This window comes from Dipteris shenzhenensis, chromosome 9 (genome assembly GCF_047967505.1).
Source record: "Dipteris shenzhenensis isolate YYH24624 ecotype China chromosome 9, Dip_SZ_1.0, whole genome shotgun sequence".
In the NCBI taxonomy this organism is placed as follows: Eukaryota; Viridiplantae; Streptophyta; class Polypodiopsida; order Gleicheniales; family Dipteridaceae; genus Dipteris; species Dipteris shenzhenensis.
In genome coordinates this window covers 25,471,362-25,532,309 of record NC_141604.1, presented here as the reverse complement: position 1 = coordinate 25,532,309, position 60,948 = coordinate 25,471,362, and the positions used below count along the sequence as shown (strand labels likewise).

Sequence of the window (60,948 nt, the reverse complement as noted above, 5' to 3'; positions counted from 1 at the left end):
CAAAATGGCCATGTACCCACTCATATTTAGTGGTCCATCCCCTCTTTCATCTCTTTTCTCTCCTCTCTTCTCACTCATCTACCTTTCCCCATATTCATTCACCTTTTCTCTTTTCATTTCCTTCCAATTTACACTTTTGTTTCCCTTCTATAAATTACTAAATGTTTCTTTGTAGTATGTAATCGAACTACTTTTCATTTTCTCTAAATGGGTACTCCATGATTGTGCCACCTTGTTGAAAGCAAGTCCATAGTGGTGACTTGAGCATAGTTACCTCTCAAAGAACACCACAATCAATAAATCTACAAATGATACTGCACTACTTTCACTTCAACAAAGAGCCAACAACTTATGACTCTCATTTAGACCATATATGGAGCAACCATGACAACCCAACCAACAAGCACATACCTCATTCGCAAACTGGACAGACCATTCCAATGCATACATTTGCACATAATGCATACTAACACTTACATCTACAATGACATTCAAAAAGGTAGGGCCTTAGTGGGATCCCACCTTGTTTTAAAATTGCAAACAAAAATCATATACTTCAAAATCACATTAATCCAAATTAAGTTATACTTTCCTAAGATACTAAGAGCAATAATTCAAATTAAGGTAATAAGAGCAACAATACTTGATTAAATTAATCTACATTTAACTTCACGTAACCCAATAAAAAGTACACAATCTAAACCCTAACCTTAACTAGAACTCTAATTGTACTCTAGCTACTGGTCATAGCTAGCTGCAATATTGAACTTGCTCCACCTCCTCCTTCCTCGACTACTTGCACATAAGGCGACATGCAAGTGAGTAATAAGGAAGTAGCAGTAGACTGAGGAGGGGGGCACCACTGATAGGGAGAGAAAGGGGAAGGGGAGGGGGAAGGGGAGAGAAAGGAAAGCTACTGAGGGGTTGCTACTGGCAGGGGGGGAGACGAAGGGGAGGGGAGAGAATTAAGAGTTAGAGTTACATGGTTGAGTAGGCTTGCAAAGGAGAGGAGGAGACAAGAGGAGGAGAAGGAAAGACGAGGAAGAGAATCATAGGAGGGGGAGGAGTAGGAACGAGGGAAGAGGAGGGGAGGATTTGGGAGGAAGAAGAGGAGATGTGAAGGGAGGAGGAAGGAGAGGAAGGAAAGTTGGAGGAGGGAGTGCAAGAGTACAAGAGTACACTACCCGAAGTGTATGTTACTGCACAAAGTGTATGCAAAGGGTCTCTGCAAAAGTGTATGTTATTATGCAAAATGTATGTTGAGGGTCTCTACACAAAGTGGGTGTTACTACATAAAGTGTATGCCACTTCAGAAAGTGTAGGATTTTTGTTTCTCACTGGTCCAAATCTTTTCTAAAGAGTGTTGGCTATTCGTATCCTATTTGATCCATCAAATACACTTTTAAGATGAACTTATTACAAGTGGAGTTATGCCCGCGCACATAATGATCTCATGATAATTGCACTTGATTGTGCTTTTTGACCACCCTTGTTGTCACAAGATAATTAGATATTCTTTTAAAATGTTTGAAAACCACCACAAGGCTTAACATCCTATAGATGCTCCAATCGCTCAATAGTGGTAACCCTAGACTTGCTTGGTCTGCAAAAAAGTCATTTGGAAATCAAATGCACATACACATGGCCAATACTCAAATTACATAAGTATTGTGCCTTTTTCTAAGGCATGGCAATCTTGTATCCCTTGATATCAAAGTCAATCTACATAATAAATTTCAAAGACTTCCCCAACTATGTGGACCTATATGGACAATAACAACAAGAATAGATAAACTTGGGCTCACATACGCATGCAATGATGATAGTGGGATTGCTTTGATAATTACCATATCATCACTTAATGCCATCCCTCAAACTCCCCCACCGCAACCAACCTCATATCAATGCTAGTATAACAAATGACAAGAGAATAATAGAAATCAATCCCTAAAAGATATAATGGAAGCACCTTAAATAATTATACTCTTAAATAAAGGGTGAAACCAAAGCTAACATCCCAAGATACTCGGAAGCCCATTGTCTTTCTCCTAATGTGTAAGAAATGAAAAAAAAGCCCAACATTGTCTCCACTACACCCGCCTCCATGAAATTTCAAAGTGAAGTTTTTCAAACACTATGCAATTATTCAAAGACCTCCCTTCTAACTAACAGGCTCAAGTCAAGGCTTGCAGAAACCATAAGACTCTTTACAACTTTTGAAAATACCCATAAGACTCTTTACAATTTTGAGAATACTAATTTTCCTAGATGAATCCAAGAACATTCCCAAACTCATCATTAAAACACAACATAGTGCAGTTTCAATCTCACAATGGTCACTCATAAGATTGAAAACCATAAACTCCACGCATAGTAGGGACTAGCTACTATGACATCCCCACTAACGTCATCAGCGCCCAACAGCGGGTGTAGACCATAGTATAAAAATATGCTCTCACACATGGGACACAAGGAATTGGAAGGGGTCATCCATAAAAAAGGTGGTGAGAAGAGAAATATCCCCTCAAATACATGCACTCGCTTTTAGCATTATATGAGTTTTATGACACCAAAGTTCAGCTTTTAAACTTCTCATCTTCTCGCGATGGGTGTACATATTGCACCAACATGACCTATGGGGGACAAAGCCTGGCATTCCTTCAAAATTTCTAAGGCTCCTCTCTATAATCCTAAGGTACAGGGCATATAATCTTGTCTTGACCATAGTTGCAAAAACATTTCCTTTCTTGCTTGTATTTTATTTTTCCTTGCATTATTAAGATATGCTTGCTTTTACTTTATTTTTCCTTTCTTAAACATCTCAGGTCTTGCTATTGCTGATGCCCCTTGCCCCTCCCTTCTCATATTGACATGTCACCAAATCCCCAAAAGTAATGTCATCCCTCGAACTACATGTTGCAAAGAACAAAATTGCCTCTGGAAGTACATAATATTGTCTAGTAAGCTGCATAGCCTTTACTGCAAAATAGCTACATCCACAGCTGCTTCTTCAACAAGCCTCTTGGAAGTTGGAAGTGATTTACTAAATATTTTTCAAGCATCCACACTTTCCATGTGAAAAAATCCAGTGGTTTTTGTGCAGCAATATAAGGATTCTGACATTTGAGTGCTTGTATTGTACAGGTTATGTATGGCAGGTCAACTGCAAAGCCCTTCCTTTAACACTGCAGAAGGACGTCATAACAGACTGAGAGACTATCCCAGATATCTTTCCAGCACAGAATCAAGTGCCTGCATGCATATGTACGACATTGAGTATCAATCTTTATGGAAACACAAAATATTCATACAGAACCACTTCAAAGTCCTCCAAATATTCGAACAAAAAAAAAAGCTTCATCTGACCCACATTCTCCAATTGCACATCATTGTTGAAAGATAGCACACATGGTCCGTTTTAAATTCTTTTTCCATACCTATGTGGCAAAATCTCAACCTGTTACATCTGGCTTAGATACCATATTGGAACACAACAATGACCTTGCATCAAACAATGACCACTGTGGGCCAATACCCACTCTGTTGAGGAGATACTCCATCAGGTCCCATGTGGAAGCTCTCGGGAACAAGTCAGAGACATCGTCTCCAACAGGTCAAGTTCCCGCACACCCCGTACTGTCCTGCTCTGCATCCTACAGGAGCAACCGAAACCAATCTAGAACATTGGTACAATCACAGCACCATGCCTTAGTGGCACTGCCAGTCCGACTCTCAAACACGCCAGGCCAGTGTTCAAGATAGCATGGCACCGACATGTGCATCTGGTCATCCCCTTGGGACAGACCATATCCTACAATATAAAAGCATTGTTGGTCTGTTTCAATCCATTCCACATCAAGCTGCATCCACAACCTCAATCCTTAAAACTTGTACAGTCAGATGAATGTGGATGGTCCACATACATACTTACCAATCAGCTTCCTTTCAGAAGCTTCAGTCTTGCTCCCAGCTGCCTCCAGAACCAAGCTCTCACAAAGCTCCACTCAGGTTTGAATCCAGAGCCTGCAAAGGTCACCTATAACCCCTCCTGCTCGTCCCCTCCTATCCCCTCGCTCATCCCCCCTCTCATCCGCTATTATACACGGTGACTATCTGAAGTCCTTTTCTCCATCCCATAAAATGACAGCATAACTTCTTCTCTATCCCTGACAATCCAATTATCATCCTACGAAATGACAGAATAACCTCTTCTCCAAAAAGAGGAAACTCACAGTGAAGTGTTGTTAATCCCTAGCACATTCAGGGCATTGCCCAAAATCACACTGCCCACTAACCAATGCTTGGCCAAACAGTGTGCAATCCCCACTGATTCTTCCCATTCGCACAAGGGCAAAAGAAGCTCCAAATGAAACAAAAGGAATAAACCCTTACCAGGGATTAGCCATAAATGTGTGGACAATAAACATCTCAACTGAAACTCAGTAGCTCAGATTGTGTATACCCCAAAATTTTCCCCAAATGTGACTAAACAGTAACTGCACTGAATGGCCTTCGAGGCAAATGCACCCCTCTCAATGAAAGTGTCATCCTACTTCAACATGTATCCACTTGCTTGGTACTATTTCTTTTTGTTTTTCAATAGTATGCTTATTAAGAAATGAAATGTTTTCCTTCTGTTCAGTTACGGACAATGGGGACTAGGTCTAGCATTTGAGGGTGGACCCCCTTGCTTGGGGTTATGGGCATTAGTGACCCACAAGAGTGATGGCCTCTCTTTGAGAGGGACATCTAGAAACCACACCCCACCTGAGTACCCAAACATGGGACCAATCAAATGCACAGATTGCATACCGACCTAGGAACCATTCAAGAGAATGTTCCCTGAGCTTTGGGTGTGGGCCTGGCAGCATGCCAAGAGTAATGGAGATACAAGATAAGACGACAAACAAATGAGCTCAGTATGGCTCAATTATGACCTTAGAGTACGTCAATAGATAGTCTAAGCTGTTAGGAACCCGTGTGTGCGATCAGAATTAAATTCTGACAACTTTGAAATTTTAGGATTTTTGGGAGTGACGTGGCAGCTGACACGTGGCAGACTGCCACTTGGAATCTGAGCTGGCAGGTCAGTCCACCTGTCCCACACATGTGGTAGCATGCATGGCAAGTGGCAGGGCATGCAGGCCAAGTGTTTGGCCCCAAATCTGGTAGATTTAGGGCAAGTGGCGGGCTGTCCTCTTTGGGACTGCAGCCCACCAAAAATCTGGGACAAGTGTCCACCTTCCACTCTAGGCCTAGGAGGGGGGCTGAGCCTATAAAAGAAGGCCTCTCCCCTTCATTCCACACATGAAAATTTCGTCACTTTTCTTCTCCCTCCTTTTAGATGATGCAGCAGAACCTCTCCAGCTCCTTGGGTGCAGCCAGCTTCTCCCCAGGCCATTCTCTCACCTCAGCAAAACTTTCTCTCTCTACAACAGCACATTCTCTCTCTACAGTTCCAGCCCCTCCTCTCCAAAAATCTGCCCCCTCTCAGCTCTTCTGGAACAGCAGCAGCATCCTCTCTCCTTCACCTAGCCTGGAGCAGCCACAGCCCCTTTCTCTCTCCTGCTGCAGTCTTTCTCTCTCTACTGCAGAATTTCTCTCTCTACTGTTCCAGCCCATTTCCCTTGCAGAAATCTGCCTTTCTGTGCACCTCTGGAACAGCAGCAGCTCCTCTCTTACATCTCCTCCCTTGGGCTCAGCATAGGCACTCTCTCTCTACAGCTATCACTCCATAAAAGCTTTATCTCTCTAGCCTACAGGCTGTTTTTCTAAGCTGTTCTCATTCCAGCCCCATTTCCACACTCTCCTCACCCAAGGTAGCTTCAGAGGCATCAAGGACTTCATCTACAAAAGGGCCAAGTCACGAAGGGAGCCTGTATTGTCAAGTTTATCTCATTTACAGCACTATTTCATGTTGTTTCTACTATCTTTCTAGAAACTAGTGTTTGTCTCTAATGTTGGATGTAAGTGGTGATTGTTGCAGGCTTCTTCCTTGTGGATTGGGCAAGCCAAGACCTGAAACCTGAGCTTGGAGTCCTCCTTTTTGTTGTCTACCTTGTACATATGCTCTTGAGTCTTGTATCTAGGTCCTAGGTTTTCACTGAGTTCTTCAGTTTGGAAGGTGCATTGCACCTTGGTCTTGTATCTCCATTTTCAAGAATAAAGTGAGCCTGGATAAGGGGGGGGGCCCGTCTTGGCCCCTCAATCATATTGCATTCTCCAATGATGTCACTTTGTGTTTAAGCTGTATAAGTCTTAATTCCAGCTTAATTGCAAACTCTTAAGTTCAAGTATATGTGTTTGGCAACTCGCAATCATCTCATTCAAATGCCGCTGCAAAATCCGTTGTTTGAATTGATAGAAAGCACCGAGTAGTTTACATTGGTATCAGAGCTTAGGCAGTGGTCCTGTACTCTGTGCTTTCTCTTGTTGAGTCTCTCCTTCATTGAGTTATCTTGTCATCATGGCAGCCAATGGACCTGACCCTCCTCCTAACCTGCATGAGTTGAGTGCTCTCTTGGCAAACATTGCTCAACAGGTTCAAGTGCTGGAAAGCAGCCAAGCAGGAACTCATGACATAGAGCCCCAATCCCAAGGAAGAGGCCGTGCGGACAACACCAACTCCAACAAGGAGGGAAGATCATCCTCTTCTTCCCCTCCTCGAGGTAGACGGCGTCATCAGAGTCCATCTCCTTCGAGACGTCCACGGAGACGAAGGTATGCAAAGCATAAGGTACCTCTTGGAGATAAGCTCTTCAAGTTTACCAAGTACAAGGGAGAGGACAAGCCCGAGGTCTTGCTGGCCTGGATCCGAGACCTCGAGTATTTCTTTGAGGGGGACGAGTACGAAGACAAGGCAAAGATCCGGTTTGCCGTCTTGCACATGCAAGACCGTGCTTCACTCTGGTGGGCAGCTATGGTCAACACTGGACAGCAAACCCACACCTGGAAGCACTTCAAGAAGAATTTGATGAGGCACTTCCTGCCTATAAGGAGTTTAAGAGAGATACAATGGTGCAGTGGGACATCCTCCGCCAACGCCAAGAAGAGAAAGTCAGTGAGTATGTTGATCGTTTTTGGGATACTTTGTTAAAAGTTCAAGCATTCAGTAGGAAGGATAAAAAAGAGCAGCAAAGGAAGTTCTTTGCTGGCCTACGGTATATCGTTCAGCATGAGGTGGACATTGCCACTCCTACTTCTCTCGAAGACACCATCAACATCGCCTTGAAGGTGGAGAAGAAACAATCTTTCTCCAACAAGCGGAATGGCAGCAACAACAAGCGGAAGTCCCAGGGAACCTCTTCCAAGGAACAAAAGGGTAAGGAGACAGCAAAGGACGCACCAAAAGAGCAAAAGTCAGCCAGCCAGCCTCCTTCGAAGAAAGCAGCCCGCACTTTCAGCTCATTGTCTCCACAACAGAAGCAAAAGTATTACTCCGAAGGGCGGTGTTTCAAGTGTGGCGATCGAGGCCACAACTTCTACGAATGCCCTCAAGCTGCCAAAAACAACAGCAACAAAGAAGCAGCCCTCAAAAAGCCAGTTTTGGTAGTCAACAAGGTGGAAGCACCTCCGGAAAAGGGAGCTGTAAACGACACCCATAGTTTGTTGAAAACATGGGGTCAGGTAAAGGATCAATCCGCTTTGTTTTTGTTCGATAGTGGAGCTACTCACAACTTTATTTCTCATGAGATGGCACAGAACTTGGGGATAGCCCCAGAGGATAAAGGAGAAGCCTTGGAGGCAACTGCAGCCTTCAAGAACCAAGAAGAGAAGGTGTACCCCATCATCGGCAAGCTTCGGGTACACATCCAGGGGTACTTGGATCATCTACCCTTCATGGTGGCACCACTTCAAGGATCAGATGTAATTCTCGGCATGCCCTGGCATAAGCAAGTCAACCCCCGAATCGATTATGTGAAGAATATTCTAACCCTCCAACATAAGGGTAGAGATGTGAGCATTACAGCGGGAGTTTCAGGAAACACCATTCCTATGGTAAGTCATGCACGATCTCCCAATTTGCTTAAGAAAGGAGTATGTTCTTTTCTAGTGTTTGTACGCGATAAGCAACCAAGTGAAGAAAAGTCAGATCCTCTCACAAAAGAAAGATTAGATTTCCTTCAGGAATTCTCTAGTTGCTTCTCTCAGAAACTTCCTAGTCACCTCCCTCCTGAGAGACCAGAGGATCACAAAATTGACATAGTTCCAGGGTCTTCACCTCCAAATAGACCCCCATATAGAGTTAGTCAATCTCAACAAGATGAAATCTTCAAGCAAGTCCAAGAACTCTTGGACAAGGGATTGGTCCAACCCAGTAGTTCTTCTTTTTGCTCTCCTGTCTTACTAGTCCAAAAGAAGGATAAAACCTTCAGGATGTGCATAGACTATAGAGCCTTAAACAAACAGACGGTTAAGAATCGTTTCCCAATTCCTCGTATAGACGATATCTTTGATCGTTTAGGAGGATTTGAAATTTTCAGCCGCATAGATCTTAAGAGTGGCTACCATCAGGTACGAGTTGTACCTGAGGACATTCATAAAACAGCCTTCCGAACCACATTTGGGCTGTATGAATATATGGTAATGCCATTTGGCCTTACTAATGCCCCAGCCACGTTCAATCGACTGATGGAACGGTTGTTCAGGAACTATAGACAGTTCACTGCCGTCTTCTTTGATGACATCCTCATTTTCAGCAAGAATGAGGAAGAGCATAAGGAACATCTAAAGATTGTTTTTCAAATCTTAGCTGAAAATGCTCTTTACATCAATGAGAAGAAAAGTGAGTTCTTTCTTCCTGAGATTCACTATCTTGGTCACATTATCTCACGAGAAGGTGTCCGTATGGACCCAGCCAAGATACAGACAATTGTAGAGTGGCCTGACTTGAAGAATGCCCATGAGGTAAGGTCTTTTCTAGGCCTATGCTCATATTACCGAAGGTTTATTTGGCATTTTGCTGAACTTGCAGCCCCTCTACATGATCTCACTAAGAAAAATCTAAAGTTCAGATGGACCCAAAAAGAAAAGGACTCTTTTAATGCTCTAAAGCATGCCCTGACTACAGCTCCTGTACTTATCATTCCTGACTTAAGGAAACCATTCCTAGTAGCAGCTGATGCCAGTGGCGATTGCCTTGGGGCTTCTCTTACCCAGGATGGTCATGCTGTGGCCTTTGAAAGCCGACGACTAAGAGATGCTGAACTTCATTATGATATCTATGAAAAAGAACTCTTAGCTGTAATTCATGCTCTCAAACTTTGGAAACATTATCTTTTAGGGATAGATTTTCTTGTAAAAACTGATCATGAAAGTCTTAAATATTTTCTAACTCAACCTCTGATCAGAGAGAGACATATGAAATGGTCTACCTTTCTGCAATCATTTCATTTTCAGATACAATATACTCCTGGAAAAGAGAATGTAGTGGCTGATGCCCTTTCTCGTAGACCACGGCTTCACCATATTTCAGTTCCCTATCATGATGAGCTAACAGCCCTCAAAGAATTCTATGAGGGAGATGCTGATTTTTCTCAGCCATGGGCACATTTGAAAGATGGAGGCACCCATCATGCCTACCACATCAGGGATGGCTATTTATTCATGGAGAACAAACTATGTATCACAAAGCAGCTTAGATCTAAAGTGATGGAGGAAAGCCATAACCCACCCTATGCTGGTCATAGGGGTATTGTGGCCACCTTTTCAGCCATGGATAAATTTTTCTACTGGCCTAACATGAAAAAGGACACTGCTGCCTACATTTTAGCTTGTCTCGCATGTCAAAAAGCTAAGTATGAGAGAGGAAAACCCAAGGGTTTACTTCAGCCCCTACCCATTCCTGAGAGACCATGGGAACACATCACCATGGACTTCATTACAGGAATTCCCAGGACCAATCAAAATCATGACATGATTTGGGTGATAGTAGATCGATTCAGCAAGCAAGCCCACTTCATTCCTTGCAGAAAGAATCTCAAGGCACCTGAAGCTGCCCATTTATTTATTAGACACATCTTTAGACATCACGGCATGCCCAAGTCTATAGTATCAGATAGAGACTCAAAGTTCACTAGTAACTTCTGGCAGGCTTTGTTTGAGAACCTTGGAACTCTTCTAAGTTTCTCCTCAGCTTTTCATCCTCAAACGGATGGCCAAACTGAAGTTACGAATAGTACACTCTTGGATTTGCTGAAATTTTATGTGCATGACCAGCAAACCTTTTGGGAGAAATTCCTTCCTCTTGTGGAGTTTGCTTATAACAACACAATTCATTCCTCCACTGGAAAAGCTCCTTTTGAAATTGTATATGGTAGATCTTTACCAACTCCACTCATGCAAACAAAAGAGAAAATCTTTGCCGCTGATCAATTCGTGTAGGATTATGACTCTGCTTATGCCACGGTTCGAGCAGCCATTCAAAAGGCACAGGAGAAACAAAGAGCAGCTGCAAATAAAAGACGGAGGGCGTTTGCAGTGAAAGAAGGCCAATGGGTCTTATTGAAATTTGAGGAAGCCCGGTTAAAAACCAAAGTGGGCAAAAAGCGCATCTACTTCAAGCTATCCTTTCGATATTATGGTCCTTTTCAGGTGTTGCAGGTAATAAATGATGTCTCGGTCTGATTGAGACTTCCAGAGCATTGGAAGATCCACAATGTCTTCCACGTAAGCTTGGTGAAACCCTTCATTGGGGAACCACCTCAAGAGCCCACACTGGACGATGCACCTGAAGTAGAGGACACTGAGATCTTGTTGCTCCCAGAGCAAATTATTTTGCATAACTTCAATACGGGACGTCGAGGCATGACTCGCAAAATGTACCTTTTGAAGTTCAGAGGGCTCCCATCCACCGATGCCCAATGGGTGGACAGAGCTACATTTCAAGAGTGTCCTGAAATCCTGGATGCTTATGAGGAAGCATTTCAGTTGCGGACAACCGAATGAAAGACGGAGGGAATGTCATCCTGCTTCAACATGTATCCACTTGCTTGGTACTATTTCTTTTTGTTTTTCAATAGTATGCTTATTAAGAAATGAAATGTTTTCCTTCTGTTCAGTTACGGACAATGGGGACTAGGTCTAGCATTTGAGGGTGGACCCCCTTGCTTGGGGTTATGGGCATTAGTGACCCACAAGAGTGATGGCCTCTCTTTGAGAGGGACATCTAGAAACCACACCCCACCTGAGTACCCAAACATGGGACCAATCAAATGCACAGATTGCATACCGACCTAGGAACCATTCAAGAGAATGTTCCCTGAGCTTTGGGTGTGGGCCTGGCAGCATGCCAAGAGTAATGGAGATACAAGATAAGACGACAAACAAATGAGCTCAGTATGGCTCAATTATGACCTTAGAGTACGTCAATAGATAGTCTAAGCTGTTAGGAACCCGTGTGTGCGATCAGAATTAAATTCTGACAACTTTGAAATTTTAGGGTTTTTGGGAGTGACGTGGCAGCTGACACGTGGCAGACTGCCACTTGGAATCTGAGCTGGCAGGTCAGTCCACCTGTCCCACACATGTGGCAGCATGCATGGCAAGTGGCAGGGCATGCAGGCCAAGTGTTTGGTCCCAAATCTGGTAGATTTAGGGCAAGTGGTGGGCTGTCCTCTTTGGGACTGCAGCCCACCAAAAATCTGGGACAAGTGTCCACCTTCCACTCTAGGCCTAGGAGGGGGGCTGAGCCTATAAAAGAAGGCCTCTCCCCTTCATTCCACACATGAAAATTTCGTCACTTTTCTTCTCCCTCCTTTTAGATGATGCAGCAGAACCTCTCCAGCTCCTTGGGTGCAGCCAGCTTCTCCCCAGGCCATTCTCTCACCTCAGCAGAACTTTCTCTCTCTACAACAGCACATTCTCTCTCTACAGTTCCAGCCCCTCCTCTCCAGAAATCTGCCCCCTCTCAGCTCTTCTGGAACAGCAGCAGCATCCTCTCTCCTTCACCTAGCCTGGAGCAGCCACAGCCCCTTTCTCTCTCCTGCTGCAGTCTTTCTCTCTCTACTGCAGAATTTCTCTCTCTACTGTTCCAGCCCATTTCCCTTGCAGAAATCTGCCTTTCTGTGCACCTCTGGAACAGCAGCAGCTCCTCTCTTACATCTCCTCCCTTGGGATCAGCATAGGCACTCTCTCTCTACAGCTATCACTCCATAAAAGCTTTCTCTCTCTAGCCTACAGGCTGTTTTTCTAAGCTGTTCTCATTCCAGCCCCATTTCCACACTCTCCTCACCCAAGGTAGCTTCAGAGGCATCAAGGACTTCATCTACAAAAGGGCCAAGTCACGAAGGGAGCCTGTATTGTCAAGTTTATCTCATTTACAGCACTATTTCATGTTGTTTCTACTATCTTTCTAGAAACTAGTGTTTGTCTCTAATGTTGGATGTAAGTGGTGATTGTTGCAGGCTTCTTCCTTGTGGATTGGGCAAGCCAAGAGCTGAAACCTGAGCTTGGAGTCCTCCTTTTTGTTGTCTACCTTGTACATATGCTCTTGAGTCTTGTATCTAGGTCCTAGGTTTTCACTGAGTTCATCAGTTTGGAAGGCGCATTGCACCTTGGTCTTGTATCTCCATTTTCAAGAATAAAGTGAGCCTGGATAAGGGGGGGGGCCCGTCTTGGCCCCTCAATCATATTGCATTCTCCAATGATGTCACTTTGTGTTTAAGCTGTATAAGTCTTAATTCCAGCTTAATTGCAAACTCTTAAGTTCAAGTATATGTGTTTGGCAACTCGCAATCATCTCATTCAAATGCCTCTGCAAAATCCGTTGTTTGAATTGATAGAAAGCACCGAGTAGTTTACAGAAAGCTTATCAAGCTGAGCAGAAACAGAGTTTTTCCCCCCCCACCTCTGTTGTAGGTAGAATAGACAAATACAGAATTGAATGAGCACAGAATATCCTCCAAAGTGAGTGACCAGGAAGAATGTTGATGGCAGTAAGGCTCCCAGGGTATCCACAAGTCTGTATGTGACCTCAAATCAGAGGTGTAAAAAGTCTGCTCCTGTCTCCGTGATTGAAGTATCCTCTCACGGTGCCTGACTACCTCATGGATGAAGCCTGCCAAACATCTCTGGTATGGGTAGGAGAGGAACCGGGGCAAAACCCCAACGGTATCTCTGAAGAGACAGTAGAAACGCCCTTGGATCTCATAGTAAACAAGACACCTGAAGATGAAGTGCTCCTCTGTCTGCATGTCACATACTGTGCATATGTGCCTCTCCCTGAGTATGCCCTCTGCTCTACCGCTCTCAATACAAAGTCCATGTGAAGAGACTCGGAACTGCCCAATAGAGATCCTCAATGAGTGGGGTAGGTGGATTTGTGTATATCCTCGTGGGTCAATGAAACCCTCCTCTGTGATGTGCAAGTAGTGATCTCTATAGAAGCTGGGCTTCACTGGGAGCTCGTTCAGTCCCAACCAGGTCCGGAATGTGTGTAGCTGCGAGAGATCCTCACGGATTACCTGGTTGACCTGGTGTAATAGGAGGGGAGAAAATGGAGCATCCATACTGTACTAGAAGGGAGGGAGTCTATCCATGTGGAGCCCTAGTCGCTCAAACCCTCTCTCAATGCGTGCATACCAACATCTCTGGTCGTCCCCCCTGCTGAAAGTGCCATAGAGGAGGACAAAGCTAGCCAAGGTAGTCTGTTGCGTCCAGAAGTGTAATTCCCGTACTCCCTAACTCGATGGGGATGACCCAAACTCAGCCAGAATGATCTAGTGAGGAACGGACGCCTTACCATGAATCATCCGTGATAGCATGAGAGCCTGTAGCCACTCCACACGAGCCCACTCTGTATCCGACAAGTATGGCCCCCAACAAGTGCTCCCATACATCCCCGCTCGGCGGACCGAGGAGTCAAAAAGCAGCCCCTTGGTCCGTGGATCCTGAAAGTGCGAGCGGAAGCACTGTCTCTCTAGTCTAGCCAATGAAGCGTATCCCCTACCCAGGTAGGCCTGCATCAAGGGTCTCATAGTGAAGATGGGTTCAGAGAAGACAACCCCCGGATACATGTATGATGAAACTATCTCAACAGGTGACCCATCAAACGTGAACTACTCCTAGTGCATGACGGCTTAAGACCATAACCTTGGTGTTACCAAGGTTGACCTTCAAATCATGAAACTCACAAAAAGACTGTAGTGCGTCAAGGTGTCTTTGGAGCCCCTCTACTAAGGGAGATAAAAGTGCCACATCATCTGCGTACAACAATATATGGGTCAAAGTGCCAGCAAGAGAGCATCCATCCCCCCCCCTGTATCTGCATCACTGTCTCGAGCTCGTCCATGTAGAGGCCAAACAGGGTAGGTGATAAAGGACACCCTTGTTTGAACCCAATAGTGCTCATGATCTCGTCTGCCCACCCCGACTCTGCTCAGACTTTGCCCGAGACTCTCGTAAAGTGCCCTGACAGCCCAAATGATCTCCTGGTCATAACCCAAATGCTGTAGACGTCGGAGGAGGCGGGCTCTCGGGACCGTATCAAATGCTTGCGGAAGTCCACAAAGCAACACTAAACCCTCTCCTTCCGTGCCCTCGCCTCCTCGATGATACATCTAAGCGTGAGAATGTGATCCATGGTCCCATGATCCTGCCGGAATCCAACCTGCCTTGCTGCTCTAAGTTCTCGACACTTTGTGAATCGGTTAACCTCGAAATCAAGCCCTCATGCATAAAGTCCAATCATAATGGTCATGTAGTTCTCCAGGCTCTTAGGATCCCCTGCCTTGTGGATAGGTGAAATAGTGTTAATGGTCCAGATGCGTGGAAACACCAAGCAAACCGCTTCATTAAAGAGCTTTGCTAAGATTGGGGCTAGGAGATTAATCTCGTATGCAATGAACTCAGTGCATAGCCCCTCATGATCCTTCGCTCCGCCATTTTGAAGTTACATTACAATATCCTTCACCCCCCCTTAGTGAAGAGGGTGTAGGAAGTGGGGCGTGGTATATGTGAGAGGTCAGGGACTTGCTGATTTGGGATGTCATATAGTGTGCTTGCATAGTTATGTCAGACCTGAGTGTCAATGAGAGATGAGGGGGACCGTCCCTCTAGAAATCTCCACCAAAAGTCCTTAGAGTTGTTACTAAACAAAACGCTCAGTAAGCCCTCGTTCCGGCGAACGAAATCTAGTTTCTTTCTACGTGCCAGTCGACAATACTCACATAAGCGTCTCTGGTTCGCTCGAAAGATTGTTTTTTATTTCGAATCTGAGCTAACGGCATAAATCCTGACACTCATCATCATACCAACTATTACAAGGTACGGTCCTGAGTGGTGGTGGACGGGTGGAGCGAGTGGTGTGAGAAAAAGCGTGAAGTGCAACGTCGTGTAGTGAGCGGGTGATCAAGGCAGTGCGATCCTCTAATAGGGGTATGAAGTCAATATAAGTGAGAAGTATGTACAGACGGCCCGAGTAAATATATGAGCGATCATGATCGAAGCGTATGTCATGATGGGTGGAGTAAGAAATTAGTGGGGTGGAAGGAGCTGTGCGACAAGGAGTGGAAATACTAAAGAATAAGTAGGTATGATCAGCTCCTAGGGAAAGAGGTGCCACAGTAAAATCAGTGATGCGAGATGTGAAAGCAGGGGATCCCATGATGTAATCAACAACGCTAGAGCCTCCCCCATGTGGGAAGCATGTGAGACCACCTGAGACGGGCCATCTATCAAGACCATTATAAATAATAAGATCATGCATCCTGCCAAGATCTAGTAGGACCTGCCCATAAGATGTGATCGGACCTCGTCTATCAACCAAAACCCGTAGCATACCTACACTCTCAAGGTTAACGTCTGGCAATAGAATGTCTCGAGAAGTGGTACCTGGTGGGCATCTGTCCTCGTGTTGAAGTCCCCAACTCTCCGTGGCTCGAGAAGTCAACAATGGACTAATAGAGGGCTGCAAATGGAGATGTCTCAGCCTCATCTCAGATATCTCTAGAAAAGTGTGGGAGGTATCAGGACGGAAGTAGCATGCTACAACAAACAGATCCCAACTGCCCATGTGTCAGATGCGGATCCAAAGAAACCTAGAATGTGCATCGCTCTGCTCTATTGAAATGGTCCCCAAAAAGGTGGATCTATAAGGAACTGCTACTCCCCTGACCCTCATACTCCCATGTGTCCTTAGTCTCATCTCTGTAGGCAGACTCTCATGTGAACCCGTTGACTACTGGTAGTGGGCACTCTGGACTCTGATGTGTCTCTGTGTAGAAGACTATGTCGCGACCTGTATAGGATTCTGAGAAGTTTCCTGGTTCTGACCATAAGATATCATTACAGTTCCAAATGGTACAAGATAGGGTCTCGGAGATCTAAGTCTCATAGACCTCGCCTCCCTATGTGGGAGGGGGGCTGTTGCCCGACGAGGGCCTGTTAGAAGTCGTCCATCTCGTACTACTGGCCACTTTCCATCCTTACAGGCCTGATCCCGCTGCTACAACAAGGAGCGTCTCTCGTCAACCTGTAGGGGGATAAGGTCCTCATCCATGGAGATCATTGGCTTATCTCATAGAACTAACCCACGCCGTAAAGCCGAAAGTCATGCATGAGCGTCGTGGGGCTTTTGGCATTTTATTGCTTCAGACCCGGTACACATTTCAGAGACATGGAACACGTTATGGGTTTGGCTACAATTAGGGAACACCGCTCTCTCCATTCAGGAAGGGGGAACGCGTTCCCTAATTGCCACAAGAAACTTGTCTGTGCCAATGGAGACCCCTCCCCAGATAGACTATCAATGGAGGATGATAGATCGTCCCGACATAGTGCAACCTTTTTCACACCAAGGAGGATGTCGTTGAGGAGGGGCCATTGGCAACCTTTTTCATGTCAAGGAGGATATTGTTGAGTTTTTTGCGTGTTCTCACGTTTTAAAATGCAGTCACAAATTGATGCATTGCACATGCATATTGTTGTATGCTCCTCCACATGGCATTGATCAGGCATATGCTTCCTTGGTGGTTGGAGGTGGATCCCTGGCAAAGTACGACAAAGTGAAAGCAGCAGCATGCAAGTGGAATTGTTGCTTGTGAAAAGCAATTAAAAGTGGAGGCACAGACAGTGCGGGCTCATTTATTGGGAGTAAGGGGGCAAGGCATCTCGCTATGCCCTTCAGTTCGAGCAGCAAATGTCACACATTTGAAGACACTTGCAAAGAGGTTGAGCAATATTGGATCACAAACACTCTTGGTTCTTGATCCTCGCAGTTCAGCATCGCCAAGTGCAACAGAATCATTCATGTCTACAATCCTTACTTCATTGATATGGTGGTGGAGGCTGCAGCTTATGACATTATACACTCCTCCCTCGTGTAAGTCCCTACACCCCACAATTTTAGAGACAAAGAAATCCGCCATTGGAGTTCCATCAAAGACAAATGGCTCAGATATGTCACAACGATGGGAGATGGATGGAGTAACACTAGGAGCCGCTCTATTCAGGGCAGCATTTCATACTCTATTCACAATTCAAAAGCAGAAAAGTCAACAAAGAGGCTGGCTAGCATTTGGATGCAGGCCATTTGAGTATGTGGGGGACAAGCAATGTTATGTATCAAAAGAGATTGGTAAGTTGGATTGAGTAGAGGCTTCCATTGATATGGGCAATCGTGTTGCAACTTTCATCACTCGCCACCACTAGACTTTGGTTATTTTAGTAAACATCTCTAAAGAATCTCTTTAAGAATTTTCACATACGTTTTGCTCACAATATCATCATGTTGAAGCGGCTTTTAAAGCTGAAAACTTATTTGAACCTAGCTCCATCGTGCTGCCCCTAGCTGAGCTAGGGTGGTGCTAAGCTTCCTTCTCAAGGACAACCCCCCGCCCCCTTTCTAGCCCTTTTCCTTTCTCCCTTATGTTGAAGAAGTGAAAGGAAAAGCATGAAGCTGAACACAAAACAAGAGAATGCATATAGAATGAAGAAGGGTGAGGTCCATATGTAGGCACCTCTACATGAGCCACCAAGCTCCACAATCATCTCCTCAATCAGCTCCTAGAATCTCTCAATCAGCCTATGTGGCATCTACCACCACCTAACAGTGCTTATGGGCACCTAACTATGCCTCTAGCACACACACATAGAACCCAAGGTGTGCCTAGGGCATAAACCTTGAGATATCCCATCAAACCCCCCCTCAAGGGAATGCCTCAGGCTATGTCAAGGATACATCTAGTCACATAGTGTCTCAAGCCATCTCATGGTGGTCAAGGATAAATCTATGGCTAGGATCTCATGCTAGCAAGGGTTCCCAAGGGTGTGAAGTCAAACAAAGGGATACATAAGACCCCCCAATGGTTATCTCCCCTGCATGTACATGCACACAATGTCTGCAGGCGGTACCATGGAGCTAAACACATACACATGGCCTACATCATATGGTGACCAGAGGTGTTTACAAAGAACACAATAGTTTATTCCATTCAGTTCGCAGGACTACATGGTGATTGTTTTTGCCACAATATTTGCAAGGATTGATCTTGAAGCAATCTTTTGAGAGGTGATTAGTCTTCCCACAATGTTTGCAAGGTGGAAAATTACCCATCTGAGTTTTTATGGCATAGGTTGTGTCATTGCCTCTCCGGAGTTCCTTGAGCCTTTCTTCTTCTTGAAGGGCAGTAATAAGACCTTCAAGAGTAGGATTAGAAAGATTTTTCAATGTGGTGACAACATGATCATAATCTTCAAGCATACTTTTGAGCAATACTGCCATTGCATCATCCGTAGTGATTGGAGAGTTGATAGAAGCAAGTTGAGTCATGAGACTCCGCATGTGATTGACATGGGCAACCAAGAGAGTGCCACTAGCCATCTTCAATTCAAAGAAAGCAATCTTAAGTGACAATTTTGAGATGTGAGAGCTAGCACCACAAAGAATATCAAGCTTTTGCCAAGCTTCAAAAGGAGACTCCATATCAGAAATGTGATGAATATAGTCATCTCCTAAGCCGAGAGCAATAATGCCATAGGCTTTCTCCTCTCTAGCAGGATCTTGTGCCGAGCGTGTAGGAGCTTAGGATTCTCCAGCATTAGAGGCTGTTGAAGAAGAAGTTGAAGCACGTTTGACAAGCCCCCAGAGGTTTTTCCTCATCAATGCAAACTTAATTTTCATCTGCCATGTGTGAAAGCCTTTACCATTGAACTTATCAATATTCAAGAAGGTAGCCATGAGAGGGTCTAACCCAAAATGGGCAGTGTCTACTCTCTTACAAGGCTAGAAAAAGCTGAAAAGCTTCAAAGTACAAGTATTTGGTGTAGCAAAGGCTTGTAGCCAAATTCCATAATAAAAATCATAATGGAAATGATGCTTCAACTTGCATGCTTCATAGAGGTGGCTAAATGAAAGTATTCTAAGCAAATCCAGGTATAGCAACCTGAAGGAAAGTTGTAGCCACAATTGTATTGATGCTATTCAACACTTTAAAGTATCAGAAATGCCAAAGTAGCATCTAATGTAGCACCAAATTCACAACACTGTCAAAACTGTCCAAAACAAAGGCCTGATCTTGGAGGGCTTGTATCTCATTCTTCAAGGCAAAGAAAAGAGGGCTTTTTAGGTAGAAATAAAGCTGGTATACCAGAGAAGAGCCACTGAAGAGGAAAGTCGAAATGCCGCGTCACGTCGCCATAGCCAAGAGCTTGATTGTCAACTGGTTTTTTCACGTTTTCTCCCTCCTTGGTGGACCATTTCACTTCAAATTTGGACAGGGGCTAGCTCATGTTGTTGTGCAAGCATGGCTCAGAGGAATTTCGAAATGGTTGCTCCAACAAGTCGTATTGCACGAAATGGCGTCAAGAAGAAAGCGGCTGTTGCGCGCGTCTAAGGGCACCATTCCTAATTGCTCTGACGTGGAAGGTTGCCTATATGAAGGGTCTCTCCAGCCAGAAGGACTCTAGAAGAGGTCGCCCGTAGGAGGAGAATTCAGCCCTCCAAGTGGTTGGGCAGAAAGGGGCAAAATGGAGAGGAAGGTGGGGAAGAAGAAAAAGATGATGATGATGACATGGCATAAATGGGCTCAAGGAGGATCATAGTGCTCTGATACCATGTTGAAGAAGTGAAAGGAAAGCATGAAGCTGAACACGAAACAAGAGAATGCATATAGAATGAAGAAGGGTGAGGTCCATATGTAGGCACCTCTACATGAGCCACCGAGCTCCACAATCATCTCCTCAATCAGCTCCTAGAATCTCTCAATCAGCCTATGTGGCATCTACCACCACCTAACAGTGCTTATGGGCACCTAACTGTGCCTCTAGCACACACACATAGAACCCAAGGTGTGCCTGCGGCATACACCTTGAGATATCCCATTACCTTATGCTCAGCCTTGCCTCGTCGGGTGATAGCTTTTGAAGAGCACCTCATTTGCAACTGGCTCTATTGATCTTTTCCCTTTGCTTCCATGTCCTCTTCATGGATTATTTTTGCCCTTCCCTTTTCTCCCTCCAAGCAGGTTCGACGGTCTGATTTTCCAATTGGCACCCTCAATATAGGCTTTTGGTGCGGGGTTTTCTCGCTAGAGGAAAGTACGCATGTCTTGCTGCAAAAAAAAGGATTTCCCCTTCGCATGCGTGAGTTTGTTTCTGACTTTGGTTTTTCCTTTTCGGTGATCTATAGTGAAGATTTGGAATTGACTTTTGTCCCCACCCATGAACAGAAGAAATCTTAATCCTGTCATTTTGTGCATCCTATAAACCAACCAAGCCTTTTCCTTGCTTGTAATATGACAGCTCTTCACACACTTTCATTCCATCATCTGCATTTGAGACAAGTCCTCTCAATGCTATGCCCCATTCTTGCACTATCTATGTATCTGTTTCTTGCCCTTTCCCTTGAAATCTGTATCTAAAACAAAAGCTGCAACCTCCAAAGGTGAATGATATTCTGTCCACTCGGAGGCCTTCAACTCCTCCTTCCTTCAACCATGCAAAGCATCCAGACTTTGAATTGTCTCAATCATCCTTCATACATCTTTCCCAATACACCATCAAGAAGCCTCAACATCATAAGAATAGGCCTTGTGACCTAAAGCAATAGACCAATACCATCCCAAAAGACGTCATCCAAAACAATGGGCTTAAGTCTCTGAGCCCTTGTAGAGTTACGTTCATGCCATGCATCCCACTCATAAGAACCACAAGCTGTGTTTTACAGTAAGAAATAATATATTTTATTCAAAACAAGACCATTAAAACAGAGGTGGGAGCGTAGTCTCAATCGCAAGCCTCTGCCAAAAACCAACAATAAAGGCGGAGAGAGAACTCGATCCAATCATAACCTTACTTATGAGGTGGGAAGGACTATGGTGGAGATGCTTCAATATTGCAGAGTTTGGCCATCTGCATACTCATCCAGCGTGCTAGGTCCCTGCCTGTTAAGCACTTGTAGAGCAATTTTAGAAACCTTGCATCTAAAAGAGGAACAGGATTGGGGTTCGAAAGGCAGATGATCTTGTATTTGTTTATGCAAACTTGCATTTGCTTAACAAGTTTAGGACAGAGTGCACTCTTGAACCATATATTGAATTTTGACCTGACAGGATGATCAAAGCAGCAAAAGATGCTCCTAAGCAGCATGAGGCTCAACAGGAAAAGGGGGAGGCCACTTTTAGACCTACAGCCTGACTGCCTGTCTCTCTCTTTTTCTATATATCATGTACTTGGCTCTCAAGTCAATTTTTTTTATTTTGTATTGAGGGCTTCAGGCCCGAGGCTGCAGGACCGAGGCATGGCCTCCTTTTATTGTATTTTGCATATTTATATGCTCTCTTATCTATAATTTTCTGGCATCTGCACGTCTATGGCATCATGCACATTGCAAACATCTTCATCAATGTACATTTCAGTTTTCTATGGACTTTGGTATGGTTTTTAAAGTTTAAAGCTGAAACGGAAAGTTTAGAGCTGTTAAAAGTGATTTGGTTTTCATATTTCGGTATATTTCCATGTGATTTGATGACATGTCATATGACATCACGTTCCCGTTCCCCCATCGTAAACATTCCCGTTCTGGCTTCGGACGTTCACAGAATGTTCCTGTTCCTTGGTAACTATGACCTTGGTAAAACCAAGATTATCATCTTCACACTAGTAAACCCAGCTTCACCATAAGATTTTCCTTTTGCAAGACAGAAGTTGAAGATTCTTCCATGATAGATCTACTTGTGATACAACTTTCTGCACCCAATAAACTGTAAGCCTGGATGTGACAAGCCTGAGGACATGCATTCATGGCTGGACTGGAAGAATAGTGCTTTCAGCTAAGTTTTTTCGAGAGCATACAAAAACCCTCCTATTTGATTTGCTGATACACCTTGCAAGTTGCAGCATTATAAATTGGAGATTTTGGGCAAAACAAAGCATCTAAAGGGATGTTCCAATTTAGCAAGATCATAATTTGTGTCCTCTATCCTATGAGAATTTATAAACCACTCCACACAACCAAGCACTATCACTTTCTAAAATCATATCTTGCATTTGTATTACTAATAAGGCTTCCATTTTAGTTTCACAATTTCAGTCCTAGATAAATGTTTCCTTTTTGTTCTTGACTTCTACATGTCTCATGCCACATCAGAAAAATAATATTTAGTGTAATGCCAGTATATCAAAGGACCCTCCAAACCAGCACTAAAAAAACTCACAAACTTAGCAGTTAAACTTCACACTTAAGAAAACCCCCCAAAAAATTTACAATTTAGAAGCCCAAATTAATGTCCAGAAGACCAACGCATATAGTAACATTTGCAATATGCATATTAAGATACATGCACATCACAAAGTGGTAGATAATGTACCATAGCAGAAAATGCCTCCTTTCCATCAAGTAATGCTGACATTGCTGTCTGTGGGTCTTCAAAGACACTATAAAAAACTTTGTAGAACTCTGTCCTGAAGCATCATCAAAAAATTTATGTACGACGTAATGATAAATATTCATTTGCTAGCAGAAATGATAATCTTTCTGTATAAGAGCTTACTGTTGGGTTTCAGAGAAGATTTTGTCCATTTCATCAAATTTTCTTGTCAATAGCTCAGCTGCAAGTGGAGAAAGTTTATACAAGATAAGAGCTTGCAATGTCCGTGGAAAATGGTTCTGCAATACATCGAGTGAACGATAAATTCATTGACACAATGCAAGGCAGTAACATCTTTAACAAATTGTAAAGAACTGAAATAAAACCAACTCATAGTCAATAAATGAGACCATTGGAAACTCCAATGATAAGAACAATCACAGGTATTTGAAATGTAGGAAAGTCAAAGAATTCATTACTCAAATCTGCACTATGAACAGTTGGACATTGTAGATGGCAGAGCCCATTCTGCCTAAAAGACCCGACCAAGGACAGGGAGTAGATAATCCAGCGATCAAGTCGGTATAACGGTCGACTTGAGACAAGCACACAATCAAGTTGGGTCACCTAGGGCAGGCGGAGGCCCCTCCAGATGTGGAGCCAATTATGAAGGCGCCCTAGTTAGCCCTAGGGATCTCTAAGAAGAAAAATCCTCCAAGCATATGTGAATATCACAGCTAGTAAAAACACATGCTCCAGAAGTATCACAAAGTCCATTGGGCTGCCTACCAAGGCCCACCGTAACTCCTACCAAAGGTTCAAGCATTATGATTGCTGTCAAACACAATCGTGAAAGCCATGCACGTCCTCACTATGGTTCAACTCATGGGAAGAGCTAAGGGCTCAAACAAGGGACCCTCTAGGATTCAGAGGTTTCTAAAGAAGCATATGATCTACAAGAGAGATTAATTAGGCTCACCCTGCCTGCCCGTGTTGTTCCTCCTAGCTCCACCCCCTCCATCCTCTAATCTCCATCGCCCCGCCCCTCCTTCCCCCCCGATCTGTTTCCGCACCCCCCTGCTGCCTTCTTCTGCCTTTCCTCCTGCCCCTTCCACCCCATTCTCCACCTCTCTTCTACGCCATTTGGCACCCCACCCCCACTTCCTTCCACCTCCCCCCTTCTGATTCTTTGATCACCTCCGCCCTTTCCCTGCTGTCGCACTGCCTGGTGGTAGGCTTGTTGGCTGCTTCCCCTGTCAAAGCAGCCCCCCTAAATTGGCTCTGTTCTAGGCTGGTCAAAGGGTTTTCCCCCTTGTTCCACGAAGGTGGTGGTCCTGATTCCCATGATTTTTCTTGGCCCTACTGGTCTACTGTCAGCTAGGCTCCCCCGTTTTTTCTTTAAAGGTCTTCAGCTGGACATTCTTCCTACAGGAGATTCGTGAGTGGGGGAGTGACTTTGGCTTCAAATGGATACCGCGGGGCCAAACAAGGAAATACCTCAGATGCCAGGTTGGTATTGACATTACAGCAGAGCAGCAGATCGCCCCGGTCCTTGAGAGTGTTCGGCGCAAGCTTCTCTACTAAAACTCTGCCAAGCTCTCCCTGGCAGGTCATGCCTTAGTGGCAAACCATGTCCTTCTTGCCACGGCCTGGTATATCGCCTCCCGCTGGTGCTTTCACAAAGGATGCATTGGGCAGCTCCGACGATTGGTTCAAAACTTCCTTTGGGCAGGTTCGGACAGCACGCGGAATACTAGAGCCCGGGTCACTTGGGAGACGGTGATCATGCCGCAGGCATTGGGAGGCTTGGGTATCATTGATCCGGAGATGCAGAGCAGAGCCCTCCTAGGCAAGTTGATTGTTCACGGCCTCACCCCAGGTGCAGAGCCTTGGAAGCTCATCTTACAGCGAGGGCTTCTCAAGAACACCCCACGCACCGGAGGACAGTGGCAGCTTTCACACAGATGGATCTTCTCAGAGGCCCCCCTTATAGGGAAGGGTTCCCCCTTGATGAGGAGCCTTCATAGGGTCTTGCAGAGACTAGCAGGGGGGTCTCATTCGTGCTCCGCCCTGATGCAGAGAGGAGTTTGAGCGTCAACCCCTTATGTGGCACCCAGAGATCCAAGATCAGGAGGGACGTATGCTTGGACAGCGGATGCACATTGGTTGGGCACTGTGGACAGTGGTCCAGCCGGGGTCTTTTGACAGATGGAGCAGATTACCCATCGAGGCAAAGGCGAGGCTTGGTGCCATAGCGCATCTGCGAGGGGTAGGCAACGGATGAGAGAGATTGACCTAGCCATCCCTGAGTCCTGGTGGGAGGGACTTCGCATTTGGATGGACAGCATTTGGTTGGGGCAGCTTTCTCGAATTGGTGTCCCCTTGAGGATGATGATGCAACGAGGCAGCACACACCATGGCTTCTTCCGTGTAGGACCTGGAGGCCTACTTCATCCGCTCACTGAGAGAGACCCTGAGATGGATGGGATTCTTGATGGGATTCACTGGCAGATGATCAGAGTGGTGGGACGCGTTTGGGGAAGGAGCAGATTACCCATCAAGGCAGAGGCGAGGCTTGGCGCCGTAGCGCATCTGCAAGGGACAGGCAGCGGATGAGAGAGATTGACCTAGCCATCCCTGAGTCCTAGTGGGAGGGACTTCGCGTTTGGAGGGACAGCATTTGGTTGGGGCAGTTTTCTCGAGCTGGTGTTCCCTTCAGGATGATGATGCAGCGAGGCAACACACACCATGGCTTCTTACTTGTAGGACCTTAAGGCCTACTTCATCCATTCACTGAGAGAGACCCTGAGATGGATGGGAGTCTTGATAGGATTCATTGGCAGATGATCAGAGTGGTCGGACGCGTTTGGGGAAGGAGTGGCACATTGACCCTCCCGGTATCTCAAAGCAGGATGCCCCCAGATGGCGCCTCTGGCTGTGGGAGGGTACACCCTTGAGGGAGGTCCAATGGGATCTGGGAGAGTGGTTCTGGCCCTTCAAGGGCAGCCTTGCTGAGCAAAGGGACGAGGTGCCCTTCTTTTCCTACACCACACGGATTGGCAAGAGGCTTCAGATGGACTCTTCGAGGTGGACCCCCTCGACGATGGAAGCAAGTGCATCTGCAATCATCTTCACCTTCATGTGGTAGTCATTGATGCTCATATTTTCTCTCTGCACATTATGCAACTCCTGCTTGAGGTGCATTTTCCTGGCTTGTGTATTTGTGCTATACATTTTTGTCAAAGTATCCCATGCCTCCTTCGGCATGCTTGCATCTTGAATATGCACAATCATAGAATCTGAAATACTGACAGACAGCCAGTACATAACTTTCCTAGCTCTCTCATGTCAACCTTTAAATGCCTGCAACTCCTGTTGATTGGGAACATTAGGAATAACTGGTTCTTGTTCAGCTCTAGTAATGAACTCCCAATAGCCTTTTCCCTTAAGGGCCTAGCTCCCCCTTCTCCTCCGGAGGATAGCGTTTGGGAGGTGGTAATCAGTATCACTACGTGGAACATTTCGGTGGGTCACTGCAGTCTCGTGATGGGTGAGCATCCGGTTCCACCCTCGGCTACCATGGTCGCCATCTGGCAGGATATCATCTACACTCTACGCTCCACCTGGGAGCGTGGGACTCTAGGCTCTAGAGCAACCATCGAGAGGCGTGACCGATTCTGCAAGGCTTGGCCTGCAGGAGTTTTCTACATCTTCACTCCGCGAGGGATTCGCTGGTTCTATAGTCCCCCCACTTGGCTGTTAGCCCCAGGACCAAAGATCCCTAGGCAGTGAGCTGGGTTTCCCTGGAACAGGCCGGTTCTTTTCTTTCAGCCTTTTCCGGTTTTTCCATACTAAGCACCTTCAGGGCTGCTGTTTTCTTTTTTGCCCAAAATTTTTAAAAAAATACAATAGCGGATTGGCATCTAGACTTCCACCCTCAGCCAAACAACGACATGCAACCTAGATAGCCTTGGGTTGAGCATTCTGAGGAGCTTGGATGCAGATGGATTGAAGAACGTTGGGCAAGCGTGCTTGTCCGCTCATTCGGGCATTGAAGAGTTTGAGCAATAGCCTATCATTTGGCATTCAAAAGCTCAACTAAGACTAAACTCCATCCTAGATCTCCATGAAGCATTGATCAAGTGAGGGAGTTCGATTATTGCCTTTCCCTTCCATGAAATCGCCCTTACAATAGGTAACCTTCCACTGACAAACAAGGGAAATTCAGGCAGTAAACAACTTGCGACTTATAGAAGAAAGTGCGGCTGTGTAAGTGCATTGGATTAAGAGAAGTCCTCTCCCTGCATACCAAAACAGTGCAAGGAATCGCCAATCCCCTCAGCTAGAAGTGAGCAAGAAAACAGAGTGCCCAAAGCTGCTTGAGATGGCGGGAAGAACGATAATCGCAGCCCAAGTGCCATCGCACATAAATAGGTCTCCTTCCTACTCAATCCATCGTACATAAATAGGGCTCCCCCCTACTCAATTCATCGTCTAAAATTAGGCGAGCCACGAGAAAAAGGGGTGCCAGATAAAGCTTGTAAGCTTTAACTGATTTCCGCAAGAAATCAGATATATTGGAAAGGGGTTGATCATCCTCAAGTGGAGCCAATCCTGTAGGCCAATCAGGTGAGACTATAATCCCTTTTACTTCTTTATCTAGCACCGCTAATCCAACAGGCCGATATAGTCTTTATGTTGAGGGGATAAAGTAAAGAGTCTGCTACTGTCTCCATGAATGAAGTATCCTCTCGCGGTGCTTGACTACCTCATGGATCAAGCCCGCCAAACATCTCTAGTTTGGGTAGCAGAGGAATCCGGACAAAACCCCAAAGCTATCTATGAAGAGGCAGTAGAAACACCCTCGGATCTCAAAGTAAACAAGACACCTGAAGATGAAGTGCTCCTCCGTCTCAACCTCTTGCATGTCACATAACGTGCATATGCTCCTCTCTCTAGGTAGGCCCTCTGCTCGGCCACTCTCAATACGAAGTCTATGTAAAGAGAACCGGAACTGCCTACTAGAGATCCTCCGTGAGTGGGGTAAGTGGATCTGCATGTATCCTGGGGGGTCAATGAAACCCTCCTCTGTGATGTGCAAGTAGTAATCTCTGTAGAACCTAAGCTTCACTGGGAGTTCATTCAGTCCCAACCAGGTCCGGAATGTGTGTAGCTGCGAGAGATCCTCATGGATTATCTGGTTGACCTCGTGTGACAAGAGGGGAGAAAATGGAGCATCCATACTGTACTAGAAGGGAGGGAGTCTATCCATGTGGAGCCCTAGTCGCTCAAACCCTCTCTCAAACAAGAACTACTTTAGAGACTTGAATAGAGAGAGAAAAGGACATAGGAATGGAGAAAAGGAATGGAGACTCAAGGAAAATGATAAGAAGTGACTTTCATTGCCATGAGAGTAAGACTCCACTCAAATACACTCAAAATACTACAAACACAAGGGAGAAGAAGAGGTTTCATACAGACTACTCATAGAGAGAGAGAATAAACTAGAGAGAGATGGACTCAAGAGTCTACATAAGAGAATATCTACAAGAGGGAGAGCAGGCTCATGGAAGAGGCTTGAGGAGACTGGAGCTACAGCAACATGAGGCCTAATGGTGGAAGAGATAATGAACAAGGGAGAGGAGGGCTCCTTTTATAGAGATTTTGTCACCCTCCTTTACCCATTTACAATTGCTGCCTGTAGATTCCTTTCCCCATTAATCACATAAGACCATATGTCACCATCCATGTCCTTTTTGGCTACTCTTGCCATGTGTCCCATCAAAAGATGCTCAAGACTCTTAAAATATTGAGAAAGTCAAGAGTCTCCCCACATGAAGCCCATAGGGACCCTCTCTTTTCCATATGTCCACATCTTCCTTATTCCACATAGGAATTCTAGAAGGATTCCTCTCGACTCCACACTCCTCCACATGCCTTCCACACGCTTGGCATGTGGCCTCTCTTATATTATTGGAACACGTGGATATGAGCCCACCTCTTTATATGACTCACTCTTCCTATTTTCTAAAAACCCCATAATATCCCATACACAAATAACTCTCATCCCATACCAAGGTATTTATAATTCATACCTATGGTATTTACAATGATCCATTCCACTCATCCTCTCAATCCCATACAATATCTTAGAAAATAGAAATAAGTGAGAGCCGCCAGGCTATCACTTGCTACTCAAACTCTTATCAAACATAGAAGAAAACAATCCCAATGCCAAATAAAAAAATATCAATTTTTGGCATCACATCTTTCCCCCCCCCCCCCAGCAGATCCTCTTTAATGACAGAGAGGGTCTGTTGGCCCTCAAGGTGGTCGAGCATAGAAGAATTTAAGGTGATACTCATTGGTATGCCCGGGTATCACCATGCCATCAACATCCTCAAGCTGATAGGTTCCATTCGTGACCTTCTTTTTGACTCGATATGGTCCCTCCCATCGGTCGATAAACTTTTTGTGTAGCCGCTTGTCCAAACGGCTATCAAATCTCATTACCAAATCTCCCTCTATAATATCTTTCTTCTTGCGTAATTTGGTGTCAAAACGGGCCTTGCGCCTTTTTTGAGAAGCTTCCAAGTTTTGTAAGGCTTGTAATCTGCATTCATCCAAGGCTTCTAGCTGTACCAAGCATTGAGCATAGGCATCCTCCTGTCCTTCTATTCTTGCATACCAACACCTCTGGTCCCCCCTGCTGAAAGTGCCATACAAGAGGACAAAGCTAGCCAAGGTAGTCTGTTGCGTCCAGAAGTGTAATCCCCGTACTCCGTGACTCGATGGGGATGACCCAAACTCATCCAGAATGATCTAGTGAGGAACAGACGGCTTACCGCGAATCATCCGTGATAGCATGAGAGCCTGTAGCCACTCCACATGAGCCCACTCTGTATCCGACAAGTATGGCCCCCAACAAGTGCTCCCATACATCCCCGCTCGGCGGACCGAGGAGTCAAAAAGCAGCCCCTTGGTCCATGGATCCTGAAAGTGCGAACGGAAGCACTGTCTCTCTAATCTGGCCAATGAAGCGTATCCCCTACCCAGGCAGGCCTGCATCAAGGGTCTCATAGTAAAGATGGGTTCGGAGGAACGCCCGGATACGTGTATGATGAAACTATCTCAACAGGTGACCCATCAAACATGAACTACTCCTAGTGCATGACGGCTCAAGTTTCTTGATTGAACAAGTACTTCAAATAATCAATTGGGACCCATCTTTTTGTAGACTCATCAGGTTGATATCCACTCGTAATGTGGTCTTGCATGTACTTAATGAGGTCTTCAAATTTGTCTCGGGCTCCCAAGTAGGTGCCTAGGACATCTATGCTCTTATCAAAGACTAGAAATAACTCCTCCTCTCTATCAACTAATGGAGTACGGGAGCTGAAATTGTGGAAGGCCGACCTAGCAGAATCCATGAGAGTTTGGTAGCTAGGAGAACTATGGCTATGATAATGAAACTTTGAAACTCAAGTAACTTTATAACCTATATATACCCAAATGTTCTAAATATAAATAATAAAATGAATTATATTTTTTGGGGCAAAACTTGACATTGACATGAAACAAAACCATTCCACACATCAAAATTAATTGCACCACTAGGAATTGGAAAATGTCAAAATCCACAATTGTTCCACCCCACATTGTTTACCATCTTCAATATTGCAAGAGGATGCATGCTCTTCTCTGCAAGCTTTCCTACCTTTTCACCATTTAAGGTAAAGTGAACGGACTCAGACATGCCATGCTCCATGCCAAACAGGGTAGGTGATAAAGGACACCCTTGATGCAGCTCAAAGCTGCTTGAGACGACGGGAAGAACGATAATTGCAGCCCAAGTGCCATCGCACATAAATAGGTCTCCTTCCTACTCAATCCATCGTACATAAATAGGGCTCCCCCCTACTCAATTCATCGTCTAAAACTAGGTGAGCCACGAAAAACAGGGGTGCCAGATAAAGCTTGTAAGCTTTAACTGATTTCCACAAGAAATCAGATATATTGGAAAGGGGTTGATCATCCTCAGGTGGAGCAAATCATGTAGGCCAATCAAGTGAGGCTATAATCCCTTTTACTTCTTTATCTAGCACCGCTAATCCAACAAGCCGATATAGTCTTTATGTTGAGGGGATAAAGTAAAGAAGTCTGCTCCTATCTCCGTGATTGAAGTATCCTCTCGTGGTGCTTGACTACCTCATGGATGAAGCCTGCCAAACATCTCTGGTCTGGGTAGGAACAAAACCCCAAAGCTATCTATGAAGAGGCAGTAGAAACGCCCTCGAATCTCAAAGTAAACAAGACACCTGAAGATGAAGTGCTCCTCCGTCTCAACCTCCTGCATGTCACATAATGTGCATATGTGCCTCTCCCTGGATATGCCCTCTGCTCTACCGCTCTCAATACAAAGTCTATGTGAAGAGACTCGAAACTGCCCAATAGAGATCCTCAATGAGTGGGGTAGGTAAATCTATGTATATCCTGGTGGGTCAATGAAACCCTCCTCTGTAATGTGAGTGATCTCTGTAGAAGCTAAGCTTCACTAGGAGTACGCTCGGTCCCATGATCCAGCCAAAATCCAGCCTGCTGTCCTGGTGCTCAAAGCTGCTTGAGATGGCGGGAAGAACGATAATTGCAGCCCAAGTGCCATCGCACATAAATAGGTCTCCTTCCTACTCAATCCATCGTACATAAATAGGGCTCCCCCCTACTCAATGCATCATCTAAAATTAGGCGAGCCACAAAAAACAGGGGTGCCAGATAAAGCTTGTAAGCTTTAATTGATTTCCGCAAGAAATCAGATATATTGGAAAGGGGTTGATCATCCTCAGGTGGAGCCAATCCTGTAGGCCAATCAGGTGAGGCTATAATCCCTTTTACTTCTTTATCTAGCACCGCTAATCCAACAGGCTGATATAGTCATTATGTTGAGGGGATAAAGTAAAGAACTCTGCTCCTGTCTTTGTGATTGAAGTATCGTCTCGCGGTGCTTGACTACCTCATGGATGACGCCCGCCAAACATCTCTGGTCTGGGTAGGAGAGGAATCGGGACAAAACCCCAAACTCTCTGTGAAGAGGCAGTAGAAACGCCTTCGGATCTCAAAGTAAACAAGACACCTGAAGATGAAGTGCTCCTCCATCTCAACCTCCTACATGTCACATAATGTGCATATGTGCCTCTCCCTAGGTATGCCCTTTGCTCTATCGCTGTAAATACAAAGTCTATGTGAAGAGACTTGGAACTGCCCAATAGAAATCCTCAATGAGTGGGGTAGGTGGATTTGTGTACATCCTCGTGGCCCTCCTCTGTAATGTGCAAGTAGTGATCTCTGTGAGCTTCACTGGGAGCTCGTTTAGTCCCAACCAGGTCCGGAATGTGTGTAGCTGCGAAAGATCCTCACGGATTACCTGGTTGATCTCGTGTGACAGGAGGGGAGAAAATGCAGCATCCATACTGTTCTAGAAGGGAGGGAGTCTATCCATGTGAAGCCCTAGTCGCTCAAACCCTCTCTCAATGCGTGCATACCAACATCTCTGGTCCCCCCTGCTGAAAGTGCCATAGAAGAGGACAAAGTGCCATAGTCTATGTGAAGAGACCCGGAACTGCCTAATAGAGATCCTCCGTGAGTGGGGTAAGTGGATCTGCGTGTATCCTGGTGGGTCAATGAAACCTTCCTCTGTGATGTGCAAGTAGTGATCTCTGTAGAAGCTAAGCTTCACTAGGAATACGCTCGGTCCCATGATCCAGCCAGAATCCAACCTGTCCTGGTGTCCTCGATACTCTGCAAATTGACTGACCTCGGAATCAAGCATTGATGCATAAAACTTGGACACAACACGTCCAATCATAATGGTCCTGTAATTCTCCAAGCTCATGGGATCCCCTGGCTTGTGGATGGGTGAAATAGTGTACCCCAAACAAACAGCTTCATTAAAGAGCTTTGCTAAGATCAGGGCTAGGAGGTTAATCCCATATGCAATGAACTTAGTGCATAGCTTCTCATGATCCTTCGCTCGGCCATTATGAAGTTTCTTAACGGCATCCTTCATCCCCCCCTTAGTGAAGAGGGAGCAGGATGTGGGGTGTGGCATATGTGAGAGGTCAGGGACTGGCTGATTTGGGATGTCATCTAGTGTGCATGCATAGTTATGCTACACCTGAGTGTCAGTGAGTGCCAAGTGGTGAGGGGGATCGTCCCTCCAGAAATCTCCGCCAATAGTCCTTGGTAGTAAACAAAATATTCAGTAGTTCGTTCCCGTTCCGGCGAACAAAATCTAGTTTCTTTCTACGTACCAGTCGACGATACTCGCGTAGCATCTCTAGTTCGCTCGGAAGATTGTTTTTGGTTTTGAATCTCAGCTGACAACTTAAAGCCTTGCACTCATCATCGTATCAACTATTACAAGGTACGGTCCCGGGTGGTCGTGGACAGGTGGAGTGAGTGGTGTGAGGGAAAGCGTGAAGGGCTGCCTCGTGTAGTGATCGGGAGGGTAGCCTCGTGTAGTGATCGGGTGATCAGGGCAGCGCGATCCTCTAATAGGGGTATGAAGTTAATATAAGCGAGAAGTATGTACAGACGGCCCGAGTAAATAGGTGAGGAATCGCGATCGAAGCATCTGTCATGATGGGTGGAGTAAGAAATCAGTGGGGTGGAAGGAGCTGTGCAACGAGGAGTGGAATACTAAAGAATAAGTAGGTATGATCCACTCCTAGGGGAAGAGGTGCCACAGTAAAATCAATGATGTGAGATGTGAAGGCAGCGGATCCCATGATGTAATCAACAACGCTAGAGCCTCCCCCATGTGGAAAGCATGTGAGACCACCTGAGGCGGGTCATCTATCAAAACCAATATAAATAATAAGATCATGCATCCTGCCGAGATCCAATAGGACCTGCCCATAAGATGTGACCAAACCTCGAAACCCGTAGCATACATGCTCCCTCAAGGTCAATGTGTGGCAGTAGAATCATCCCTGAAGTCGAGCAGTGGTATCTAAAAGGCACCTGTCCCACATTGAAGTCCCCAACTAGGAGGACTTCTCCGCGGCTCGAGAAGTCAACACTGGACTGATAAAGAGCTGCAAATGAAGATGTCTCAACCTCGTCTCAAACATCTCTAGCAAAGTGGGAGGTCTCAGGAGGGAAGTAGCATACTGCGACAAACAAATCCCGGCTATCCATGTGTCGGATCCGGATGCAAAGAAACCTCGAATGTGCATCTCTTTGCTCTACTGAAATGGTCCCGAAAAGGGTGGATCTGTAGCAAAGTGGGAGGTCTCAAGAGGGAAGTACCATACTGCAACAAGCAAATCCCGCCTATCCATGTATCAGATCCGCATCCAATGAAACCTCGAATGTGCATCTCTTTGTACCGAAAAGGGTGGATCTATAAAGAACTGCTACTCCTCCTGAACCTCGTACTCCCCCTGTGTCCCTAGTCTCATGTCTGTAGGCTGACTCCCATGTGTATCCGCTGACTACTGGTACTGGGCGCTCTGGACTCTGATGTGTCTCTATGTAGAAGACTATGTCGCGACCTATATAGGATTCCGAGAAGTTTCCCGGTTCTGACCATAAGGTACCATTACAGTTCCAAATGGTGCAGGATAGGGTCTCGGAGATCTTTGAAGAAAAAAGACGTAACAATTTTTTTTATTTTAAAATAAAAAGGAAGATTTACTTAGCAATCAACACAACACTTATGTCATCATCGGTGCCCAAGCATAAGCAACTATACTAGGTTTGTAAAGACCCACGGAGTCTCTTGGGCAAACCTTGTGCTTACTAAAATACGTCAAATAAACAAAAGAGAAAGAAAACAAGAAATAAGGAAGAAAGGAAGAAGGTGACAAAGCAAATTTAAACAAGCAAATCAAGAAACAAAATCTTTCAAAAAAAAGGAATAAAATCTCTCTCTCTCTCTCTCTCACAGGGAGGGATGCTCTCTCGCCGGCACTCTAATCCAAATCTTGTTATACGCAGATGAGGTGGCACTCTTATCTTCTTCAGGAGAGGGCCTCCAGAGACACCTAGATGCACTAAAGGCCTTTTGTGATTCCCATGATTTGAAGGTCAACCTTGGTAAAACCAAGGTCATGATCTTCAACACATCCCAAGTCATTGTGCACCGGGAGCAGTTCACCTTCGACGGGTCGCCGGTTGAGATTGTTTCGTCATATACATACCTAGGGGTTCTCTTCTCCGGACCTATCTTTACTATGAGATCGGCGATGCAGGCCCAACTAAGCAGAGGATACGCTTCATTGACTAGACTAGAGAGTGTTTGAAGGTCACTGCCCCACCTGTGAGCCCCCGATTTGAGGGGACGAGGGGGCAGGAGACCATAGGGGGTAGGGGAAGATAAAAGGCAAAAGACCTACCTGGCAGCGAACCCACCCTGCAACAAGAAGATGGCGCGGTATCCTAGGCGCCTCCTGGACCTGCACACGGGCGGAGTTGGCAGCTGCAACAGCAGCCCATAAGCAAGGTTTATGGGCCCTTATATAGGCCTGGCCCAAGCCGGCCTGATCAGCCAGCAAAGGCCGACCAATCAGGTCAGTTGGTGGGCTGGCAGGTCGGTGGATTGGGCAGAGAGCCGACTCCCTGGTCGGCCAGATTGAGGGGGCCTAGCCCCTCCTATAAAAAGCCTCCCTTCCCCCCTCATTCCTTATCACTTGCACTTACAGCCTTGCACACAGGCAAGCGCATAGGAAGAGGAATAGGCTCAGCATCATTTACAGCATCTCGGACTGTTTGTACACACTCATCCTTGAGCTTTTGTTGCCCACGATTGTGGAGGATTATATCTGAGTTTTGTCCTATCTCTCTTTCAGTTTTTCTGAGTCTTGTATGAGCTAGATAGGAAGTGAGGTGTGAGTGATTCTATCCTCTATTTCCAACATGGTATCAGAGCTAGGTTCACAGCTCTAGATCGGAGTACCTCTACTAGAAGGCGACTCCAATCGACACCCAGGTTCGCTGCGTGGTCAAGTTCTCCGCTGTAAATTCAGTTTACTGTTCTTTATTACAGCAAGGATGAAGGACAAAAATTCTATTGTTGCCTCTTCAGCCCCTTCTCTTCCTTCCTCAATGTGAGGCATTTTAATAATGTGTAAACCACTATATTCAAGTTGTTCATGTTTATCATATATATCAACCTCTAATTGTACGGTAGATTGAGAAAGTCTAAGATCTAAGAAAATACAGGAATCCCCTCTTGAAGTGCAATTCAGTTCACAACAAAAGTCACGAGGATAGATTCCTTCTCCAAAAGCACAAGCGTCTTTGTACATAAAGTCTTAAAGTCAGGAACATCTAGTACAAATAAATCATCTATAAAACGCCTAACTTGGCTAAGTTTATGTAAAATGATAGGGCAGGTATTTATAGAAATAAGGCGTTGCATAAACTCATTTTCATAACTGAAAAGATAAAAGCTTGCTAAGAAGACAGCACAATTAGTGCCCATAGGGATTCCTATAATTTGTTGACACAAAGAATCAGCTATTGTGATGTAAAGATTATCTAAAAGAAAATCTATCCAAGAGCGAACATATTCAACACTTACCTACCTTTGTGTATCTTTTCTTTTTGGAATCACAAAAAGTCGAACCATAAAGCCGTTTTCTCAACTTCTAGCACTTTGCATCTATCTTTGTTAAAATCTCAGCTTAAAAACTTCAGCCATTAGCTTTTTTATTCTAAACTTAAGATCTTCCAGCTCGATTTTCGTATAAAGCGGAGTAAAATCGTAGGTTTGAAGGAGAATAGGAGACTCTTCTTCTTGAATGCTTCGAGACGAATTAAAAAATTTTACGATAGGAATCACTCCTACAAAGTCATTTAAAATCCAACTAGAATGCGAGGGGACATCTTGCTCCCTTAACAAGTCCCTCCAAAGTTCATGGACACTATGCAGCATGGCTTTGAAGCAGTAGCTTAGCCATTTAGAGACATCTGTCAAAGTAGTCTCACAAGCAACTGCAATAAATCTTCGCTTTTTTTGAAGTTTTGTGAAACTTCTAAGCAGCACAATGAAAAGGGATACTTGGATTGCAAATAAACCCAGAAGACTTGCAAAAGCTCTGGTGTTTATCACTGTATTGAACCCTACTAGGGCATGCATGAGCCCATATTATACAAAACAATGCCATGTTGTATGGTAATGTATATCAACAATATACACAAAACATTCAACCTAACCCTCGGCACCTTTCCTCAAGATTAACATATGAAGTTGCTCTTCTGTGTCAAGATGATGATTTTGGTGTATGCCCCTTGATGATTCTTTTTACAAAGTCTTCTTCCCCATGGCTTTGTGGATATATCAACAACATTTCGTTGGTGCCACAATATCTCCAAATACAACTCAAGACGTTGCTCTTCCGGTCAAGATGATGCTTCTGGTGTATGCCCCTTGATGATCCTTTTTACATAGTTTTCTTCCCCATGGCTGTGGGAATAAACAACATGTCATAGCTGCCACAATGTCTCCAAAACTAACTCTTCTTTGATAAAGAATTCTCATATAATATGCCTCCTTAGTGATGCCTTCAGTACTAACATCATGGGTCAATGCCCATAACCACGCTTACATGGAATTAAATTGGCTCAATATCTACACCACTAATTGACGAAATCCATGTGAGAGAAAACCACATAGATGTGCTTCATATCAATAGACAAAATTTATCATCAACAAAAGAGTTGTCATCCATAGGCTAGAAGATTACCACAAAGATACTCATAACAAACTCTATCAACAGAAGCTAACCAACAAAAAGAACCATCAACAAATGCATTACCCCAAGACAAAGAAACTATATCAAAGACCACACTATAAAACAATGGTACCTTAAAATGTAAAATTTCAACCAACGGCTCTACTATGCACACAGTAGGCTTGGATGTTCTAGCATTCTCCATGCAATTGCATGTCAAGCCTACAAATAGAGCAGCTCTCTCCTGTGAAAAGCAAAGATGATGACTCCCAAATGAACTCTTCCAGATGATACTGTGTGTTGTTGAAGTGAACAAGTTTCAGTCTTCATTCGTTTGATTCTAGTAAGCAGTATGAACAAGTGCATATTTTAAACAAAGAATTTACAACACTGAGGCATACGAAACTCTATTGCCATTTGATCAAACACTTCTATCCCCATGCATATATATCTACATGAATCCAAGAACATGCCCAAACTCATCCTCTGACGACAAAATAAATATTGCAATTCCAATCTCATGACCAGTAGTCACAAGATTGAAAACCATAAACTTCATCACACATGGCAAGGACTACCGACTATGAAATCCCCACCAATGTCATCAGTGCCCAACAATGGGTGTAGAGCATAGTATAAACAAATGCTGTCATACACACGTGTGCAAGCACACTTGAGCATCCATTCATACTAAAGTCTTCGTACTAAGTTTTTGTCGACACCATTACGAGGGAAAGGGCCTTCTCTTCATCCAAGCTACAAGACTATAGTATTTCATTTTAGTTTCTCCCAAATGAGGTATTCTAAGTAAAAAATGCTTACAAAAGATAGATGCTAGGACAACGCACCACTAAAGATAGAAAGACCAAAACATGGACGAAAGCTTCACAAGAAAATATGTGTGTTTGCTCATATGGCGAAAACATATATCTAGATGAAGCCAAGAACATGCCCAAACTCCTATGAAAGACAATCCCACTGATGTCATCACCGCCAGACCGTAGAATAAACAAATGCTCTCACACATACATATCTACTCTCCCATGGATAATTCAAGATCCATTTCATATAAAAGTCTTTGTACTAAGTTCCTATCAACACTCTGAAGGTTAAGGGCAAACGCGGCTGCCTATTCCATGCATAGCTAGCTCACATGGTGTTACAACTCTAGTCTAAAGATAGAACATCTTTGAACACATACACTTGTTTTATATATATAGGGGTAAAAAACGCACAATATCAATATACCTTGCGAAGCATGAAAAAGCCAAAAAGGTGGCTGCATTCTTCTAATGTTAAATTTGCAAGCAACTTATGGATAGTCAGACACTAGTGTTTCATCTTTCTTTTGATAAGAATTTTGAGTCATTCCAATGAATAGTCCATTACATAAACTCCCAATTTGATGTTTCAAATATATTGAATGGATTGATACTTTAAAAACTACTTCCAAAAGGCAATACAATTCATTATTGACTCAAGAAAGGATGCAAAGAGAATACTTGCATTATTAGGAATGGATTACAATTTAATTTATGCATGTGCATCCTTTACAAAGGAAAATATGAGCACTTTGCAACTTTATCCCAACTTGCATGATCGCTCAGGTACAAAATTTATATTCCTCTCAATCCACCAAAATCAATTTGCGATTGATTGTGTTCTTCTTTCACGTCTCAAGACTATTTTCTTATGTCTTATTACTGTAACAAGTCTCCAAGTGTCCGGATACCACGCATGCCCAAGTTGTAGAGAGAGTTTGTGCAGTCGGCACTCCAAAACTCTTGCAAAGATGGTATATGAGAAGCACAAGCTACTTCTTCCTATGAACCATCCATATCGAGTGGATCCAACTTTTGGTGTTGCAGAACTAGCTCCTATTCCTCCAGTCATTAGATCGGAGATTGAGAGCAACTTTGGCATAACCCAAAAGTGCCTCATCTTTGAAGTTGTTGATCTAGAAGAGCCTTGGATCCTCAACCAAGTACAATATCCATGCACATGCAAGGGAAGGTCTGACAAGGATGGACTTGTGTGTGCTATAATGTCTCTCTCCATCTAACTCTCCAAATCTACTAGGTAGTGATACTAGAAGGTCCGAAGAGCTCTGAACTAAAAGTTCTATATTGAAGGGACAAAACAAAATAATATGCCGATGGAGCTTGATGGCCCAAAAAGATTTTGCCCTCTCATAAACGACCAATAGCCATCTCAATGATAACCAGGCTATAGAACTTAAAGGTAAAGGTTAGAAGAGATGAACCTACCCATAAGCCTTGGGACTTGTTTAAAGTACCATTTAGGTCCAGCTTCTTCTGGGTATCAAATCTAGCCCAAGATTGCCACTAAACTCCCAACCATATATTAAATGCAAGTTAGCTTCTAGGTCGCCCCAATGTATTCCCTGATTGACTTAGGGGACTTCTAGAGAGAACACACTGCAAAGAGGCCTAAATTGTGACAGAAAACTTAATATGAAGTAGCACAATGCCAGTCATGCTACAATGTCCAGCAAGAGAGTGAATGTAGAAGAAGTTGTCGATGACAGAGCAACAACATGTAGAGGAAATTCCAAGTAACTGTATTCCAAAAAAAAGAGGGTACAGTGGCCTCCATTAGAATTTTCCCCAATCTTGAAGCAGTTACTAGTTGACAAGGAGAGCTCCTGATCCGCGGGCAGATTCTGATACTTCAGTTTCATGGGCAGCGTTGTCGTATGCAGTGCGGCTGATATTGATCCCATATTTCTATGCAAGCTTAGTTGTAGCTGATAAGCCTACAGTTACAAGTTACTGGTCAACAAGTAACTTCAGCCTTCAGGTGCTACTAGCAAATTAATGCTGCTGACTTTGAGTGGGTATATCTATGCAGGCATGGCTGTAGGGTGATAAGTTGCGATGTTAGTTGTAAAGGTGTTATTTGAGATGCATTGGAAGGTGATAACTTGGTATTGAGATTAATCTATAGGTGGTTGTGAAAGTCGCAAAATGTGTGCTGAAAGGTACGAGCTGATTTGAGGATGTTGCACCAAGTTTGGGTGTCCTCATCGCTATTGTTCTCAATTAAGAATTGGTTTGTCCTTGTTTCTTTTATCATGAATTGTCTTGGTGTTTCCCTTAGTTTTAAAGCTCACCAGTTAAATGCAAGTGTTGTCAGCACAAAAGCCTGTGGCCACATACTTGTCTCAGATTTTAAAAGGTGTATCTACAAGCTGCAACAGTATGCATCGTCTCTTTGTGAAAGTGCTAAATAGAGATAAGAAGAGCATATCCATAAAACCTGTTACAAATCACTTTTTTCCTCCTGCATTCTGTATCGCCCGTAATTACAAGTACACATTTACATTTCTAAAACGCCTTGTGAAATTAAAGATTAATCGATCATGTTGAACCCACAATTTTTAAATGCGACACACGAAGGATTGCAATGATTTAAGAGCACGTCTATGAGGCCAATGGATTAACTTTTCTCCTTCACATGAGCATTGACGGCAGAAACAAAGTGCATGATGCTGTGTTCTAAGAACAAAGACTGAATATATTGACCATCATAGAACTTTCTGATCGTAGCAGATATGCTTACCACCATAACTAGCAGCACTTGTTTGAGATCTAAAGGTTCAAGGATGCTGAAAACTTGTGCTATGATGTCCTTCTGTATCGTAAGACTTCTGATTTGTTTGTTAGATCTCTGCTGTTGACAGGAAACCAAATCATTTTCTCTGACAGCTCCTGTTCTCCCATAAGCATCATCACCCTTCGCATAGCCAAACTGTGACTTCCTTGCAGCTTGTCGCTCCTCATTAGCATCCATAGCGTCATCACTTATGCAAACAACAAGACTATGAAGACATTGCTTCTGTAATGATGTCAAAAGCTCTACAGCAAACCGCCTGTTGAGCTCTTTACTATCCACATTCAAGTTATTTTCCCTGCTGTTGTTCAGCCTACTTGAATGCATGATTGGTTCTGAAATCTCTATGGTGGAGTCAATAGAACTGTGCTCCGACCAAAAACAGTCTGCATTAAGCATCCTGTTTTCTTTATTGGTCGATTCAAGGTCCCCGTCTGGTTCTTTGCTAGTTCCACAAACAGTTACCTCTTCAACAATCCGCACCTGCAAAATCAAAGCAACCCACCTCCTAACCAAGCAGGACAAGAAAGAAAGGAAGTTCTAATATTGACTAATAATTTTTCTGCATCTAGCCAGTGAGCTATCCTCTTTGCAAATAAATGTCTGAACCTTCAACAAACTTCAGTGGTAAATACTGTGTTATCATTCATAAATAGATAGGAAGGTGGCACAACATGCATTGGAAGTAGTACATTGCCACCATGACAAGGGTAATTACATTCTGTTTAGAACCATGTAAGTAATTTATTGAAACATAGATCTAGCTTCATCAAGCTAGAATAATCCAACCCTACAAACGCTCAGGAAGAGAACAGGGGTAAGGAAAACATGAAACAAAGAAAGAAAGATTTCTCTTTCCATTATTTAACCTGCTCAGTTAGTCTTTTTTATGTACATTTGAGCCTTCCATTAATCAACAGCAAGTCAAACAGTGTGATTCTATAACACCATATGAATGTGAGCAAGTCTCTCAATTGTGAGAGAAAACACTTCCGATTGGAAGACTAAAGTACCGCCCCGCCACCCCCGTGCTCTGCGTCCAGTACCTCGATCTCAATCACAATCATGGTTGGAGGCAAAAAACAAACCACAATCCCAATCTCGAAATCTATCTTGGAACCTTGATCTCAAATCTCAGTCAGATTCACCACTCAGACCTTTCACAAGCACATGAAAATCTACAAATGAAATCTCTCTTCCATGTTGAAGAAGCTCACTCTCAAAATCTGAGACAAAACCAAATCTGTTTGCTCTCCAAAAAAAACACTCCTTCCAAATATAAAAGGTGCTTCTAAAAACAAATTTTCGTCACTGCTTTTAGCTCTCTTTTTTTCCATTTTTCTCCAATTTTAAAAGCACTAGAATTCAGCCACCTTGGAAACCCATATCTCCCAGACAATAAAGAATCTAGAGAAAACCAAAAAGACAATTTTCAATTCGTCTTCTGATGCTCTATGATTTTTGTCTTCATGTCGTTCTAGTCAAACCTTAGCCTGCAGCTCGGGCTGCCTCCTCCTCGTTCAACTCATGCTTTCCACTCCCTTTTCAACACCTATTTACCGCTCCCACTACTTCTCTGCTAGCAAATCCCATGCGGCTATTTCACTGTGTACAGAGATGCCTACAAAGGGCACATAGCCTCCTGTGCATCTCTCTCTCTCGGACATTGGACAACTGCGGGTCTCCTCCCATCAGCTAAGGATCGAGGCAAGGAGAGCCATAGCCACACCTACAGAGTAGCAGATCTGCAGGTTACGCACATTGGTGGAGGTGGAGAGAGAAGCATTTCGTATGTACCTGCCCAGTCTATTATGAGATCCGAGAACCATACCATTGTCTCTTTCAAGTGGGGCTTTGCGCCAATCTCTTGGCTGATCCACTTTCGTGACCATGGTCTCTATCTGATAGAGATGCGGTGACATAGGGAGACCCTATAGAGATAGATCAGACATTAGGAAGTGACAATGCCACAAGAGACAAAGACTATGAGCACAACAACATGTCCGAGTCTGAGGCCAATATGCGAGAGTTGCAATCAACACGGTTGTACGAGGGTGCTGCAATGTCAAAACTACGGGCTTATCTATCAATCTTGAATCTACAAGCAAAGTATGGGTGGTCTGATACAAGTGTCTCAGCCTTAATTAGGTTAGCTCCTGCATTAATTTCTCTCATAATTTAGATATTGTTTGTTTTAAGAATCATCATAGTTTCTCATTATTCAAAGCCTATGTATGTTTGAATTGCGATAAATACCATGCCCGCATCAAGAGATGACGTACCAATACCTTCTAATCAAGGGGCAAAACTAGACAATAGTCAAAGAACAAGCAATCTCTCTAATCATAGGGAAAAATGAGACAACAATCAGAGGACAAGTAGCCAAGTCATGTGCTTCACGCTCTATCTTCATGTGCTTTGCAGTTTACTGTGCTTCAAGTTTGACCTTCAAGATTTGCATTTCGAGCTCTCATATCTTGTGAGTGCTTGCTTTTTGCTAAATGTTTTGCCTTGGAGGAAAGCATTCCAAGGTAAGACCTACCTACCCACCATACTATCAAGCCCGATCATAGTACATTATAATTTTAGAAAATACAATCTATGAGTAGAGGTCTCATTGCAAACTTTGTATCATGCGGAGTGCATTGCTTACCCTGCGCATTCGAGTCAGCCTCAGGACAGTGTGGAGTAGAAGAGGACAAGATAGCTGATATGAGGGTAGAGTGGGTCAGTGAGAAGAGACGACGCAGAGCAGTGGAGTACTAGGCTTGAGTTTACAAATTTCTTAGCCTAGCACTCAGCGAGCGCCTTAGCGAGCCCTTTAATCAGCCCTTAGTGGCTTGTATGAGTTACTTTTTATGTTTGTATTTTGTCTCATAGGCCCACGTGTTGGAATTTAAGCCACCCCATGAGGAAAGCATGGGTGGGGTGAGTCAAGAAGTGATGTGGCTGCCACATAGTAAGCACTTTGGCTGCCATGTGGGCAGCAGAGCAAAACATGAAAGCATGGGGCTGCTACATGGGCAGCACATGTGCTGCCATGTGGGGAGCACACAAAGGAATCTACGTAGAAGTTTGAGCCTCCATGGTGAACTGCAACAGGCCAGGGTAAACACGTGGCAGTACAGCTCAGATTGGAGCAGGTCTGCATATGTTTAGAACGCTGGAACAGTACACCTACGTGGCAGGAGACATCAGCAGGTGTACGGGACTGTACGGAGCAGTGGAGCAGACTGTACGGACCATGCCTGTTTGGAGCAGCTAAAGGGCCTGGAACAGGTCAAGGCATGGGCAGGACAGCCTGGGCCAGTGGCTTCCTGCCACGTGGCCAGGCGGGACCTGCAAAGGCCTCGAAAGATGTGCCCCCCTAGGTCAGTTTACAAAGCAGGGGTGGATCGGTTTATGAGGCTGATGGGTCTGCCATTTTATCGGCTGGTTTGGGGGGCTTTCAGCCCCTATAAAAGGGGAGCCCTTGGAAGTTGGGGCTCATCAGGAGCAGCAGACCAGCAGTCTTTGAACCTACATCCAAGAGGACAAAGAGGGGCTGAGGAGCTGCAGACATAGCTCAGGAAGGGGCTGCACACCTAGGCTGAAATTCAGGGCAGCAAGGTGCAGGGATTAAGGCATGGAGATTAAAGTCTACAGAAACTCGAGGAGGAGCAGGCTTAGGGATCTAAAAGTGCTACGGAGGTAGTAGGACAGCACCTTTTGGGATAAGGAGGTACACCTTTTGGGCTAAGGATAGAGGACAATGATTTGCACAGATCTTTCTATGAAGAAAAAAGGATTCTCAATGGCAAAAAAATGTATATGATGCTCAAAAACTTGCATCAATCGCAATGTCGATATATGACACCCATTAGTCTAGCGCTGTTAAGATCTAAACTAGAAGACACTACAAAAGGTGCTAGTGCAAAATGACTTAAGTATCGCCTGACTTGAGAAGATACAAGGCACTATATACACAAAAAACTGCATCCAACGCCTTGGAGGATGTGGATACAAACCTCTTAAAAATGTGAGTCGTGTACCAATATGGATATACTTATTGTCAATGTACTACTGACTGCCCTATCTGAGATTATGAGGCTCTACATCTGAAGGAATGAGTCTGGAGGAACACCCAAACTTGGATTTGAATTTATGAAAGAATAAAGCAACACTGAATAAAAAAGCATACCTTTTCATGATCCAGAAGGCTGACGTGAAGTGCAACCAGCAACATTATGCAGAGACAAAGAATTGGATTAATCCCTTGTACTTTTAAAACAAAAAATTTATATCAGTGCTTTTACAAGGTATAAGCCAGTACATAATATTTATCTCAAGCCAGTACATAAAATTTATCTCAAGCACCCTGTTCCCACATTGGCATTACCTGCTGACAATCCGACGCAGATAGTACCCATCCATATGTGAATTCATTGCCAAGGCTACAGCAGAAGGCCACCATATATTGACAGCTATTGTGAGACTATCACTGTCAACTTGATGGTACCTGCATAGTAGGGTCCAAAGACAAACAGACACTATCATTTAGTAAGACATGTTCAATTGCCTCTTAAGTCTGTCCTTTTTCACCCTCCATCCACAGAAATCAGAAGGATAATATAGCCTCTCAGAGCAGCATTAAAAAGAAGATGATTGCTTCAGTTCCAAGGTTAGAGGTTAGGTCAAAAGAGGCAAAAAACAAAGGTGGACTCCAGCCTGTTAGTGCTACTATCTAAACCGTGTTGGAGAAATCATAGCCAAAGAGTGTTTTGGTGTGTTTTACTAGGAGTTCTAGTAGTAGTTCTATGTGTGGGTGCCACATGTCACCTTGGGAGTTATCCCATATACATTTGGTACTATAGGTGTGTGCGCCTATTCTATAAAGGTTTGTACTTCTCATGTCACATCAATGAATGAAAGCCGCAAGCTCTTTTGGTCATGTGAGTAGTTTGTCATTTCCATTATGTCTTCATTTGAGTATCACTACCTCTCACCCTAGCCTACCTTCTCTCTCTCTTCCTCAACACCATGTTTCTAACATGGTATCAGAACAGGTCGACCCTGCCCTAACCTGTCCTGCCATGTCATCTGCCCAAACCCTAAATCTGTCTCCTAGTCGCCTTCCCCTTCCATTCGTTTGCACCAGGTTTGCCCCAATTTTGGTACTGCTTTGAGCCTCCACTTGCTGCCGCCTCCATTTGAACTGTTTTAGAGCTGATGCAAAGAATAGTCGCCTACAAGGAGCCTTCCATCGCTGGAAATCAGTGTTTTGGTGTTGCTGTTGCATAGCCGACTACCTCTGAGCTATTTTTCCAGCACTTTGAACTGTTTGAAGCCACCTCCGAGCAGCTCCAATGTCTACAAGTGCAGTGTTTTGATATGGTTCTACATTTTGGAGCACCCAAAGCCATCGACCAGCTGCTGTAACGCCTACACGAGCACCTATATATGCCGCCTTGCACACATGGAGTCTGCCGTTGCATTTCAGAGCCCTAGACCAGCCGATTTATTTGCTGGTTATTCACCTTAGTTGCTGCCCGCCTTCACAAAGCCCTCTTCCATCACGACTTCCTTGTCTTGCATCCTCAGTCTTGTTGTTGTTCTTGGAGTCTTTGACCTTACCCTTGCCGGACTTGTCCCTTGCCACGAGAGCCTTCTCATCTGATTGGGTAAATAGCTTTTACCGAGCCTCTTCCTGCAATAGTAAAGGGCCAACCTCCTCGAAGGCGAGAAGCTTGGTCCTATGTCCTTGGAATGAGAATCTTCCCCTTGCTGTCCAGCATATCTTCCGGCTTTGCCTCCACCCTGGTTGTCAACTTCCACAACTTCTGAGCCACTAAATGGCTCCAGATCTTCACCTTCCAGATCGGGTAGTTCAACCCGTCTAGTTTCTCTTGCTCTCCGAAGTTTGGGATGGTGAATGAGAGAAATCTGGAGGAGGAGGAAGGAAGAGAAGGGGCTGAAGAGACAACAGTAGAAACCTTGTCCTCCATCCTTGCTGTAATAGTGAACATCAAACTGAAAAATGAATTTGCAGTAGAGAACTTGACCACGCAGCAAACCTGAGTGTTGATTGGAGTGAGCTGGAAACCCTGCTCTAATACCATGTTGCAAAACTCTCATATATTCCTCCACAATAGTGGGCTGACAAAAGCTCAAGAGATGCGCATACAAAACAGCCAACAAATGCTGTCCCACATCCTGAGTCTACTCCTCTCCCTGTACGCTTGCCTGTGCAAGGCTTGTCTGTGCAGGTGATAAGGAATGAGGGGGGGAGTGGGGGCTTTATAGGCCCATTGCTGGGCTGTGAAAACCAACCAGCAGGGGGTCGGCCCCCTGCTGCAGCACCGACCAGGCTGGTCGGCCTCTTGTAGGCTGTTCTGGCCGGCTTGGGCCAGGCCTATATAAAGGCCCATGTGCCCAGCACATGGGCTGCTGATTCAGTACGCATGTCCTGGCTTTTGCTGCTCCAGGAGACGCCTAGAATGCCACGCCATCACCTCTTGCTGCACAGGTTCCAGCCAGGTGGGTGCTATGCCCTTTTCTTCCCCTACCCTCCTATAGTCTTCTGCCCTCTTGTCCCCTCAAATCGGGGGCTCACAGGTGGGGCAGTGACTTTCTAACACCCTAGACCTTGACAGGGGGGTGGTACGGTTCCAGCACCCCCTCCTCGACCTCACCAAGGTGTTGGTACAGTTCCGGCACTGCCTCCTCGACCTTGACAGGGTGTTGGTGCAGCTCCTTCACGTTAGAGTGCTCTTCCTCGACAAAGTGCCCTCCACCTGCTGTCCCTAGATGGGTTCCAGTTCGTGTGCGGCCTTCACACTCTTCAAATCAAGAGGCCATCGTCTAGAACGTCATATCTTCTGAAGCTTTGGATATTCCCGTTCTGGTTTCTCACTTGGTTCAGGACGCGAGTGCTTCGGTTGCAGCCGTGGCTACAGCCTCTCCCCTTGGCTCAATGGTAGCCCCTCCCCTTGGCCAGGCACTTGATGATACTTCTCTGGCTAGAGAGGCCCCCGCAGGTTTACAAGATCATGCCATTTTTAAGCAGCCCCTTCCCTCAGCTCCCCTCTTGGATACAGGGAAAGGGGTTGTGTACACAATTGATCCACTTCCCTCTGAAGGGATTCTTCTCACCCCTATGACAAGTTAGGTTCACACGAACTCGTTCGCAGCCCTGGCAGATCTCACGAACTTCCCGAAGGACTTTGTGCCTTCCACCTTTGGTGAGACGGTGGTTAAGGTTCCTATTGACAAGGTATCTCCTTCCTCAGATGGACAGTTTCTTTGCCCTGTGAATTTCCTCCACTTGGCTCCCTCCCTCGCTCATTGAGCGGGAGGTCTTCCCCCATTGAGGGGTTATTTCTGGCACTAGGCAGAGAGGGTGGCATCCACTCCTTGGCTGGAAAGGGCAGCTTAGGATGCATTGCTCTTCAATATCAGTGGCAGAGATGTGCTTGATTTGATGATGCTTTCACACTCAATCACAGTCACTTACTCATTCTCTGCCTCCTCTGCTCCAGTTCTGCCCCAACTCCTCTGTCTCTCTATTCCTCTCCTCCAGATCTAGCCCTGGACCTCCAGCTGCTGCTCCAGATCTGCTCCTTTTCTTCATCATGTTGCTATTCCAAATAGCCTGAAGGTTCCTTCCTCAGAGCATGCTGTTTTCAGCCATTTCCTAGGGCAGCTCCAGCCCTTCATCATCTTCGTCATCATCGAGCTACACGGAGGACTGCGTTTCACTCCCTCTGCTGCTATCTTTTCTACCGTTTCTCTACATGGAATCATCTTTCTGATTCGCCTCGGCCACGGTCCTTCAGACACGACGGCTTGAGGTTCTTGTATTCAGTTTTTCATATTACCAACAGGCACTATGTTTTCTGAGTTCCGTTCTTCAGTTGTGTCTGAGTATCGTCTATTTTTTATCGCTCCACTCCAAACCCTATCGTTTCTCTATATGGTATCAGAGCCATGGTGATCTAAAGACCCCAGATCTCTGGTGATCTAAAGATCCTGCTTCTTCATGGAGGCCATAGGTACGGGGAGCATCACTCCTATGAACATATCAGTTTCCTCTTCATTCCGTTGCGCACTACGGGAGAGAACTCCATCTTCTACTCCCATCCCTCCCTCCCTTTCTTACCTCCATCTTCTACTCTCATCCCTCCCTCCCTTTCTAAACTCCATCTTCTACTCCCGATGATGACGAAGATGATGAAGGGTTGGAGCTGCCCTAGGAAATGGCTGAAAACAGCATGCTCTGAGGAAGGAACCTTCAGGCTATCTGGAATAGCAACATGATGAAGAAAAGGAGCAGATATGGTGCAGCAACTGGAGGTCCAGGGCTAGATCTGGAGGAGAGGAATAGAGAGACAGAGGAGTTGGGGCAGAACTGGAGCAGAGGAGGCAGAGAATGAGTTGGGGCAAGCTTAATAGCCAGATCTGGAGCAAGAGGGGCTGCAGCAAAGGATGGAGGAAGTGAGGAGCAGCTGCAGGTCTTGTCGCTGAGAGTGAGGGGGTAGGGAGTCTTTTATAGGCCTGACCCAAGAGGTCGGCCAGCTGGTCGGTCAGTTCCTAGGCCGATGGGCTGGCCAGCTGGTCGGCCAGTTCTGGGCGGCCATTTCTAGTCGGCAGGTTCTGGTCGACCATTTTTTGGCCTTTCTAGCCACTTGTTTGGCCCTGCTAGCTGTCCTTTTGGCTGGCCTGTTTGGTGCCTTCTGTGCCTTTGGCTGGCCTTAATGCCCCTAAAATAGGGATTGCTGATAGCTGGTATGTTTGCCCCTAAATTGGGGATTGTAGTTGCTTAACATGGCGATCACGGTGGGACCCTTTCTATTCAAATGTGTCTTGATGACTATTGTTTCGAATCTTCTACATGCATGGAGGCGGGGATAGACTCCTCTCTCCCGAGGTCCAAAATTCGGGCACACACTAGCTCACTGTTCAGCTACGACCTCTTCCTTTGGCAAAATCCCACCATCTCTGGATTATCAGTGCTGCTACAACATATTTGTTCTTTACCTTTTCTTTTTCCTCCACCTTTCGGCGGTGAGAGGGGGTGGCTTATTCTCTCGAGCTTCACAGTGTTCTTACTTCTGCTGATCATACGTGTAACTCAGGCACTTGAGGAAGTGAACAATTCCCTTGCAAGGGCACTTCTCTTGTGACCTTCTCTGCATTTTTGCATTGCATCTCTTGGGCATTTCACAAGGATAGCCACCACCACCGTCGACATCTCTACACGAAGCTCCAAGCACACAATGTCTGCCCCTCCAAATTGGCAATTGAGAGGGGGTGTTAAGCAACTACAATCCCCAATTTAGGGGCAAACATACCAGCTATCAGCAATCCCTATTTTAGGGGGATTAAGGCCAGCCAAAGGCACAAAAGGCACCAAACAGGCCAGCCAAAAGGACAGCCAGCAGGGCCAAACAAGTGGCCAGAAAGGCCAAAAAATGGCCGACCATAACTGACCGACCAGAACTGGCCGACCAGCTGGCTAGCCCACCGACCTAGGAACTGACCGACCAGCTGGCCGACCTCCTAGGTCAGGCCTATAAAAGACTCCCTACCCCCTCACTCTCAGCGACAGGACCTGCAGCTGCTCCTCACTTCCTCCATCCTTTGCTGCAGCCCCTCCTGCTCCAGATCTGGCTATTAAGCCTGCCCCAACTCATTCTCTGCCTCCTCTGCCCCAACTCCTCTGTCTCTCTATTCCTCTCCTCCAGATCTAGCCCTAGACCTCCAGATCTGCTCCTTTTCTTCATCATGTTGCTATTCCAGATAGCCTGAAGGTTCCTTCCTCAGAGCATGCTGTTTTCAGCCATTTCCTAGGGCAGCTCCAGCCCTTCATCATCTTCGTCATCATCAAGCTACACAGAGGATTGTGTTTCGCTCCCTCTGCTGCTATCTTTTCTACCGTTTCTCTACATGGAATCATCTTTTTGATTCGCCTCAGCCACGGTCCTTGAGACACGACGGCTTGAGGTTCTTGTATATATTACCGACAGGCACTATGTTTTCTGAGTTCCGTTCTTCAGTTGTGTCTGAGTATCGTCTATTTTTTATCGCTCCACTGCAAACCCTATCGTTTCTCTATATTCAAAAGGCTTCCAAAAGATCGTCAAGAGCAATTGGTTAGTCATCTCACAGGAAGTGCAGAGCAGATACTTCAGATAGATGCAGCCTTACCCAATGATTGGGTGGTTACAGATGACAGAACTATGGCTTGTTCACCATGGATGGGGGCTTTCTTGATGATAGGTATTCCTCTTCAGGTCATTTTCTTGGACCACAAGAGGATGCCTTGGTTTTTTATGTACACTCAGGTAGCAGGCTCTTGGAGCTAAACTGAGTTGACCCCCTTCCACAGGAACCTACAACAGAGCCAGAGTTCCATGAGTGTGAAGTTGAAGACCAGGTTGATGTGGAGTCTACCTATGGATCCAAAAGGGAACCTTCCTTCCTATTTGACCCTGGTGGGTCCTCGCCATGTGACAACATGGTTAATGGTGAATGTCAATCTAAGTATCCAAGGATACCCCAGCAATGGAGGATTGAGGTTATTGATGGTCGCATGGACGTTGGCAGAGATTCAGATGGAATTCATGCATGGATGATGATAACCTGTTTTTGGATACGCAATCTTTGGGCTGTACAGTATCTCTCCTGAGGTAATATGGGAGCTCAAATTGCCCAAACACTCCGACTAAAAGGGGCAGTTAATGGCAGACCTGTCCATATCTTGGTGGATAGTGGGAGCACCCACAACTTCATAAATTTTAAGTCTGTCCAAGCAGTCAGGTTGCATCTTACAGAGATAAATCATGGCTTGCATGTACAAGTGGCTAACGGGGAGCATACTGTCAGTAGGTACAGCTGTCAGGCCACCCAAATACGGCTGTCACCAGATTATACCTTTCATGGGATATGGGGCCTATAGACATTGTTCTAGGCTGTGAATGGCTGAGAGCACTTGGTGAGATTACCATGGAATTCAACCACATTTATATGAGATTCTTCTATAAGGGTAAGGATATATTTTTGAAGGACTATGAGGTACCTAAGTTGGCTGTCATTTCTTCCCCAATGCCCAACTCTCCGTCTGAGGACACAAAGGAGTTCTTCGTTGTGGACCAAGAGATGAAAGAGCTGTTACAGCAATATTCACACGTGTTTGCTGATCCACCCCATCAAGAGTGGAGAGGAAGGAGGTGGCTAGGCAGGTGAAGGAGCTACTGGATAGAGATTTTATTACTCATAGCCAGTCCCCCTTTGCCTCACCTGTCCGTGTGAAGAAAAAAGATGGATCCTACAGGATGTGCATTGAATACAAGGACCTCAACAAAATGAGTGATTCTATGTGCAATCAAGTTTAGTCCTTGTGTCTCGTAGTTGTGATATTAAAAATTGAACCTTTTGACTGTCTGTTCTACTGCCGTCCATGTCGTTTACTTGATAGAAAGGGGAAAAAATAAAGTGCCAGAAGAAGCAAGCTTCGTTACAATCCCAAGGCATTCTTTCTCTTTTTGCCTAGACCAAACACTAAGACAGAAACCTACAAATGTGCACTACTGGTGACCATATAAGGTAGATGGCAACAGGAAACCACACTAAAGGCAGACAGCACAAGGAAAAAAATAAAGAACACAACAATCTAAGGCTGTGTCTCTCTTATACCGAACATCTAATGTAAAAAACTCAAAATGTGCCCGAGTGTTGATGCTTTGAGACAGATACCACCAAGAAACTACACTTTACTAAAAAAGATATGGCAATTCTACCAGCCTTCAGGTATGAAGAGGGCATCGCCTGACTGCAAGACGACCAGTTGACAGCTGTTTGAAGCATGTTTAAAACGCGGATGCCTCTCAGGATCTGGTTTCACAAAATCAACTGCACTGAAGATGACATTAGATGCCTCGTTGGAAAATGAAACAAATCAAAGAAGCAAATGCGAATGTCTAGTTGGAAGATCAAACGAATCAAAGAAGTAGATGCAAATGCAAAGAGGCTAACGGAACATAACGTATGCATATCTTAGCTATGGAGATTCCATATTACCTGTGATTTGAAGCTTCTCCGTAGACAGGGAATGGATATAACAAAGGGGTTGCTGAAGGAGGCCACAATTTTACTGCACAACCATGTATCTTGTTAGTTTCACTGACAGAACCCATCTCTAATATAATATATCCAGCTCTACAAATGTAATTTTTTTAATGAAGTAAAAAGAAAAGAAACAATAATAAAGAGAGAGTGAAAGCGATGAAAGAAGAGGAAGAAGAAGAAGGGGGTGCGAGGGCGGGGGCGAGGGGGGGGGGCGAGAGAGAGGGAGAGAGGGTGGGGGTGAAGGATTGCGAGTGGGTCTGGGTCTGTAAGTGCGTACATGCACGTGCACGTGTGTACGCTCGACGAAGCATGAGAGAGAGAGAGAGAGAGAGAGAGAGAGAGAGAGAGAGAGTTTATTAATGGCTCTAAAAGACCAGGTTGAAGAAAAAACAGATACAATAAAAGCTAAGGCGTGTGGCCACTTCAAAAACTGATGTCTGAGAAAAGAAAGAAAAAAAAAGATATATTAACGTCCGCGGAAGGCCTTGCCGGGCGATGGGACAAAGTACACCAAATAGAAGTGGAAACTCATACAAGCCTCAGAGAGCTGAGGAAAAAGGGTGCGCTAGGGCCCTTGCTGAGTGCTATGATAGTCTAAGCTATAGCTATAGATCTCAAAACTCAGAAACATTATACAAAACTGGAGCTGAGAGTCCGGCACTTAATTGGAAACCGAAACCCGGCACCGTAGTAGCTCTCCAATGGGCTGCAAAGATCTCCTGAATATGCGTCTGTCGAGCTGTCTCACGCTGTGGCGGAGGGCGTGGTCTCCTCGACCTCTGTATCCAGTGGGCTATGTCAAGGGTCCCCGTGTCTCGGGCGATCACCTCTAAGGAGGGCATGTTGGAAATGGATAGGTCACCTCCCCGTTTGTAAGCTCCGAAATGAAAAGAGCATGGGGAGGGAGACCTAGGGCATTTGCCCAGAGAAAAGAAAGGAAAGAAAGGGCTGCCACATGGACAGCATGATGGCTGTCATGTGAGCAGCACATCTGAAGACATACCTGGCAATATAAGAGCTTCTTGGAGGGCAGATCTGGCAGAGGTAAATCCAGAGGCTGTCCACATGAGGAGAGGACCTGATTGCGCAGGAGATGAAGGCTGCAACAGATGACACCAGGAACAATGCAGATGGTGAGGCATTCAAGGCATGGATCTGGCCTGGAAGAAGGCGGATCTGGAGCAGCAGGTAGGAGGGTATCCCAGTCCAGAGGCACCTGGGTTGAGCTGGTCTGTGGGCAAGTTAAGGGCCTGCAACAGGCCTGGCAGAAGATGGCGGGGGCAGGGAGCAGCATGGGTCGGCCAGTACAAGACTGGTTGGGCTTGTGGGAGCCAGGCCTGGGTTGGGCAGACCATCAGGCTGGGACCCTACATTGAAGTGTGAACCAAAAGGCCCTAGTTTTGTGGACCATAATTCAGCTGGGGGGTGGGGGGCAGAAAGTCAGCCAGTTCCGCCCCTTGCTGGTCGGTTGTTTTGAGGGCTGCCTTGCCCTATAAAAGGAGACCTCATTTTGTATCACCTAGAGCAGCCTTCCAAGGAGCAGCAGATCAGCATCATCTGGGCCTCATCCAGGAGGACAGAAGAGGGCTGGAGAGCAGCAGACTAAGCTTGAGGGAGGTGCCCACCTAGGCTGAGGTTCCAAACAGCGAGGTGGAGGGATCCCTTAGACAGAGAGTCTACATATGCTCAGTGGAGCACGCGGGCTCAGAGATCTAGAGGTGCTAGGAATTTAGGAGGAGAACTTCTGGTATTGTATCTTGTCCAGTTTATAAAGTGTTGCTTCTAGCTTTGTCTCTGAGAACTGTCTATTTTCTAGTCTGCACATACACATGAATGTTGTGAAGTACACACACTTGATGAAGCATTGATTCCATAGTGAGAAACACTTCCGTGTGTAATTCCTAGGCTAACTATCACTCTTCCGCTGCAGGATCCCTCTGTGTGAGAGGTCACTTTTCTAACAAGGCGGAGATAGGTCGAACCTCGATGGTGCGTGCCCTGGTCACTCTGCATGTCGTGTATGGACTCTGCATCCCTCGGTCAGCAGTATCATGTCGTGTCCCTCTACTGATCCACAGTGCTCGCAGGACCAATGCTGCCGATTGGCTGAGGATAGAGGCCGCCAATGGCTTTGATGGACAGACTACAGTCAGTAGTCCGCCAGGTCGGGTCAGATCACGGGCCACATCAGGCCTGGTCTGTGGTCAGCTGTCTGGCTATAACCTGGCTAGTTGGCCAGATCAGCCGACCAGCCGACCAGTTCATGGAGGCATACCAGCCCTATGAAAAGGGCCCCTGGATTGTCAGTTCCCCATTCAGTTGAGGAGTCTTTGATGCCTCTGTTTGAAGCAGCAGGGAGATCCAGAGAGCCACTCATCAAAGCCTTAGCAGTGAGGAGGTCAAGGATCAGAGTACAAACATTACCTCACCTTTGGCTGTCTGCCGAAGCAGCAAGAAGGTCTGTTTGAAGGGCATCTACTCAGCCCAGTTAAGCCCTTGGGAGAGCACACAGGCTGATGGAGTTTTGAAGGCGCCAGTTGGCCAGATCAGCAAACCAGCCGACCAGTTCTTGGGAGCATACCAGCCCTATGAAAAGGGCCCCTGGATGGGCAGTTCCCCATTCAGTTGAGGAGTCTTTGATGCCTCTGTTTGAAGCAGCAGGGAGATCCAGAGAGCCACTCATCAAAGCCTTAGCAGTGAGGAGGTCAAGGATCAGAGTACAAACATTACCTCACCTTTGGCTGTCTGCCGAAGCAGCAAGAAGGTCTGTTTGAAGGGCATCTACTCAGCCCAGTTAAGCCCTTGGAGAGCACACAGGCTGATGGAGTTTTGAAGGTGCGAGGAGGAGGTAGAAGAACAATTTCGTGGTGCCAAGGGTCATATCTAGGCAGTACCTTATCTGCTAGATGGTGGCACACTGTGCACACATTTGTACAAGGTTTTGTGCCTCTATTCTCATGTGCATGGTTCATTAACTATCTGCATCTAGCTATGATCACTGGTGTGCACAAATAAGGAAAAGGAGTGAGATTGAGTTAGCACTATGTGATTTTTGGGCAACTCTTCTGCTGCGGGAGTGTTGGCTAGAATAAGCAACCTCCGTCCATGTTTTCTAACACGTCACTCTAGTAGTTTGTCTTCCCAAGTCGAAGAGTAGAGAGATATTAAAGAGAAGAAGAAGTTGAAAACAAGTGAGTGAGTGTGTGTGTGTGTGTGTGTGTGTGTGTGTGTGTGAGAGAGAGAGAGAGAGAGAGAAAAGAAGAAGAAGAAGAAGAAGAAAAAGTAGGAGAGAGAGATAGAGAGAGGAGGAGGGGGGGAATATTCTTTAAAATGCATTAACACTACAATATGCCACAATGACCCTTTTTACTAGAACACATAAGACAGTCACTAAAGATACATTGTTAAGCCCTCCTTACATCTGCAGATAGCATACCTTGTTTACGTCCAGCGACCACACACAAAATGTTGTGAAATGGATCATAGTGTGTGCTTGACTTGGATGAACTTGCGCTCATCCACAGATTTATATTGGACACGGTACTGAATTCCAAAAAGCTAGGCTGCCAAAGGAAAAACAGGTCAGGACTTTGTGTAATAAACAGAACCATATCACACATCTGCAACATCCTTGATTTTCTTTGAGCTGCATTTCATGGTTATATATTATTGAGATGAGATGTGGACTACAATTCTTCTCAAAAGTAGGTAGCAATCCCGACCACTGAAATGTCGTTCATCAGCGCTTTCAAAGGACATCGCTCTTGGTGCTCTTTGTCATAGACTGGAACCTGAACAGGCATCCATTTCTCAAAACATCTCAGTAACAAGACGCTCTATCAACATTACCTTCTAAGAACAGCATGGATCAACATAAGGCACAATCCAATTTACATCTCAGAAGCCAACTGCTAGACCTGCGCTAGATATAACTGAGATCCTGAAGGAATGTGGAAGCCAACTGCTAGACCTGCGCTAGATATAACTGAGATCCTGAAGGAATGTGGCTTTCAGGATTATTTGTAAAGGACTCATTCATGCCTTCACCATCTAAAAGTCTATCATCTTTCATTTGTCTCCGCAGCTCTGTGCCTGCACCATGGCGTGGTTGGGACGCGAAATCAAGAAAACCTCCAAACGAGATAGATACCTGGAAGATTGATAGCTATATCAGAATATTCAGCATTGTAAAGAGAGCTGCAAAATTGGCAAAGTTGAAATGAGATCCTTTCCTAACCCGTTCGTGGCTCCTGATGTCTCCATAGAAGTTGGAACCAGACGTAGAAACCATCCCTTGCACAGTCGCATCACTTGCAACACTCTAAATTATTTTTTCAAAAAAAAAAAATGGTCACAATCACAACGACTTCAGCTCCAGTCAGTTTCATTCAAATAAAATGTTGCTAAAACGTGCAGAAATTTCACTGCACCGTGTACGAACCTTAAGGTATTGAAGCCCCCCATCATCAGGACGCCATGTGGTATAAGCGATCCAATTTTTGACACAGCCTTCAAAAACCTGGCATAGCAATCCCCGCCCCCGCCCCCCGGCGAGAAGAAGCATATAACGTGTAATTGCCACAACGAATAAGTTCTCCAGACCTTTAATCTCTATAAATCATGCAAGGGAGCAAGGAGTTGTTACCAATGGCATGTTGCGTGCCTCGATGTGAGAGGCAAAATGCTGAGGCGAAGGGCATTCTTGCAGTCGAGGCACCGTCCAACCTTCCATGATTAGGCTTCAGCGTGAAGTGTGATAGAAGATTGCAAATAAGATGTTACGAGTGCACCTTTCCTCTTCTTTGAACATACATGGATTTCACTATTGCTAACATGTTCAACAGTTAAGAATTCTATCTATATAAATATAGGTGCAGTTGAGGATTCTATCTTGGTCACCCCTTATGGAGACGCTCTTGGCACTTATTTCACTATAACTCAAAAAAAATAAATAAATAAATAAGTGTTTATGCTAGGTGCCTCCTTAGAGTCTTCTCACCAAATACTTTCGGTTTGCAATTTTCCCGAGTTTGGTTATTAGTTAAGACATTCACACATTGGGTTATTTTTGTAATGATTACATTCCATTAAAAATGTGGCTTTCTCACGGGACCCATCCTTCGAAGGAGAGGCTCAAAAAAAACCAACGTTTGCAAGCTGACACGTCATATTTCAGAGCTAAAGAGTATGAATGGCAGTAGAAAATTTGCTTGCAAAGTCTTGCACATGAACCAAAAAAACAGCTAGCATCAATAAACCAACCAGAAGCCGGGCTGTAATCTGATTTGCAATCACGCCCTCACGCGAGAATAGGCCCAATTGGCTCAATGGTTCCTTATTTCCCTCAATGGCAAACAAAGTTCTAGGAGTTATTTATCTACCTTAGTGTGTCATGGTCCTTGGGGTTCTTAGCCAATGCAATGGCACTCTAATCGCCAAAAAATAAGATTGTGGATATTTCTTTAATTGTTCCAAGACCCTGCACATCCATGTTAGTTACATGGCTTCAAGCATACATTGTGCAAGTGAAATGTGCTAGGTCTCTACTATGGATAATGGCATGCTTGCTTTCTTCTTGCTAGACTAGGACACTTAATAATAACTTATCGTGAATGGTATCCTTAAATTGATATTCTCTTATGTCCACATACATTATCAACATCACAAAATCTACTAGTGGTGGACCCAAGGGCTAGCATGCTCTATTATATATTTTTAATTATTTTGAGTTATAGCTTTATTTTATGGAATCATTGGACCTATGTTGCAAAACAATTATGAATTAATTATGCATAGTTCTAGTACTCATGACCAATATAATTAAAATTTGAGTGCCTTTTAAGATATTTGAAAATAACATAGACTAGATCTCAAAAGTGAAACTAAATTTGCATCTAAACATGACCATATATGTGTAGTCTTTGTTGAGCCCAAGTTGCTCCTAAGAAAGTTAGCAGTGAAGATAGTGTTAGAAAATGAAATTCCCTAAAGAGGGTGTCTTGCCATTGATGGGCTTTTTTTGTGCGATTGGTATCTTTTTGTATCAGATGAAATATGCTATGTAAATCACATATAAGAGCACTCACATGTAGGAGGCAGTAGCATTGATAGGTGCACATGTAGCTAGTAGCTAGAGAATATCATAACATTTGCCCTCTTCATATTTTGGGATGATTTTTGTATTGAACATATATTTTGAAAATAACTACACACTTGTATGAGAACCTTGGTTGCAGGAGATGATGACAAGAACTTTGCAACCAAGTTGATGATTGGATGACCCATGGAGTCGGATGTGGACCTTGGATCTTGCACTGGCACATGGAATGGATGATAGAGGGAGTGGTCACTAAGGCACTACAAAAGGATTGGTGCTTTTCTCAAAGAGACTACAGATAAGTAGTACTTTGCATGGTCACAACAAAAAGAAGAGGACCATAAAGAAGGGAGATAAGTAGTACTTTGCATGGTCACAACAAAAAGAAGAGGACCATAAAGAAGGGTGGATAGTGAGATTAAAGGGATGGTTCTCAATGGTGGAGATAAAAGGAGCCAATCACTGTCAAGGTTTTGCATGGAAAAGGAAGGACGTGGGATAATGAAACTACTAGTTGGATCTCTATAAGGAGGGTGGATGGCCTTGGTTCAGATTCATCTTCATGCTCATCTCGTGAAGTAGAGGGCATTTTATGAGCCAACTCAGATATGGTGGGGATTACCCACATTAGTTGAAGTGTTGGTTCAGGGGTCACGAAGCTGACCATCTAGTGTTCCGATTGATTTCTGTTGTGTTGATGCAAGAGTCGACAAGGGTATCTGTTTGTTCTGCAGTGAGTTTAGTGTTTGCCACTGATCTTAAATGATTACTCTACTCAGTTTTAATGCTGTGAGGATTTTTTTCCATCTACGATCGTAGAGCTTTCTGGTTGTACTATCAATCTGAGTCCATCGCAAGTAGGTGTTCTTGGTTCACAGAAGGTTCTTCAATCTCAGAGGTTGTGGCAGTTCTCAAGCTTGGGAGATTCTGAGGATGGCCATAGTTCAGCTCATGGACTACTCTGTGAGGAAGCTCTGAATATATATACAGGATAAAATGAAATAACCTTTCCTTCGCTGGCATTTCTCTCTGCCAGAGCAAGAGAAGGTGGCAAGACAATTGGGTTAATAGATATTGAAGGGATCGTGGATGCGCATGACAGCCAACACGTGCAACAATCGATTGTGATAGTCTACAGTGCCATCTGAAGCTTGTTTCGTCAGGCCAGCAGATTTTCTTATAACCAATATCGTATTGGTAGAAGCAGCTCATGAGGCCATTTAGTGGAGAAGATTCTTCAGGCAGACGTAGTTCAATACGGAAGGTTGGCGCTGTTCCAAAAGGTCCACCTCATGCTGAGTCCACTCAACTAAGATCTGGACGGTCTAGCAACCACGTGCGAGAGGATATATGGTGGCTGAATTGAATTCGGAAGTCTTTCTGATCACCAAGGTTCATGGAAGTGGTCCGTTTAAGTTCACAGGCTCATCATGGATTGTGGGTGTGGGAATATCAAAGGTTCTGAGAGTTGCGGTGTCTCACTAGAGGTTGCAGTTGATAAATGAAGGCTGGACGTTGAAATTTTTGCCGTAGCAAGAGTTGGAAGTCGCAGGAAGCAGTTGAGAAAAAAGGA

At 44.9% G+C, this 60,948-nt stretch overlaps 1 protein-coding gene across 2 annotated transcripts; it reads right to left on the bottom strand.

Annotated features, from left to right (window-relative positions):
* Positions 1-2,665: 2,665 nt before the first annotated feature.
* On the bottom strand, positions 2,666-58,053 carry LOC147898422 (2-oxoglutarate (2OG) and Fe(II)-dependent oxygenase superfamily protein). 2 transcript variants are annotated; one of them, XM_087379372.1, is made up of 14 exons: positions 57,924-58,053; positions 57,720-57,797; positions 57,516-57,599; positions 57,249-57,428; positions 57,001-57,069; positions 56,715-56,841; positions 53,231-53,303; positions 52,951-53,067; positions 45,552-45,671; positions 45,354-45,372; positions 41,123-41,656; positions 22,989-23,104; positions 22,806-22,899; positions 2,666-3,252 (listed from the first exon to the last, which is right to left on the bottom strand). In XM_087379372.1, the coding sequence occupies exons 1-14, from the start codon at positions 58,008-58,010 to the stop codon at positions 3,217-3,219; spliced, it is 1,734 nt and encodes a 577-aa protein (XP_087235498.1). In that variant the 5' UTR covers positions 58,011-58,053; the 3' UTR covers positions 2,666-3,216. The 2 variants fall into 2 exon arrangements, with proteins under 2 accessions (XP_087235498.1, XP_087235499.1); XM_087379373.1 differs by lacking the exon at positions 52,951-53,067.
* Positions 58,054-60,948: the final 2,895 nt, after the last annotated feature.

What these genes read in the sequence shown, in the direction of transcription:
- LOC147898422 (XM_087379372.1), bottom strand. Translation starts at nt 58,010, where the DNA reads ATGGAAGGTTGGACGGTGCCTCGACTGCAAGAATGCCCTTCGCCTCAG. An exon ending in ACATCAGGAGCCACGAACGG is followed by an intron (nt 57,429 to 57,515) that starts GTTAGGAAAGGA and finishes TCAATCTTCCAG; the next exon opens with GTATCTATCTCGTTTGGAGG. An exon ending in CTCAGTTATATCTAGCGCAG is followed by an intron (nt 57,070 to 57,248) that starts GTCTAGCAGTTG and finishes ATGCCTGTTCAG; the next exon opens with GTTCCAGTCTATGACAAAGA.